The following is a 72,089-nucleotide window of genomic DNA, read 5'->3' as shown; positions in this document are numbered from 1 at the left end:
ATCGGGGTAAGTGATTTTAACTCAGATTTGGCTAGAATACATGAATCTATCACTGAATTCATCATTTAATTCGTGATTTGAGATGGAATTTGGGAAGAAAATTGTGAAACCTTACAAAAATGTAAAATGATGATTTGAAGGACCAAATGGTATCGGAATTGGATAATTTTGGTATAGTTAGACTCTTGAGGGTATGAGGAATGTAAATTTTACCCGATTCCGAGACATGGGCCCGGGGTTCGGGTTTTTCTAATTTCGAGATTTTTGATATTTTTCGAATGTTTTCACTTGAGCTTTGTTCCCTTAGCATATTGTGACGTATTCGTTCTGATTTTGGATAGATTCAACGCGCGTGGAGTCCAATTCGAGGGGCAAAGGCGTCGCGAGCTAGAGAATTAGCCAGTTCGAGGTGAGTAATGGTTGTAAATGATGTCCTGAGGGTTTGAAACCCCGGATTGCACATCGTAGTGCTACATTGAGGCAAGATACGCGCTGGATGATTTGCGTGGGGTCTTTCACTACTGGGGATTGTGACTTGGTCCATCCCGATTGATGATTTTACTGAATATTTGACTGAAATTCATTTGTTATCATCATGATTTGGGGTGATTGTCATATTTGGGCTTCGTGCCAACTATTTGAACCCTTCGGGGATTTTTATCACTATTTCCTAACTACTTGACTTATTATTTGAACTCAGTCCTGTTGATATCTATTGTTTTACAAACTCAGCCACTTTTACTCAGTTTTGAAACTAAAATGATATTTCTACATCATGTTTTGGGCTGAGGACTACTGTTTTACTAATGCCCAAGGGGCTTTGATGATTTCCGGACTGAGTGAGGCCGAGGGCCATAAGTGAGGATATGCTGAGTGATATGAGGCCGAGGGCCTGAGTTACTATTTATGCCACGCGGTGGCTTGAGTGATGTGAGGCCGAGTGATATGAGGCCGAGGGCCTGAGATACTTTATATGCCACGCGGTGGCTTGAGTGATGTGAGGATATGCTGAGTGATGATGCCACGAGGTGGCTTGATATAGCGCTTGGGCCGTAAGGGGCCCCTCCGGAGTCTGTACACCCATAGTGAGCGCGGGTACCCATTGTTCTGAGTGATTGATGCTATGCCCGAGGGGTTGATATGAGTGATTGTGAGGTATCCCGAGGGGTTGATACTATTCCGAGAGTGATCCCGAGGGGCTGATACTGTACTGAGAGTGAGCCCGAGGGGCTGACACTATGCTGAGCGATTGATACTGTGCCCGAGGGGCGGATTTCTACTTGTTATTTACCTGTTAAATTACCTGTTTTACTTGTTTTAAAAAGGAATATCATTTTATTCTTCACTGATTTACTGCTTTAAGTGATTTTACTACTTAATATGGAATTGCTTTGTGTCTTTACGTGTTTTCATACATTCAACCATTATTTATAATTGTTACTCACTGAGTTAGAGTACTCACATTACTCCCTGCACCATGTGTGCAGATTCAGGCATCGCAGAGTCCGCTCCTGAGTGCTGATTTCTCCCAGTCCAGGCAGTGATTTGGAGACTATGAGGTAGTTGTTGGCGTTCGCAGCCCCGTGCCTCCCTTATCCTAGCATTTCCATGTTTTTTTTCCTGAACTATTGTATCGGATTTTGTGTTCAGTAGACTTGTATCCGGACTTCTTAGTTGCTCATGACTTGTGACACCCCGGTTTGGGCTGTGTCGGGATGTTCCTGCTGTTGTTAACGTTAAAATTCCGCAATTTATGAGTATTATATTATATGTTATTACTGTTTATGATGATTAACTGTTTAAAAGAGGTGTTCCGTTTTGGTCTGGCTGGCCTTGTCTTCACGAGAGGCGCTATCACGACCGGGTTCGGGGATTGGGTCGTGACAAGTTGGTATCAGAGCCAGGTTACATAGGTCTCACGAGTCATGAGCAGGTTTAGTAGAGTATCGCGGATCGGTACGGAGACGTCTGTATTTATCCTCGAGAGGCTACAGAACCTTTAGGAAAAACTTCACATTCTTGGAATTCTTATCGTGCGTCCTTGATTCAACTTGGGAAGTAACTCTTTAAATTCCTTCCACGTGTTCGCATGCGCGCATGAGCGCTCAGTATCAGATGTGCCTTGTTAGCTTGTGATCCCCTGATCCAGGGGCGAGATGTGATCTCTATGAGTTGATGTTGGGCCAATCTGAAGGACTTGAGGCTGGATCTTTGCCTAGGGCTTGAGCACCGAGGTGCTGATTGTGGAGCAAGTGTTTTGAACTTGTATGTGCGGTACTGTCCCTATTAGTAGAAGCGATGGTTGACAACTATGTGATGAGTATGTTGGTACTGCGAGAGGTATCTATATGACTTGGAAGTGACGAGGAAGGTCTGATAGATGATAGATGAACTATTAAGTGTTTGATTTCCATTGTGGTTGGATGTGTAGCCCCGAGTTATGGGCGCGTGAAGAATCTTTTCATGTCTCCTAGTTGGAGTAAAGTAAATTTCATGTTGCGGTATAAGTTCAGACTCAGGAAAAATTAAGTGACTGTGTGATGAGTATGACGGTGGAAGGTATACAAAAATGTTATATTGAGGCAAAGCAGGCGGGTTGTCTCCTGCGGTGTTCTGAGATTGTGTGATCCTTATGCTGCCTGTTAGAAGATCTCACTCACAAGTGAAACATATTAGTTGAAATTTAAATTTGGGTCACTTGGTAGAGTGGGCTTAACTGTTACGAGAGTGAATGCGAGATTTGCATAGAGTTAAAGTACCCGATGGTCGGTATTTCAAGAGCTTATGAAGGACTGAGTCTAATCTCACTATGGTATTATGGAAGCAACAAAGTATACGCGTAATAAGTTATGGAGCATGTTTTGATCTATGGCTTTGAGCCCAGAGGGGGAGGTCGATCAGGGGGCGGTCAGGCCCATTTCTATGGACTCCCGGGAAGACCCGACGCTATTGCTTCGGATGCTATCATTAAAGGTATTGTTTCAGTCTGCCATAGAGATGCCTTTGTATTATTTGATCCCGGTTCCACCTTTTCTTATGTGTCATCATACTTTGCTCATTATTTGGGTACGCCCCGTGAGTTTCTTGCTTTACCTGTTCATGTATCTACCCTAGTGGGCGATACTGTTGTTATAGACCGTGTATACCGATCATGTGTCTCTATTGCTATTGAGAATGGTGGATTTTGATGTCATTTTGGGCATGGATTGGCTATCTCCATGTCGTGCTATTCTAGGCTGTCATACTAAGACAGTCGCTTTGGCTATGCCGGGTGTACCGCGGATTGAGTGGCGTGGTATGACTGATTATATCCCTATTAGAGTGATCTCTTTCTTGAAGGCCCAGCGTATGGTTGGGAAGGGTTGCCTTTCATATCTAGCATTTGTAAGGGATGTTGGAGCTGAGACTCCTAGTATCGATTCTGTCCCAGTTGTGAGGGATTTTCCCGATGTGTTTCCTGCAGACCTGTCGGGCATGCCATTGGATAGGGACATTGATTTTGGTATTGACCTGGTGCCGGGCACTCAGCCCATTCTATTCCGCCATATCGTATGGCACCAGCAGAGTTGAAAGAATTGAAAGAACAGCTTCAGGAACTCCGAGATAAGGGGTTCATTCGGCCTAGTATGTCCCCTTGGGGTGCACCGGTTTTATTTGTGAAGAAGAAAGATAGCACGATGAGAATGTGCATTGATTATAGGCAATAAAACAAAGTAACAATTAAGAACAAGTATCCTTTGCCTCGCATTGATGATTTATTTGATCAGCTTCAGGGAGCGAGGGTATTCTCTAAATTGATCTCCTTTCGGGTTATCACCAGTTGAAGATTAGAGATTCAGATATTCTTAAGACTGCTTTCAGGACCAGATATGGTCATTATGAATTTCTTGTTATGTCTTTCGGGCTAACCAATGCCCTAGCAACATTCATGCATTTGATGAACAACGTGTTCCGGCCTTATCTTGATTCGTTCGTTATAGTATTCATTGATGATATTCTGGTATACTCGCGTAGTCAGGAGGAGCACACGAAGAATTTGAGGGTTGTGTTGCAGAGATTGATGGAGGAGAAGCTTTATGCAAAATTCTCCAAATGTGGGTTTTGGCTCAATTTAGTGGCTTTCTTGGGGCACGTGGTGTCCAACGAGGGTATACAGGTTGATCCGAAGAAGATAGAGGCAGTTCAGAGTTGGCCTAGACCATCCTCAGCCACAGAGATTTGTAGCTTTCTTAGGTTGGCAGGCTATTATCACCGGTTTGTTCAGGGATTTTCATCCATTGCATCGCCCTTGACCAAGTTGACTCAAAAGGGTGCTCCATTTGTATGGTCGGACGAGTGTGAGGAGAGCTTTCAAAAGCTCAAGACAGTCTTGACCACAGCTCCAGTGTTGGTTTTGCCATCAGCTTCAGGTTCATATACTGTGTATTGTGATGCTTTGAGAGTTGGGATTGGTTATGTGTTGATGCAGGAGGATAGAGTTATTGCTTATGCTTCTCGTCAGTTGAAGCCCCATGAAAAGAACTACCTCGTTCATGATTTGGAGTTGGCTGCCATAGTTCATGCATTGAAGATTTGGAGGCATTTCTTGTATGGCGTATCTTGTAAGGTGTTCAATGATCATCGCAGTCTTTAGCATTTGTTCAAGCAAAAGGATCTTAATTTGAGGTAGCGGAGATGGTTGGAGTTGCTTAAGGATTATGATATCACTATTCTGTATCATCCGGGAATGGCCAATGTAGTGGCCGATGCTTTGAGCCGAAAGGCAGTGAGTATGGGGAGTTTGGCATATATTCCAGTTGGGGAGAGACCCCTTGTAGTTGATGTTCAGGCCTTGACCAATCGGTTTATGAGATTGGATATTTCGGAGCCCAGTCGGGTGTTGGCATGTGTGGTTTCTCGGTTTTCCTTATATGATCGTATTAGATAGCGCCAGTATGATGATCCGCATTTGCTTGTCCTTAAGGACAGAATCCAGCATGATGATGCCAGAGATGTGACCGTCGGTGATGATGGTGTGTTGAGGATGCAGGGCCGGATTTGTGTGCCCAATGTGGATGGGCTTAGAGAGTTGATTCTGGAAGAGGCCCATAACTCGCGGTATTCCATTCATTCGGGTGCCACGAAGATGTATCAGGATTTGAGGCAGCACTATTGGTGGAGAAGAATGAAGAAAGATATCGTGGGAGTTGTAGCTCGGTGTCTCAATTGTCAGCAGGTGAAATATGAGCATCAGAGACTGGTGGCTTGCTTCAGCAGATGGTTATTCCCGAGTGGACGTGGGAGAGGGTCACCATGGATTTTGTGAGTGGTCTTCCTCGGACTTTGAAGAAGTTCGATGCTATTTGGGTGATTGTGGATCGGTTGACCAAGTCTGCGCACTTCATCCCTGTGTGTACTACCTATTCTTCAGAGCGGTTGGCAGGGATTTATATCCGGGAGATTGTTCGGTTGCATGGTGTTCCGGTCTCCATCACCTCAGATAGAGGTACTCAATTTACTTCGCAGTTTTGGAGAGCCGTGCAGAGAGAGTTGGGTACTCAGGTAGAGTTGAGCACAACGTTTCATCCTCAGACGGACGGACAGTCCTAGCGTACTATTCAAATATTGGAGGACATGTTGCGTGCTTGTGTTATTGACTTTGGAGGTTCATGGGATAAGTTTCTACCACTTGCAGAGTTTGCTTACAACAACAGCTACCAGTCGAGTATTCAGATGGCTCCATATGAGGCTTTGTACGGGAGGCGGTGTAGATCTCCGATTGGTTGGTTCGAGCCCGGCGAGGCTAGACTATTGGGGACAGATTTGGTTCAGGATGCCTTAGAGAAGGTGAAGGTGATTTAGGAGAGGCTTCGTACAGCGCAGTCGCGTCAGAAGAGTTATGCAGACCGGAAGGTTCGAGATGTGTCCTACATGGTCGGTGAGAAGGTCTTGCTGAAGGTTTCGCCCATGAAGGGTGTTATGAGGTTTGGGAAGAAAGGCAAGTTGAGTCCTCGGTTCATTAGGCCTTTTGAGGTGCTTCGGAGGATTGGGGAGGTGGCTTATGAGCTTGCTTTGCCACCTAGCCTGTCGAGTGTGCATCCGGTATTTCATGTTTCTATGCTCTGGAAGTATATTTGGGATCCGTCTCATTTTTGGACTTTAGCACGGTTCAGTTGGATGATGATTTGACCTTTGATATGGCGCCAGTAGCTATTTTGGGTCGCTAGGTTCGGAAGTTGAGGTCAAAGGATATAACTTCAGTGAAAGTGCAGTGGAGAGGTCGGCCCGTGGAGGAGGCTACTTGGGAGACCGAGCGGGAGAAACGGAGCAGATATCCTCATTTGTTTGAGGCTTCAGGTATGTTTCTTGACTCGTTCGAGGACGGACGTTTGTTTAAGTTGGGGAGGATGTAACGACCCGGCCAGTCGTCTCATGAGTTACCGCTCCGTTTCCCCCATTTCAGCTTCTTTACGCTTCGTTATCTGTGTTTTATGTGATTGAGTTGATTAGTTCGAGTTCGGAGAGGATTTGGTAAGAAATGAGACACTTAGTCTCTTTTAAGAAGGCTTAAGTTGGAAAAGTCAATCGGGTGTTGACTTATGTGTTAGAAGGCTCGGAAGTGAGTTCCGATGGTTCGGTTAGCTTCGAGAGGTGATTTGTGCCTAGGAGTGCGATCGGAATGGGTTTTGGAGTTGTAGAAAAGATTTAGGCTTGAATTGGCGAAATTGATATTTCGGCAAATTCCGGTTGATATGCGAGATTTTGATATAGGGGTCGGAATAGAATTCCGAGAGTTGCAGTAGCTTCATTGTGTCATTTGGGATGTGTGTGCAAAATTTCAGGCCATTCGGACGAGATTTGATAGACCTTTTGATCGAAAGCATAATTTAAGAGTTCTTGGAGTTCTTAGGCTTGAATCCTATGTTAAATTGGTGATTTGATGTTGTTGTGAGCATTCCGAAGTTTTGAGCAAGTTTGAACGAAGTCATGGGATGTGTTGGTGCAATTGGTTTGAAGTTCTGGGAGTTCCGGGTAGGTTCCAGGATGTTTTAGTGCAAAAATCATAGTTGTAGCAGGTCTACAGGGGTTGCAGGCCCCGGAACTCACTCATGCGGTCCGCACAAAAATAAATGCGCCCGCGTTGAGTGCTGTGCGGACCGCACAAAAGTAGGCGCGGTTGCGGTCGTTTTGGTGCGGCCCGCGGTAGCAGAAACCTGAGGGGTACCTATAAATACGAGGTCTTGGGTTTTATTTAATATTTTAACCTAGAGAGCTCGGATTTTGGTGATTTTTCGAAGGTTTTAAAGAAATTCATCGGGGTAAGTGATTTTAACTTAGATTTGGATGGAATACATAAATCTATCACTGAATTCATCATTTAATTCGTGATTTGAGATGGAATTTGAGAAGAAAATTGTGAAACCTTTCAAAAATGTAAAATGATGATTTGAAGAACCAAATGATATCGGAATTGGATAATTTTGGTATGGTTAGACTCGTGAGGGTATGAGGATTCTGAAAATGTAAATTTTACCTGATTCCGAGACGTGGGCCCGGGGCTCGAGTTTTACTAATTTCGAGATTTTTGATACTTTTCGAATGTTCGCTTGGGCTTTGTTCCCTTAGCATATTGTGACGTATTCGTTCTGATTTTGGATAGATTCGACGTGCGTGGAGGCCAATTCGAGGGGCAAAGGCGTCACGAGCTAGAGAATTAGCCAGTTCGAGGTGAGTAATGGTTGTAAATGATGTCCTGAGGGTTTGAAACCCCGGATTACACATCGTAGTGCTACATTGAGGCAAGATACGCGCTGGATGATGAGCGTGGGGTCTTTCACTACTGGGGATTATGACTTGGTCCATCCCGATTGATGATTTTACCGAATATTTGACTGAAAATCATTTATTATCATCATGATTTGGCTGATTGTCATATTTGGGCTTCGTGCCAACTATTTGAACCCTTCGGGGATTTTTATCACTGTTTCCAAACTACTTGACTTATTATTTGAACTCAGTCCTGTTGATATCTACTGTTTTACAAACTCAGCCACTTTTACTCAGTTTTGAAACTAAAATGATATTTCTACATCATGTTTTGGGCTGAGGACTACTGTTTTACTAATGCCCAAGGGGATTATGATGTTTTCCGGACTGAGTGAGGCCGAGGGCCATAAGTGAGGATATGCTGAGTGATATGAGGCCGAGGGCCTAAGTTACTATTTATGCCACGCCGTGGCTTGATTGATGTGAGGCCGAGTGATACGAGGCCGAGGCCCTGAGATACTTTATATGCCACGCGGTAGCTTGAGTGATGTGAGGATATGTTGAGTGATGATGCCACGAGGTGGCTTGATATAGCGTTTGGGCCGTAAGGGGCCACTCCGGAGTCTGCACACCCATAGTGAGTGCGGGTACCCATTGTTCTGAGTGTTAATGCTATGCCCGAGGGGCTGATATGAGTGATTGTGAGGTAGCCTGAGGGGCTGATACTATTCCAAGAGTGAGCCCGAGGGGCTGATACTGTACTGAGAGTGAGCCCGAGGGGCTGACACTATGCTGAGCGATTGATACTGTGCCCAAGGGGCAGATTTCTACTTGTTATTTACCTGTTAAATTACCTGTTTTACTTGTTTTAAAAAGGAATATCATTTGATTCTTCACTGATTTACTGCTTTAAGTGATTTTACTACTTAATATGGAATTGCTTTGTGTCTTTACGTGTTTTCATACATTCAACCATTATTTATAATTGTTACTCACTGAGTCGGAGTACTCACATTACTCCCTACACCATGTGTGCAAATTCAGGCATCGCAGAGTCCGCTCCTAAGTGCTAATTTCTCCCAGTCCAGGCAGTGATTTGGAGACTACGAGGTAGCTGTTGGTGTTCGCAGCCCCGTGCCTCCCTTATCCTAGTATTTCCATGTTTTTTTTCTGAACTATTGTATCGGATTTTGTGTTGAGTAGACTTGTATCCGGACTTCTTAGTTGCTCATGACTTGTGACACCCCGGTTTGGGCTGTGTCGGGATGGTTCCTACTGTTGTTAACATTAAAATTCCGCAATTTATGAGTATTATATTATATGTTATTACTGTTTATGATGATTAACTGTTTAAAAGAGGTGTTCCGTTTTGGTCTGGCTAGCCTTGTCTTCACGAGAGGCGCCATCACGACCGGGTTCGGGGATTGGGTCGTGACAAGTTGGTATCAGAGCCAGGTTACATAGGTCTCACGAGTCATGAGCAGGTTTTGTAGAGTATCGCGGATCGGTACGGAGACGTCTGTATTTATCCTCGAGAGGTTACTGAACCTTTAGGAAAAACTTCACATTCTTGGAATTCTTATCGTGCGTCTTTGATTCAACTTGGGAAGTAACTCTTTAAATTCCTTCCACGTGTTCGCATGCGCGCATGAGCGCTCAGTATCAGATGTGCCCTGTTAGCTTGTGATCCCCTGATCTAGGGGCGAGATGTGATCTCTATGAGTTGATGTTGGGCCAGTCTAAAGGACTTGAGGCCGGATCTTTGCCTAGGGCTTGAGCACCGAGGTGCTGATTGTGTGAGCAAGTGTTTTGAACTTGTATGTGCGGTATTGTCCCTATTAGTAGAAGCGATGGCTCACAACTATGTGATGAGTATGTTGGTACTGCGAGTGTATCTATATGACTTGGAAGTGACGAGGAAGGTCTGATAGATGATAGATGAACTATTAAGTGTTCGATTTCCATTGTGGTTGGATGTGTAGCCCCAAGTTATGGGCGCGTGAAGAATCTTTTCATGTCTCCTAGTTGGAGTGAAGTAAATTTCATGTTGCGGTATGAGTTCAGACTCAGGAAAAATTAAGTGACTGTGTGATGAGTATGACGGTGGAAGGTATACAAAAATGTTATATTGAGGCAAAGCAGGCGGGTTGTCTCCTGCGGTGTTCTGAGATTGTGTGATCCTTATGCCGCCTGTTAGAAGATCTCATTCACAAGTGAAACATATGTTTTGAAATTTAAATTTGGGTCACTTGGTAGAGTGGGCTTAACTGTTACGAGAGTGAATGCAAGATTTGCATAGAGTTAAAGTACCCAATGGTCTGTGTTTCAAGAGCTTATGAAGGACTGAGTCTAATCTCACTATGGTATTATGGAAGCAATAAAGTATACGCGTTATAAGTTATGGAGCGTGTTTTGATCTATGGATTTGAGCCTAGAGGGGGAGGTCGATCAGGGGGCGGTCAGGCCCGTTTCTATGCACTCCCGGGCAGACCCAACGCCATTGCTTCGGATGCTGTCATTACAGGTATTGTTTAAGTCTACCACAGAGATGCCTTTGTATTATTTGATCCCGGTTCCACCTTTTCTTATGAGTCATCATACTTTACTCATTATTTGGGTACGCCCCGTGAGTTTCTTGTTTTACCTGTTCATGTATATACCCCAGTGGGCGATACTGTTGTTATAGACCGTGTATACCGGTCATGTGTGGTGACTATTGGGGGTATGGAGACCCGAGTGGATCTATTGCTATTGAGCATGGTGGATTTTGATGTCATTTTGGGCATGGATTGGCTATCTCCATGTCGTGCTATTCTAGACTGTCATGCTAAGACAGTCACTTTGGCTATGCCGGGTGTAACGCGGATCGAGTGGCGTGGTATGACTAATTATATCCCTAGTAGAGTGATCTCTTTCTTGAAAGTCTAGCGTATGGTTGGGAAGGGTTGCCTTTCATATCTAGCATTTGTAAGGGATGTTGGAGCTGAAACTCCTAGTATCGATTCTGTCCCAGTTGTGAGGGATTTTCCCGATGTGTTTCCTGCAGACCTGTCGGGCATGCCACCGGACAGGGACATTGATTTTGGTATTGACCTGGTGCTGGGCACTCAGCCCATTTCTATTCTGCCATATCGTATGGCACTAGCAGAGCTGAAAGAATTGAAAGAAAAGTTTCAGGAACTCCTAGATAAGGGGTTCATTCGGCCTAGTGTGTCCCCTTGGGGTGCACCGATTTTATTTGTGAAGAAGAAGGATGGCACGATGAGAATGTGCATTGATTATAGGCAATTAAACAAAGTAACAATTTAGAACAAGTATCATTTGCCTCGCATTGATGATTTATTTGATCAGCTTCAGGGAGCGAGGGAATTCTCCAAATTGATCTCCGTTCGGGTTATCACCAGTTGAAGATCAGGGATTCAGATATTCTTAAGACTGCTTTCAGGACCAGATATGGTCATTATGAGTTTCTTGTTATGTCTTTCAGGCTAACCAATGCCCCAGCAGCATTCATGCATTTGATGAACAGCGTGTTCCGGCCTTATCTTTATTCGTTCGTTATAGTATTCATTGATGATATTCTGGTATACTCGCGTAGTCAGGAGGAGCACGCGGAGCATTTCAGGGTTGTGTTGCAGAGATTGAGGGAGGAGAAGCTTTATGCAAAATTCTCCAAGTGTGGGTTTTGGCTTAGTTCAGTGGCTTTCTTGGGGCACGTGGTGTCCAGCGAGGGTATACAGGTTGATCCGAAGAAGATAGAAGCGGTTCAGAGTTGGCCCAGACCGTCCTCAGCCACAGAGATTCGTAGCTTTCTTGGGTTGGCAGGCTATTATCGCCTGTTTGTTCAAGAATTTTCATCCATTGCATCGCCCTTGACCAAGTTGACTCAGAAGGGTGCTCCATTTGTATGGTCGGACGAGTGCGAGGAGAGCTTTCAGAAGCTCAAGAAAGTCTTGACCACAACTCCAGTGTTGGTTTTGCCATCAGCTTCAGGTTCATATAGTGTGTATTGTGATGCTTCGAGAGTTGGGATTGGTTGTGTGTTGATGCAGGAGGGTAGAGTTATTGCTTATGCTTCTCGTCAGTTGAAGCCCCATGAGAAGAACTACCCCGTTCATGATTTGGAGTTGGCTGCCATAGTTCATGCATTGAAGATTTGGAGGCATTACTTGTATGGCGTATCTTGTGAGGTGTTCACTGATCATCGCAGTCTTCAGCATTTGTTCAAGCAAAAGGATCTTAATTTGAGGTAGCGGAGATGGTTGGAGTTGCTTAAGGATTATGATATCACTATTCTGTATCATCTGGGAAAGGCCAATGTTGTGGCCGATGCTTTGAGCTGAAAGGCAGTGAGTATGGGGAGTTTGGCATATATTCCAGTTGGGGAGAGACCCCTTGCAGTTAATGTTCAGGCCTTGGCCAATCAGTTCGTGAGATTGGATATTTCGGAGACCAGTCGGGTGTTGGCATGTGTTGTTTCTCGGTCTTCCTTATATGATCGTATCAGAGAGCGCCAGTATGATGATCCGCATTTGCTTGTCCTTAAGGACAGAGTCCAGCATGATGATGCCAGAGATGTGACCATCGGTGATGATGGTCTGTTTAGGATGCAGGGCCGGATTTGTGTGCCCAATGTGGATGGGTTTAGAGAGTTGATTCTGGAGGAGGCCCATAGCTCGCGGTATTCCATTCATCCGGGTGCCGCGAAGATGTATCAGGATTTGAGGCAGCACTATTGGTGGAGAAGAATTAAGAAAGATATCGTGGGAGTTGTAGCTCGGTGTCTCAATTGTCAGCAGGTGAAATATGAGCATCAGAGACCGGGTGGCTTGCTTCAGCAGAAGGTTATTCCCGAGTGGAAGTGGGAGAGGGTCACCGTGGATTTTGTGAGTGGTCTTCCTCGGACTTTGAAGAAGTTCGATACTATTTGAGTGATTATGGATCGGTTGACCAAGTCTGCGCACTTCATCCCTGTGTGTACTACCTATTCTTCAGAGCGGTTGACAGGGATTTATATCCGGGAGATTGTTCGGTTGCATGGTGTTCCGGTATCCATCATCTCAGATAGAGGTACTCAGTTTACTTCGCAGTTTTGGAGAGCCGTGCAGAGAGAGTTGGGTACTCAGGTAGAGTTGAGCACAGTGTTTCATCCTCATACGGACGGACAGTCCGAGCGTACTATTCAAATATTGGAGGACATGTTGCGTGCTTGTGTTATTGACTTTGGAGGTTCATGGGATAAGTTTCTACCACTTGCAGAGTTTGCTTACAACAACAGCTACCAGTCGAGTATTCAGATGGCTCCATATGAGGCTTTGTACGGGAGGCGGTGTAGATCTCCGGTTGGTTGGTTCGAGCCCGACGAGGCTAGACTATTGGGGACAGATTTGGTTCAGGATGCCTTAGAGAAGGTGATTCAGGAGAGGCTTCGTACAGCGCAGTCGCGTCAGAAGAGTTATGCAGACCGGAAGGTTCAAGATGTGTCCTACATGGTCGGTGAGAAGGTCTTGCTGAAGGTTTCGCCCATGAAGGGTGTTATGAGGTTTGGGAAGAAAGGCAAGTTGAGTCCTCGGTTCATTGGGCCTTTTGAGGTGCTTCGGAGGATTGGGGAGGTGGCTTATGAGCTTGCTTTGCCACCTAGCCTGTCGAGTGTGCATCCGGTATTTCATGTTTCTATGCTCTGGAAGTATATTTGGGATCCGTCTCATGTTTTGGACTTCAGCACGGTTCAGTTGGATGATGATTTGACCTTTGATGTGGAGCCAGTAGCTATTTTGGGTCGCCAGGTTCGGAAGTTGAGGTCAAAGGATATAACTTCAGTGAAAGTGCAGTGGAGAGGTCGGCCCGTGGAGGAGGCTACTTGGGAGACCGAGCGGGAGATACGGAGCAGATATCCTCATCTGTTTGAGGCTTCAGGTATGTTTCTTGACTCGTTCGAGGACGAACGTTTGTTTAAGTTGGGGAGGATGTGACGACCCGGCCAGTCGTCTCATGAGTTACTGCTCCGTTTCCCCCATTTCAGCTTCTTTACTCTTCGTTATCCGTGTTTTATGTGATCGAGTTGATTAGTTCGAGTTCGGAGAGGATTTGGTAAGAAATGAGACACTTAGTCTTTTTAAGAAGGCTTAAGTTGGAAAAGTCAACCGGGTGTTGACTTATGTGTTAGAAGGCTCGGAAGTGAGTTCCGATGGTTCGGTTAGCTTCGGGAGGTGATTTTTGACCTAGGAGCGCGATTGGAATGGGTTTTGGTGTTGTAGAAAAGATTTAGGCTTGAATTGGCGAATTTGATATTTCGGCAAATTCCGGTTGATAGGCGAGATTTTCATATAGGGGTCGGAATAGAATTCTGAGAGTTGCAGTAGCTTCATTGTGTCATTTGGGATGTGTGTGCAAAATTTCAGGCCATTCGGACGAGATTTGATAGACCTATTGATCGAAAGCATAATTTAAGAGTTCTTGGAGTTCTTAGGCTTGAATCCTATGTTAAATTGGTGATTTGATGTTGTTGTGAGCGTTCCGAAGTTTTGAGCAAGTTTGAACGATGTCATGGGATGTGTTGGTGCAATTGGTTTGAAGTTCTGGGAGTTCCGGGTAGGTTCCAGGATGTTTTAGTGCAAAAATCAAAGATGTAGCAGGTCTACAGGGGTTGAAGGCCCCAGAACTCACTCACGCGGTCCGCACAAAAATAAGTGCGCCCGCATTGAGTGCTGTGCGGACCGCACAAAAGCGGGCGCGGTGTCACGACCCAAACTGGAGGGCCATGACTAGCACCCGACCATACTTGCCGAGCACCAACGTACATTTTATCTAACCTTCTTTATTATCTTTTACGGCTGACGAGATCAATATAAATGGTAGACATGGATCATGGACAACCAACAATAAGAACTGATGGCATGAACATATATAATATGGGATGACCAGACAATCAAGAAACTATATATAAGGTATGAGCTACCACGCTACCATGAAAGACTATACAACAAAAACTAGCCGACAAGGCATACCAAACTATACATGAGTCGACACCTGTCTATGAGCCTTTAAAGGAACATAAGTGCTGCAACATAGCCGGAACAGGGCCTCGACATACCCATAATGTCTATAACAAAAATTCATACCAAGACCAAGGCAAGTCCGGAGAAAGGATCTCGCCAATCACCGCTGAACTGGATAGCCTACTGTGGTGGGGGAGCTGCACCTGCCTGTCCATCAGGACTTGCAGCACGACACGCAGCGTCCACAAATAAAATGACGTCAGTACGAATAAAGTACTGAGTATGTAAGGCAGGGAACCATAAATACGATCAGTAATGTAAGCAAGTATAGAGAATATACAACCTGTAACATCTTAGTACCTCTGAGGGCTACTGACATGAAATGCATGATACATATGTATAAATACATAAACCTTTAAAACAATCGCCTCTGTGGGCATCATCATCATCATATCGTACCCGGCCATAATAGGCTCGGTAAAAAACGTACCCGACCATCATAAGGCTCGGTAGAATCGTACCCGGCCACGTGGAGCTCGGTAAAACCCAACTGATCAGTGGTTGCACAATAGGTGCCGTACCCGGCCAATTATAGCGTGGCTCGGTAGAGTAAAATAGATACATATATATAATGCATGCTCGACTCATGGAATCACATTTTAAACCTTTCGGAGTGACATAAGGTCGGTATCCTCTGTACACGTTATTAGGACTAACTCTTCACTATGAACCTTATAAGAATCAGGAAGTACCAACAACGTTGATAACATAAGAATAAGAGAAGCAACATTAACATCAATCGTTCCATAAGAGGGAAAATAATGTAAGTACTGCTAGCTTCTAAGAGTAGAGTATCTTGGAAGCTCGTTCATTACATTATGTACAATCGGAGTCGTGCAAAAGAAGGAAAGGGATAGCCTCACATACCTTGTATATACTGCCCCAATCTCAAGCTATGCAATTGTCAAAACTCCTTAGTCTACAATAAGAGAAACAATACTATCGTTATCATTTAAGCGTCATAACTATTATGTATCGACCACAACCTATTTTACGATGAAACGGACAGCACCTCCCCTATATATATGACCTCACACCATTCAAAACAGTCACCAAACAGCCCAAACAACATCAATAATAAACATATTGAGCCTCCCAAAATAGTCCACACACAGCCTAATCACTCCATACATACGACGACCACCGTAGTCGTGTCAAACAACCTGGAAATGTTACGAATAACTATCAGCCCATAACCCTACATATATATGGTGTTTCTCCACACCCTTCCTCCTCCAAAACTCCACAAAACAGTAGTAAAATACGCAGCCCAACAGCAACGCAAAACAGTCCACAAAACAATAACATTACTACCAAGCCTTTCGATATATATTTCACAAGTTCTAGCTTCAATGGCTTAGCCGCAACTTGGATAATCTTAAATACATATAGAGTAAGAGGTTCCTTACCTTTATACAGAAAGAACAACTCCAATTTGACCTTAAATTTCCATGAAATATCCCTCCAATGCTGCCACAACAACAAAAAAGCGAAACTAGCGATCAATTAGTGTTTTTCGGCACTAGAATCACTTTAGAAGGCTTGAAATCACCTAGGATTGATATTAAGAACATGAGGGAGTATTTACAGAACATAAACCCTTTAAAACAACCTCCCACACGAGCTGGAACGACACAAAAATGAGCAACAACAAGAAGAACAAGAGACTTACTAGCGCCACGGAATTCCCGACACTTGATTTGTGTTGTTTGCCCTTTTTTGGGTCTTGAATCTTGAGAGAACCTTGAGAGGATGTTCCTAGGGTTCTAAGGTCTGAAAATAGTGAAAAGAAATGACTTAAAACGGGTTGGAGTCATCCTATATAGGTCCAAATATCTTAAACCGACTTAGTGGGCCCCATAGAGAGGTGCTTGGCGCAGTCTCGCGAAAACGCGAATATCTCTCTACTCCGAGATCGTATCGATGAACGGTTTAATGCGTTGGAAACTAGACTCATAGATCTTTAATTTGGTTGGTAGATAAACCCATAATTCCTTGTAAATTAGGAGAAAAGATTAGAAACATTCGACTTAATGTTTAAGTAAGATTATGAACCTAAGTTGCGACAACTTTTGTCGACTTTTGTTTCATAACTCGTTTGACTTCAAGACTTATGATACGGATATTATATGATTAAAATACCTTAATAAATGACCTCTTGAGTGTATTAAGCACCGCTAGATTACCTGAAAATACGAGTTACAACATCCTTGATTCGTTTAACTTCTAATACTGGTTAATCACCCTTATACACTCTTGTATCACTTAAGACCAATAGGATTGACTTCTTATCATCTCAAAGATAATTCCTTCTTGGATTTATGTTAACTAATATATGGCATGAACTAACACATGTGGATATGGGTTGTAACACCCTCCCCCCTTAGGAACATTCGTCCTCGTATGTAAGGGTTCATGGGGAGTTTAAATCATCGTGGATTCCAATGGAAATTTCCGATCAATTTTCCCCTATAAAATGGTCACTAGCAAAACTTGCAAGTAATTAAGCCCAACATATGGCTTCACAAGGCTACACAAAGCATTATGCGTATTTACATTATCTACATATCACCATTTTGTATTAAGGAGGAGTATTCTCAAATTATTGCTTACCTCATAGAGCCGTTTCACCTTCCAATGTATCCTGTCTTCCACCAGCATCCTTGTTATCTTCATTCTGGAATAAGTAAGGGTATTTAGACTTCATCTCCTCTTCTGCTTCCCATGTCATTTCTTCCATATTTTTGTTCCTCCACAATACTTTGACGGAAGCTACATCTTTTGTTCTCAGCTTGCGGACTTGCCGATCTAATATCGCCACTGGCACTTCTTCATATGATAGGTCCTCTGTAACTTGTACATCTTTGATAGGGACGACTCGAGAAGGGTCTCCAATACATTTTCTCAACATAGATACATGGAATACCGGGTGGACAAATTCCAATTCGGATGGCAATTCTAACTCATAAGCAACCTGTCCAATTCGTCGAAGAATTTTATACGGCCCGATATACCTTGGACTCAGCTTACCTTTCTTCCCAAAACGCATAATACCCTTCATTGGTGAGATCCTCAGGAAAACCCAATCACCAACCTCAAACTCTAGATCACGACGTCGGACATCAGAATAAGATTTTTGCCTGCTTTGTGCCGTCCTCAATCGCTCCTGTATCACTTTCACCTTCTCAATAGCTTGGTGAATCAAATCTGGCCCATATAATTCTGTTTCACCGACTTCGAACCATCCAACTGGTGATCTACATCTCCTCCCGTATAGTGCCTCGTATGGGGCCATTTTAATACTGGAATGGTAGCTATTGTTATAGGCGAATTCTATGAGTGGAAGATGATCATCCCAATTCCCCTTAAAATCTAGAACACATGCTCGTAGCATATCTTCCAGTGTCTGAATGGTACGTTCAGCCTGTCCGTCAGTCTGCGGATGAAATGCAGTGCTGAGATTTACTTGTGTGCCTAAACCCTTCTGGAAAGACCTCCAAAAGTTAGCCGTAAATTGAGCTCCTCGGTCTGATATAATAGATACGGGCACACCATGAAGCCTAACAATCTCCTTGATATACAACTTCGCATAATCTTCAGCCGTGTAAGTTGTCTTCACTGGCAGAAAATGGGCACATTTTGTAAGTCGATCAATTATCACCCAGATGGAGTCAAACTTATGATAAGAGCGAGGTAATCCAATAATGAAGTCCATATTAATCACCTCCCACTTCCAGGTCGGAATCTCTATATTTTGAAGCAATCCACCGGGTTTCTGATGTTCTATCTTTACTTGTTGACAATTGGGACACTGGGCTACAAATTCTACAATAGACTTCTTCATATTATCCCACCAATACTGCTCCTTGACATCATGATACATCTTTGTCGAGTCGGGATTGATGAATCTCATTCATAATCTTCTCTCGCAACCCTGCCACATTAGGCACACACAATCGGCTCTGGTATCTCAGTGCCCCGTCTTTTCCGATCCCAAAAGCCATACTTTTACACTGTTGAATGCTTTCTCTTAATCGTACTAAGATAGGATCTTCATATTGTCGTGCTTTTACCTCGGCTACCAAAGATGATTCTGATGTATTCTGTACAGTAACACCTCCGTCATCAGAGTCTAACAATCTGATTCTCATATTGGCTAGCTGATGAAGCTCTTTAATCAACCCCCATCTACCTGCCTCAATATGTACTAAGCTTCCCATTGATTTACGGCTGAGAGCGTCTGCCACAACATTGGCTTTACCGGGATGATACAATATCTCGACGTCGTAGTCTTTCAATAATTCAAGCCACCTACGCTGCCTCAAATTCAACTCTTTCTGCTTGAAGATGTATTGTAAACTCTTGTGATCTGTGTAGATGTCAACATGGACGCCGTATAAGTAGTGCCGCCATATCTTCAAAGCATATATTACTGCAGCCAATTCCAAATCATGGGTTGGATAATTCTTTTCATGCTTCTTCAATTGTCTTGATGCATAAGCAATCACATTCCCACGTTGCATCAATACGCACCCCAAACCTATACCTGAGGCATCACAATATACCACATAACCTTCTGTTCCTTCAGGAAGAGTGAGCACTGGTGCGGATGTCAATCGATTCTTCAGCTCCTGAAAACTACGTTCACAAGTGTCAGACCACTGGAATTTGGTAGCTTTTTGTGTTAACTTAGTCAATGGTGATGATATAGAGGAAAATCCTTCTACAAACCGCCTATAATATCCTGCTAGCCCTAGGAAGCTGCGGACTTCTGATGGTGTTGTAGGTCTCGGCCAATTCTTTACTGCATCGATCTTCTGAGTGTCGACACTAATACCCTCATCAGATATCACATGGCCAAGGAATGCTACTGAGTTCAGCCAGAATTCACATTTGGAGAGCTTAGCATATAACTTACAATCCTGAAGCGTCTGTAATACTATCCGCAAGTGGCCCGCATGTTCCGCCTCCGAACGAGAATACACTAGAATGTCATCAATGAATACAATCACGAACACATCAAGATAGGGCCTGAATATAGTATTCATGAGATCCATAAAAGCTGCTGGGGCATTTGTTAGCCCGAACGACATCACCAAGAACTCAAAGTGCCCATATCTTGTCCGGAAGGCCGTCTTTGGAATATCCTTCTCCCTAACCCTCACCTGATGATACCCTGAACGTAAATCAATCTTGGAGAAATACTTGGCACCCTGGAGTTGGTCAAACAGGTCATCAATTCTTGGAAGTGGATACTTGTTCTTTATAGTAGACTTATTCAACTGTCGATAGTCGATACACATCCGTAACGACCCGTCTTTCTTCCGCACGAATAGGACTGGTGCACCCCAAGGTGAAGTGCTAGGCCTAATAAAGCCCTTATCCAGCAAGTCCTTCAACTGCACCTTCAACTCTCGCAACTCTGCCGGGGCCATTCTGTATGGAGGAATAGAGATCGGTTGAGTGTCAGGCAACACATCAATGCTAAACTCAATCTCCCTTTCAGGAGGAAGGCCTGGGAGTTCATCTGGGAAAACATCTGGGAATTCGTTGACCACAGGGATTGATTGTAAAGTAGGCGGTTTCGCCTCCGCATCCCTAACGCGAACGAGATGATAAATGTAACCTTTTGAGATCATTTTCCTTGCCTTAAGATAGGAAATAAACCTACCTTTCGGTGTAGCAATGTTCCCTTTCCATTCAATGACGGGTTCACCCGGAAATTGGAACCTAACCATCTTCGTACGACAGTCAACATTTGCATAGCATGAGGCCAACCAGTCCATTCCCATTATCACATCAAAATCAACCATTTCTAACTCAAATAAATTTGCCGAGGTTTGACGACTACAAATCATCACAGTGCAACCTCTATATACCCTTCTAGCAATCACAGAATCTCCTATCGGAGTAGATACCGCAAGGGGTTTACTTATCAATTCAGGTTCAATGCCAAACTTATTAGCCACAAAGGGTGTAACATATGATAATGTAGATCCCGGATCAATCAGCGCATATACATCATAAGAAAACACAGATATAATACCTGTAACAACATCTGGAGACGACTCGAGATCCTGTCGACCTACTAGAGCATAGGTTCGATTTTGAGCACCACTCGAACTCGGCACTGCACCTCTACCCCTACCACGACCTGTCGACTGCTGAAAACCCCGTGCTGGAGGTCGAACTGATGAGGAAGAACCAGACACAGATCCAGTCGGCTGAGCCATACCATCACCTCCTCTATTAGGACAATCCCGCATCATATGGCCAGGCTGCCCGCACGAATAGCATGCATCAGAACCTCGACGACACAGTCCAAAGTGGGCCTTGCCGCACTGATCACAATGTGGTGTTGGGGGTCTCATCTGACTAGTATCCCTGTGATGTTGCGAGCCAGATGCCCGCGAACTCTGACCTGGACCAGAATAGGATCGATCATATCGAGGCCTCTGAAACTGTGGAGGAGCACTAGCTACAGGTGGCGCCGAACTCCTCGAAAACTGTGGCCTGATGCGGCCTCTGAAGTCATCAGAATACCCTGCAAATCTCGCCCTCTTATGCTGGCCCCTATCCTGCTCCCTAACTGCCCTCTGCTGGCGCTTACGATCCTCTAGGGTCTGGGCATAAGCTTGAATACGGGAAATATCCATGCCCTCCACCAAGGAGGCTGTCGTACACTCATTTATCAGATGTGGTCCCAACCCATTCACGAACATATGCACCCTATCACTCATCTCGGCCACCATATGGGGAGCATACCTTGCCAAAGAATCAAACTGCATACTGTACTCTCGCACACTCATATTACCTTGTCTAAGGTTCAAGAACTTATCAGCTCTAGCTCGTCGTATCTCAACTGGCAAGTAGTGACGAAGAAAGGCCTCAGAAAATTCCTTCCACACAGCTGGAGGAGGGTTCGGACCCCTGGATCTCTCCCAACTATCATACCAGAGAACCACTAAATCTCGTAGCCGATAAGAAGCCAACTCTACTGCCTCTGTATCACTAACTTGCATAACCCGAAGTGTACGATGAACCTGGTCAATAAAAGTCTGTGGGTCCTCCTTGGGGTCTGATCCGGTAAACACTGGAGGGTCTAAATTAATAAGATCACGAACTCTCGTACTAACTGGTTTATCAGCAGCACCTGTATTCTGCCTCTGAGCCTGAGCAGCTACCAAGCTAGTCAACAACTGCAAAGCACTCCGCATATCCAGGTCTGTAGTGCCAGACGGAGGAACTGGAGGTTCTGGGTGCCTCCTAATATCCTCTGGAGGAGACGGGGTAGATGAGGTATGAGACGGCATCTCACTCTGAGCCTCACTTTGGCATGCTCTGGCTTGGGGCACCTGACTGGTACCCTCTCCCGCAGCTGTATCAAGCCGTCTACTAATTGTTTGCTTCCTAGTCGAAGGCATCGCTGAAAGAAAATAAGGTGAATATTAGAGACGAACACTTACGACTCAACTCTACGCACGATCTAGATTCAGGAAGAAGGTAACAACCCTAGATGTCATGTAGCCTCCTGATTAAAAATGTGGCGCGCTACACATCCATAATCAAGACTCTACTAGACATGGCTCATAGACAATCTCTAGGAAAGACTTGCTCTGATACCAAGTTTGTCACGACCCAAACTGGAGGGCCATGACTAGCACCCGACCATACTTGCCGAGCACCAACGTACATTTTATCTAACCTTCTTTATTATCTTTTACGGCTGACGAGATCAATATAAATGGTAGACATGGATCATGGACAACCAACAATAAGAACTGATGGCATGAACATATATAATATGGGATGACCAGACAATCAAGAAACTATATATAAGGTATGAGCTATCACACTACCATGAAAGACTATACAACAAAAACTAGCCGACAAGGCATACCAAACTATACATAAGTCGACACCTGTCTATGAGCCTCTAAAGGAACATAAGTGCTGCAACATAGTCGGAACAGGGCCCCGACATACCCATAATGTCTATAACAAAAATTCATACCAAGGCACTACCGGAGAAAGGATCTCGCCAATCACCGCTGAACTGGACAGCCTACTGTGGTGGGGGAGCTGCACATGCCTGTCTATCAGGACTTGCAACACGACACGCAGCGTCCACAAATAAAATGACGTCAGTACGAATAAAGTACTGAGTATGTAAGGTAGGGAACCATAAATACGATCAGTAATGTAAGCAAGGATAGAGAATATACAACCTGTAACATCTTAGTACCTCTGAGGGCTACTGACATGAAATGCATGATACATATGTATAAATACATAAACCTTTAAAACATTCGCCTCTGTGGGCATCATCATCATCATATCGTACCCAGACATAATAGGCTCGGTAAAAACGTACCCGGCCATCATAAGGCTCGGTAGAATCGTACCCGGCCACGTGGAGCTCGGTAAAACCCAACTGATCAGTGGTTGCACAATAGGTGCCGTACCCGGCCAACTATAACGTGGCTCGGTAGAGTAAAATAGATACATATATATAATGCATGCTCGACTCATGGAATCACATTCTAAACCTTTCGGAGTGACGTAAGGTCGGTATCCTCTGTACACGTTATTAGGACTAACTCTTCACTATGAACCTTATAAGAATCAGGAAGTACCAACAACATTGATAACATAAGAATAAGAGAAGCAACATTAACATCAATCGTTCCATAAGAGGGAAAACAATGTAAGTACTGCTAGCTTCTAAGAGTAGAGTATCTTGGAAGCTCGTTCATTACATTATGTACAATCGGAGTCGTGCAAAAGAAGGAAAGGGATAGCCTCACATACCTTGTATATACTGCCCCAATCTCAAGCTATGCAATTGTCAAAACTCCTTAGTCTACAATAAGAGAAACGATACTATCGTTATCATTTAAGCGTCATAACTATTATGTATCGACCACAACCTATTTTACGATGAAACGGACAGCACCTCCCCTATATATATGACCTCACACCATTCAAAACAGTCACCAAACAGCCCAAACAACATCAATAATAAACATATTGAGCCTCCCAAAATAGTCCACACACAGCCTAATCACTCCATACATACGACGACCACCGTAGTCGTGTCAAACAACCTGGAAATGTTACGAATAACTATCAGCCCATAACCCTACATATATATGGTGTTTCTCCACACCCTTCCTCCTCCAAAACTCCACAAAACAGTAGTAAAATACGCAGCCCAACAGCAACGCAAAACAGTCCACAAAACAATAACATTACTACCAAGCCTTTCGATATATATTTCACAAGTTCTAGCTTCAATGGCTTAGCCGCAACTTGGATAATCTTAAATACATATAGAGTAAGAGGTTCCTTACCTTTATACAGAAAGAACAACTCCAATTTGACCTTAAATTTCCATGAAATATCCCTCCAATGCTGCCACAACAACAAAAAAGCGAAACTAGCGATCAATTAGTGTTTTTCGGCACTAGAATCACTTTAGAAGGCTTGAAATCACCTAGGATTGATATTAAGAACATGAGGGAGTATTTACAGAACATAAACCCTTTAAAACAACCTCCCACACGAGCTGGAACGACACAAAAATGAGCAACAACAAGAAGAACAAGAGACTTACTAGCGCCACGGAATTCCCGACACTTGATTTGTGTTGTTTGCCCTTTTTTGGGTCTTGAATCTTGAGAGAACCTTGAGAGGATGTTCCTAGGGTTCTAAGGTCTGAAAATAGTGAAAAGAAATGACTTAAAACGGGTTGGAGTCATCCTATATAGGTCCAAATATCTTAAACCGACTTAGTGGGCCCCATAGAGAGGTGCTTGGCGCAGTCTCGCGAAAACGCGAATATCTCTCTACTCCGAGATCGTATCGATGAACGGTTTAATGCGTTGGAAACTAGACTCATAGATCTTTAATTTGGTTGGTAGATAAACCCGTAATTCCTTGTAAATTAGGAGAAAAGATTAGAAAAATTCGACTTAATGTTTAAGTAAGATTATGAACCTAAGTTGCGACAACTTTTGTCGACTTTTGTTTCATAACTCGTTTGACTTCAAGACTTATGATACGGATATTATATGATTAAAATACCTTAATAAATGACCTCTTGAGTGTATTAAGCACCGCTAGATTACCTGAAAATACGAGTTACAACATCCTTGATTCGTTTAACTTCTAATACTGGTTAATCACCCTTATACACTCTTGTATCACTTAAGACCAATAGGATTGACTTCTTATCATCTCAAAGATAATTCCTTCTTGGATTTATGTTAACTAATATATGGCATGAACTAACACATGTGGATATGGGTTGTAACACCCTCCCCCCTTAGGAACATTCGTCCTCGTATGTAAGGGTTCATGGGGAGTTTAAATCATCGTGGATTCCAATGGAAATTTCCGATCAATTTTCCCCTATAAAATGGTCACTAGCAAAACTTGCAAGTAATTAAGCCCAACATATGGCTTCACAAGGCTACACAAAGCATTATGCGTATTTACATTATCTACATATCACCATTTTGTATTAAGGAGGAGTATTCTCAAATTATTGCTTACCTCATAGAGCCGTTTCACCTTCCAATGTATCCTGTCTTCCACCAGCATCCTTGTTATCTTCATTCTGGAATAAGTAAGGGTATTTAGACTTCATCTCCTCTTCTGCTTCCCATGTCATTTCTTCCATATTTTTGTTCCTCCACAATACTTTGACGGAAGCTACATCTTTTGTTCTCAGCTTGCGGACTTGCCGATCTAATATCGCCACTGGCACTTCTTCATATGATAGGTCCTCTGTAACTTGTACATCTTTGATAGGGACGACTCGAGAAGGGTCTCCAATACATTTTCTCAACATAGATACATGGAATACCGGGTGGACAAATTCCAATTCGGATGGCAATTCTAACTCATAAGCAACCTGTCCAATTCGTCGAAGAATTTTATACGGCCCGATATACCTTGGACTCAGCTTACCTTTCTTCCCAAAACGCATAATACCCTTCATTGGTGAGATCCTCAGGAAAACCCAATCACCAACCTCAAACTCTAGATCACGACGTCGGACATCAGAATAAGATTTTTGCCTGCTTTGTGCCGTCCTCAATCGCTCCTGTATCACTTTCACCTTCTCAATAGCTTGGTGAATCAAATCTGGCCCATATAATTCTGTTTCACCGACTTCGAACCATCCAACTGGTGATCTACATCTCCTCCCGTATAGTGCCTCGTATGGGGCCATTTTAATACTGGAATGGTAGCTATTGTTATAGGCGAATTCTATGAGTGGAAGATGATCATCCCAATTCCCCTTAAAATCTAGAACACATGCTCGTAGCATATCTTCCAGTGTCTGAATGGTACGTTCAGCCTGTCCGTCAGTCTGCGGATGAAATGCAGTGCTGAGATTTACTTGTGTGCCTAAACCCTTCTGGAAAGACCTCCAAAAGTTAGCCGTAAATTGAGCTCCTCGGTCTGATATAATAGATACGGGCACACCATGAAGCCTAACAATCTCCTTGATATACAACTTCGCATAATCTTCAGCCGTGTAAGTTGTCTTCACTGGCAGAAAATGGGCACATTTTGTAAGTCGATCAATTATCACCCAGATGGAGTCAAACTTATGATAAGAGCGAGGTAATCCAATAATGAAGTCCATATTAATCACCTCCCACTTCCAGGTCGGAATCTCTATATTTTGAAGCAATCCACCGGGTTTCTGATGTTCTATCTTTACTTGTTGACAATTGGGACACTGGGCTACAAATTCTACAATAGACTTCTTCATATTATCCCACCAATACTGCTCCTTGACATCATGATACATCTTTGTCGAGTCGGGATTGATGAATCTCATTCATAATCTTCTCTCGCAACCCTGCCACATTAGGCACACACAATCGGCTCTGGTATCTCAGTGCCCCGTCTTTTCCGATCCCAAAAGCCATACTTTTACACTGTTGAATGCTTTCTCTTAATCGTACTAAGATAGGATCTTCATATTGTCGTGCTTTTACCTCGGCTACCAAAGATGATTCTGATGTATTCTGTACAGTAACACCTCCGTCATCAGAGTCTAACAATCTGATTCTCATATTGGCTAGCTGATGAAGCTCTTTAATCAACCCCCATCTACCTGCCTCAATATGTACTAAGCTTCCCATTGATTTACGGCTGAGAGCGTCTGCCACAACATTGGCTTTACCGGGATGATACAATATCTCGACGTCGTAGTCTTTCAATAATTCAAGCCACCTACGCTGCCTCAAATTCAACTCTTTCTGCTTGAAGATGTATTGTAAACTCTTGTGATCTGTGTAGATGTCAACATGGACGCCGTATAAGTAGTGCCGCCATATCTTCAAAGCATATATTACTGCAGCCAATTCCAAATCATGGGTTGGATAATTCTTTTCATGCTTCTTCAATTGTCTTGATGCATAAGCAATCACATTCCCACGTTGCATCAATACGCACCCCAAACCTATACCTGAGGCATCACAATATACCACATAACCTTCTGTTCCTTCAGGAAGAGTGAGCACTGGTGCGGATGTCAATCGATTCTTCAGCTCCTGAAAACTACGTTCACAAGTGTCAGACCACTGGAATTTGGTAGCTTTTTGTGTTAACTTAGTCAATGGTGATGATATAGAGGAAAATCCTTCTACAAACCGCCTATAATATCCTGCTAGCCCTAGGAAGCTGCGGACTTCTGATGGTGTTGTAGGTCTCGGCCAATTCTTTACTGCATCGATCTTCTGAGTGTCGACACTAATACCCTCATCAGATATCACATGGCCAAGGAATGCTACTGAGTTCAGCCAGAATTCACATTTGGAGAGCTTAGCATATAACTTACAATCCTGAAGCGTCTGTAATACTATCCGCAAGTGGCCCGCATGTTCCGCCTCCGAACGAGAATACACTAGAATGTCATCAATGAATACAATCACGAACACATCAAGATAGGGCCTGAATATAGTATTCATGAGATCCATAAAAGCTGCTGGGGCATTTGTTAGCCCGAACGACATCACCAAGAACTCAAAGTGCCCATATCTTGTCCGGAAGGCCGTCTTTGGAATATCCTTCTCCCTAACCCTCACCTGATGATACCCTGAACGTAAATCAATCTTGGAGAAATACTTGGCACCCTGGAGTTGGTCAAACAGGTCATCAATTCTTGGAAGTGGATACTTGTTCTTTATAGTAGACTTATTCAACTGTCGATAGTCGATACACATCCGTAACGACCCGTCTTTCTTCCGCACGAATAGGACTGGTGCACCCCAAGGTGAAGTGCTAGGCCTAATAAAGCCCTTATCCAGCAAGTCCTTCAACTGCACCTTCAACTCTCGCAACTCTGCCGGGGCCATTCTGTATGGAGGAATAGAGATCGGTTGAGTGTCAGGCAACACATCAATGCTAAACTCAATCTCCCTTTCAGGAGGAAGGCCTGGGAGTTCATCTGGGAAAACATCTGGGAATTCGTTGACCACAGGGATTGATTGTAAAGTAGGCGGTTTCGCCTCCGCATCCCTAACGCGAACGAGATGATAAATGTAACCTTTTGAGATCATTTTCCTTGCCTTAAGATAGGAAATAAACCTACCTTTCGGTGTAGCAATGTTCCCTTTCCATTCAATGACGGGTTCACCCGGAAATTGGAACCTAACCATCTTCGTACGACAGTCAACATTTGCATAGCATGAGGCCAACCAGTCCATTCCCATTATCACATCAAAATCAACCATTTCTAACTCAAATAAATTTGCCGAGGTTTGACGACTACAAATCATCACAGTGCAACCTCTATATACCCTTCTAGCAATCAACAGAATCTCCTATCGGAGTAGATACCGCAAGGGGTTTACTTATCAATTCAGGTTCAATGCCAAACTTATTAGCCACAAAGGGTGTAACATATGATAATGTAGATCCCGGATCAATCAGCGCATATACATCATAAGAAAACACAGATATAATACCTGTAACAACATCTGGAGACGACTCGAGATCCTGTCGACCTACTAGAGCATAGGTTCGATTTTGAGCACCACTCGAACTCGGCACTGCACCTCTACCCCTACCACGACCTGTCGACTGCTGAAAACCCCGTGCTGGAGGTCGAACTGATGAGGAAGAACCAGACACAGATCCAGTCGGCTGAGCCATACCATCACCTCCTCTATTAGGACAATCCCGCATCATATGGCCAGGCTGCCCGCACGAATAGCATGCATCAGAACCTCGACGACACAGTCCAAAGTGGGCCTTGCCGCACTGATCACAATGTGGTGTTGGGGGTCTCATCTGACTAGTATCCCTGTGATGTTGCGAGCCAGATGCCCGCGAACTCTGACCTGGACCAGAATAGGATCGATCATATCGAGGCCTCTGAAACTGTGGAGGAGCACTAGCTACAGGTGGCGCCGAACTCCTCGAAAACTGTGGCCTGATGCGGCCTCTGAAGTCATCAGAATACCCTGCAAATCTCGCCCTCTTATGCTGGCCCCTATCCTGCTCCCTAACTGCCCTCTGCTGGCGCTTACGATCCTCTAGGGTCTGGGCATAAGCTTGAATACGGGAAATATCCATGCCCTCCACCAAGGAGGCTGTCGTACACTCATTTATCAGATGTGGTCCCAACCCATTCACGAACATATGCACCCTATCACTCATCTCGGCCACCATATGGGGAGCATACCTTGCCAAAGAATCAAACTGCATACTGTACTCTCGCACACTCATATTACCTTGTCTAAGGTTCAAGAACTTATCAGCTCTAGCTCGTCGTATCTCAACTGGCAAGTAGTGACGAAGAAAGGCCTCAGAAAATTCCTTCCACACAGCTGGAGGAGGGTTCGGACCCCTGGATCTCTCCCAACTATCATACCAGAGAACCGCTAAATCCCGTAGCCGATAAGAAGCCAACTCTACTGCCTCTGTATCACTAACATGCATAACCCGAAGTGTACGATGAACCTGGTCAATAAAAGTCTGTGGGTCCTCCTTGGGGTCTGATCCGGTAAACACTGGAGGGTCTAAATTAATAAAATCACGAACTCTTGTACTAACTGGTTTCTCAGCAGCACCTGTATTCTGCCTCTGAGCCTGAGCAGCTACCAAGCTAGTCAATAACTGCAAAGCACTCCGCATATCCTGGTCTGGAGTGCCAGACGGAGGAACTGGAGGCGCTGGGTGCCTTCTAATATCCTCTGGAGGAGATGGAGTAGATGAGGTATGAGAGGGCATCTCACTTTGAGCCTCACTTTGTCCTGCTCTGACTTGGGGCACCTGACTGGTACCCTCTCCCGCAGCTGTATCAAGCCGTCTACTAATTGTTTGCTTCCTAGTCGAAGGCATCGCTGAAAGAAAATAAGGTGAATATTAGAGACGAACACTTACGACTCAACTCTACGCACGATCTAGATTCAGGAAGAAGGTAACAACCCTAGATGTCATGTAGCCTCCTGATTAAAAATGTGGCGCGCTACACATCCATAATCAAGACTCTACTAGACATGGCTCATAGACAATCTCTAGGAAAGACTTGCTCTGATACCAAGTTTGTCACGACCCAAACTGGAGGGCCATGACTAGCACCCGACCATACTTGCCGAGCACCAACGTACATTTTATCTAACCTTCTTTATTATCTTTTACGGCTGACGAGATCAATATAAATGGTAGACATGGATCATGGACAACCAACAATAAGAACTGATGGCATGAACATATATAATATGGGATGACCAGACAATCAAGAAACTATATATAAGGTATGAGCTATCACACTACCATGAAAGACTATACAACAAAAACTAGCCGACAAGGCATACCAAACTATACATAAGTCGACACCTGTCTATGAGCCTCTAAAGGAACATAAGTGCTGCAACATAGTCGGAACAGGGCCCCGACATACCCATAATGTCTATAACAAAAATTCATACCAAGGCACTACCGGAGAAAGGATCTCGCCAATCACCGCTGAACTGGACAGCCTACTGTGGTGGGGGAGCTGCACATGCCTGTCTATCAGGACTTGCAACACGACACGCAGCGTCCACAAATAAAATGACGTCAGTACGAATAAAGTACTGAGTATGTAAGGTAGGGAACCATAAATACGATCAGTAATGTAAGCAAGGATAGAGAATATACAACCTGTAACATCTTAGTACCTCTGAGGGCTACTGACATGAAATGCATGATACATATGTATAAATACATAAACCTTTAAAACATTCGCCTCTGTGGGCATCATCATCATCATATCGTACCCGGCCATAATAGGCTCGGTAAAAAAACGTACCCGGCCATCATAAGGCTCGGTAGAATCGTACCCGGCCACGTGGAGCTCGGTAAAACCCAACTGATCAGTGGTTGCACAATAGGTGCCGTACCCGGCCAACTATAGCGTGGCTCGGTAGAGTAAAATAGATACATATATATAATGCATGCTCGACTCATGGAATCACATTCTAAACCTTTCGGAGTGACGTAAGGTCGGTATCCTCTGTACACGTTATTAGGACTAACTCTTCACTATGAACCTTATAAGAATCAGGAAGTACCAACAACATTGATAACATAAGAATAAGAGAAGCAACATTAACATCAATCGTTCCATAAGAGGGAAAACAATGTAAGTACTGCTAGCTTCTAAGAGTAGAGTATCTTGGAAGCTCGTTCATTACATTATGTACAATCGGAGTCGTGCAAAAGAAGGAAAGGGATAGCCTCACATACCTTGTATATACTGCCCCAATCTCAAGCTATGCAATTGTCAAAACTCCTTAGTCTACAATAAGAGAAACGATACTATCGTTATCATTTAAGCGTCATAACTATTATGTATCGACCACAACCTATTTTACGATGAAACGGACAGCACCTCCCCTATATATATGACCTCACACCATTCAAAACAGTCACCAAACAGCCCAAACAACATCAATAATAAACATATTGAGCCTCCCAAAATAGTCCACACACAGCCTAATCACTCCATACATACGACGACCACCGTAGTCGTGTCAAACAACCTGGAAATGTTACGAATAACTATCAGCCCATAACCCTACATATATATGGTGTTTCTCCACACCCTTCCTCCTCCAAAACTCCACAAAACAGTAGTAAAATACGCAGCCCAACAGCAACGCAAAACAGTCCACAAAACAATAACATTACTACCAAGCCTTTCGATATATATTTCACAAGTTCTAGCTTCAATGGCTTAGCCGCAACTTGGATAATCTTAAATACATATAGAGTAAGAGGTTCCTTACCTTTATACAGAAAGAACAACTCCAATTTGACCTTAAATTTCCATGAAATATCCCTCCAATGCTGCCACAACAACAAAAAAGCGAAACTAGCGATCAATTAGTGTTTTTCGGCACTAGAATCACTTTAGAAGGCTTGAAATCACCTAGGATTGATATTAAGAACATGAGGGAGTATTTACAGAACATAAACCCTTTAAAACAACCTCCCACACGAGCTGGAACGACACAAAAATGAGCAACAACAAGAAGAACAAGAGACTTACTAGCGCCACGGAATTCCCGACACTTGATTTGTGTTGTTTGCCCTTTTTTGGGTCTTGAATCTTGAGAGAACCTTGAGAGAATGTTACTAGGGTTCTAAGGTCTGAATATAGTGAGAATAAATGACTTAAAACGGGTTGGAGGCATCCTATATAGGTCCAAATATCTTAAACCGCCTTAGTGGGCCCCATAGAGAGGTGCTTGGCGCAGTCTCGCGAAAATGCGAATATCTCTCTACTCCGAGATCGTATCGATGAACGGTTTAATGTGTTCGAAACTAGACTCATAGATCTTTAATTTGGTTGGTAGATAACCCCGTAATTCCTTGTAAATTAGGAGAAAAGATTAGAAATATTCGACCTAATGTTTAAGTAAGATTATGAACCTAAGTTGCGACAACTTTTGTCGACTTTTGTTTCATAACTCGTTTGACTTCAAGACTTATGATACGGATATTATATGATTAAAATACCTTAATAAATGAACTCTTGAGTGTATTAAGCACCGCTAGATTACTTGAAAATACGAGTTACAACATCCTTGATTCATTTAACTTCTAATACTTGTTAATCACCCTTATACACTCTTGTATCACTTAAGACCAATAGGATTGACTTCTTATCATCTCAAAGATAATTCCTTCTTGGATTTATGTTAACTAATATATGGCATGAACTAACACATGTGGATATGGGTTGTAACACCCTCCCCCCTTAGGAACATTCGTCCTCGAATGTAAGGGTTTATGGGGAGTTTAAATCATCGTGGATTCCAATGGGCCCGCGGTAGCTAAAACCTAAGGGGTACCTATAAATACGAGGTCTTGGGTTTTATTTAATATTTTGACCTAGAGAGCTCGGATTTTGGCGATTTTTCGAAGGTTTTTCAAGAAATTCATCGGGGTAAGTGATTTTAACTCAGATTTGGCTAGAATACATGAATCTATCACTGAATTCATCATTTAATTCGTGATTTGAGATGGAATTTGGGAAGAAAATTGTGGAACCTTTCAAAAATGTAAAATGATGATTTGAAGGACCAAATGGTATCGGAATTGGATAATTTTGGTATGGTTAGACTCGTGAGGGTATGAGGATTCTAAAAATGTAAATTTTACCCGATTCCGAGACGTGGGCCCGGGGTTCGGGTTTTGCTAATTTCGAGATTTTTTATATTTTTCGAATGTTTTCGCTTGGGCTTTGTTCCCTTGGCATATTGTGACGTATTCGTTCTGATTTTGGATAGATTCGACGCGCGTGGAGGCCAATTCGACCCGTGGCCCGTGGTGGCCCGTAACCCACATAGGGCTGGGGTGGGGTGAATATTATAAGGCTCATCAAAATCGTGGGCTAGCCTAGCCCAGCTCGTCAATTGCTGAAGCCCATGTGGGCTAGCCCAGCCCCACCCATATTGACAGCTCTAGGCAGATATTTATTTGAAGGCATTTGTAAAGTTGTTTATGAGCCTATGCTGCTTTGAGATTTTCAAGCACAAATATATCTTTTGAGAAACTTCTTGTTCACTTGTTTTAATGGGATTTTGTAGTAGCACTTCCTTAATATGCTAGTATGAGCGTGTAAATGTCACGTAAATAGTTTTCTAACTATTGATGAACTTCATATGTGGTTGTTTATTTACATTTGTTTCATTTTATCATTTCAGACCATATATTATGATGTTCAAAATCTTCGCTCATAGCAAATTTCATTATGATCAAGAATTGGAGGATCTTTCTTATATCGCTTATTGTATATAGCTACTTGATAAATAATTTACTAGATGTTAAATGACACTAGTTATTAGATTCAAATAGGTTAGTATTTTTGTAATGCTGTTGACACTTCCAATTTATGGATTTGTAGTTCTGATTTGTGAATTAATTAAGTGCATTAAGATTTTTGAAGAGATTGCCATCAATAATTAAGTGGGAAAACTATTTCTTAATAGTTAGCGGCAACAAGAAAAATTGTTAAACGGTCATTGTTATAGCAATTATATGAAATATATGAATTATATGAACTTTTATCGACAGTAATAAAAGCTATTAAATCTCTCTCTCTATATATATATATTGAGGAAATAGTAGAGCTGATGTGTCACCTTTCAAAGATGAGGATTGGTATTTACTTTTTTCCTATTTTTTCTCATTTATGTTCTCTATTATGATAAAACAAAAAACTCAAAAGTCGAATCCTTTTATTTTACCTGGAAAAGTCGCATCCTTTACTTCTCTTATCTTTTTTCTTTTGTTTTTGTAACTGACATTGCTGGTAACGCCTTTGCTATTCAAGTCGATCTCTCATGCCTTTCCGGGCTTCGCCATTCTATATAGCGTTGCTTCAGTCTGTTCCTCAATTGTAAATAAATTACCACGAAGAAGAATTGATTCACATTTTTCATTCGTCCGAGATTTAAACCGCATATGGCGAATCATTTACCGCAGGATAATGCAGATGATTTGGTTATCAAATTTTAAAGGCTTATTGTGGTGATTTCAGATTGAGTACGTTGCTAAATCTCCAAATTCTAATAGAGTGTTTTCCAAAATTTGGTGCTTTTCTACTTCCTTTGCTTTATATGTTACCTTTGGCTATCTTTCTGTTTTTCACTTCTTATGTTTGTTCTGAGCTTCAACTTTCTATTTTGTCTTTGGCTCTTTGATAGAAATTAGTCAATGCATGTAAAAGTCAACAACTTATTTCAATTGGGTTCGAAAAGACGGTGTTGTGGAAGATTCAATCTTAATTTCTCTGTCTAATATTTGACAGGATATGCCCGGGTGAGTATTTAATTATAAAATATGGATGTCAATCATATCAATAGTTGATTAATTTCCTGTAATATGTTTTGAGTTTATTTTGGTAGTAGTAGGAACGATCTAGGACTAAGGAGGAGGAAATCAAGAAAATTGTTTAGTTTGATGCAGTAAATTGGTTCGACATTAGGTTATATTCTTTCTTTTTTTCCTTTTGTGCAATTCTTTTTTTTTTTTTTAATTTTAACTAGAATGTCGAGTTCATTTCTGTAGTTTGTATCTTTCTTAGGTGTGCTAAATCATTATTATGCATAGTCATTTGAGGTTTGCTTGGAACTGTGAATATGAAATTTGCACATGAGAAGTTTGATGGTGTAGGAGGATATAGTTTACAAAAAAAAATTGAAAATTGAAGAGATAAAAAGAGGATGATATTCAAAAAAGTTACAGAAGGCATGAGAAAGGCCTTCTCTTTGACATGCAAATAAGTTATGAGTTTTATATGGAAAAAAAGGTATCAGGGGCTCTTTACGTTGATCAGGCTTCAAATGTCAGATCTTTAATAAGCATAAATAGACATCTTGATCTTTCATACTTTAGATGCAGCATTTCAAAGACAAGATTATATTCGCTGTAGTATACGCATAAATAATCTTTTGCCCATGGAATTTATTAACGTTGGTGGGTCTAAATGCTATTCGTAATCATAATATTTGATGTTTCGCTTCTTGCTAAAATAATAACTTTTGCATTATTGCATCTAAGTTCTGGTTTTAACGTATTTTAAGTGTGCACTTTTTAGCAATGAGGAGTAGTACCTTTTAATAGATGAAGTAAGTTGCGAGCAGCTAGGAATGCAGGGATATGGATTGAACACCATATATCCAACTGGATGCATTAAGGATTCCATACTTCCAGAAAAGTTGGCTTCGGACCTGAAATACATATAGCCTTCAGTTTTCTTGAAGAAATAGGTTTCATTTGCTACGCTAGGAGCATTAATCTGTACCCTTTTCAACTGATCTGTACCTTGATGAGTACAATTTATAAATTGTGTTGCTTATTAGATGAATATTATGAGCTTGTATTTTATAGTTTTCAATAATAAGGTATAATAAGGTAAGCTGCATTACTTACTGTTGGATGCCACTGCTTCATTAGTTGGTAAGATTGCAACGCCTACTAGATTGCTTGCGTTTTCAGTGCTCTTGAAGTGGTATCATAGTTTGCTTTGTCATGTTGGGAGTGCATTTGCCAAATATTTTTCTCTGCTTCCTAAACTATTCGTTTCTGTTGGAGAAGAATCTAAAATGTCTTTGGAATATATGAGACAACATATATTTTTTGGGTATGAATGTAATGCATCTACATGCATTTTGTTTAAATGTTACTAGTATTTATTGAAAGAGCACCTATATATACTACTTGTATTCATGACGGTGATTCAGATAATCAGGACCATAAGAAAGGTGGAAAAAATACAATACAATAGAAAAGAACTAGAATATCAGAAGCGGAAGAGAAAGAACTAACGCACAGAAAGCAAAGAAGAATAAGAACAGGGTGAGGAGACAAGTTACTAAAACTACAGTTTATATACACCAAGATGTGAATAAGTAAATTTTCATCATTTTACTCATAGACCTTTGGCCAAAGAAAATGTCTGCATTTGTTCGAAGTCACCGCGAGTAAAGTGACGAACTCAAGAAAACAAATAACAAAATAAAAGCAACAACTACTGTTTAGCTACATTATTATTACTGATATAAGGCAACTTTAGGATAATTTGAGAATCTAAAATATTACAAAAGGCGTGGCTTGACTGCTTGAGTCACTCGACATTCAAAAAGAAGGAAAACATGAAAGTAAAAAGAATCAGGTCCAAGAAAAACAACTCTGTTACTCCTCGAATCTTTCTTAATTAGATAAAATTTTAGTAAGCTTCATTAGTAGTTATAATTAACTAAAAATAATATTGAAGTATAAGCTTTAACTTAATCACGGTTAAGAATTAACCCAAATGTATGTTATTCATAAGTTTTTTTTAAAAAAAATCCATTATAAGCATGTTAATTTATAAATTTAAATACTTACTTTTACGACCGCGCGAAGCGCAGACAAATTAACTAGTAAATGAATTAAGTTGAATTCAAGGATAACTTTAGTGGCCATTATATTTGTTGCGGAAAGGGGTTCTTTTTACCAGTTATTAAATTGACTTTTAGCAGCAATAATAAAAGCTGCAAAAGGTAGGGCCTAAGGAATTTTTAGTGAGTTTTAGTGTCCATTATAATTGCCAGTAATATTTGTTGCTAAAACTAAAGAACTTTTACCGGCCATAACAACTTCCTTTACCAGCATTCAGATAAATGGCCACTAAAGGCTTTGCCGACGCCGGCTACAACGACTAATAACTAATTGCCGGTAAATATTTTGGCAGCCATTTTTATTTCCGCTATAATACATTTTAATTGCCACTAAAAGCTTTTTTTGTTGTAGTGAGTGTCAGCCTATCTCCTCAGCAAACAATAGCCCTTACGAGCGCGGGGTATCTAACCTTGGCCTTGTGGCACTCACACAAGGGGAGGTCGGCTAGCTCTCCCTTTAATGTGATCACATTAGTGCATAAATAAATACCGGAACTGAATACAGCACTAAATGTAAATATCACCAACAAAGGCACATAAATACGCATAAACATGTAACTCTATCACATATAAAGTCGTAGTGAATAAGAATGACGCAAACTGAATACTGGATCACAAGGAGACATGGCTTAGATTTATCAAACACATGGAGCACGTGGGCTCTAATAAAATTCCCTACTAAGAGAATACGCCTTGACTCAACTCAAGACGACAAGCTTAACTTCCACTTCACACCTCTTTCAAGCAATCCCGGACCCCAATTTCACAATCTACATGATAAACCAGTTCAACTTACACAAATACATGCCTAAAGCTTGCAACTTTATTCCCATTAATTTAGGGACATTGGTCAAATCCTCTAATTTCTGTGTTTTTCCTCAATTACGTAGGAACAAAACTTATCCACTTCATTCTTTTACAATACAATGGGTACAATCCTCCTAAACAACATTATCAACAATACAGTATAATACCCAGTCAAAGGTTTCATCTTTTTAATAATTTAAATCTTCATTATCAATTTCTCCCTGTACTACTCAACCCTAACTCCTGTTTGCAATTACAATAACCCATCTAAATAATAGAGTAGACAATTAAATAAGAAAGAAGTGAAGAAAACCAGAAGGAAGAAGGAATTTTTTTTTACCGTGCGTTTGTCAGTGGAAAGAACACAAGTAACCAAAAGGAAAAACTTTGCTGCCTTTAAGCTTCGGCCAAACGAGAACTTTAAATCCCGTACCAATTCTTAATGTTTCATTCTAATGCCTTTTCTTTAAGATTCCAATCCATATATATCACGTGACCATACTTAGTCCACGTGACTATTCCAATTCTCTTTTTGTCAAATTTTTATTCTCTTATCTCTTTTTTTTTTTTTTTGGTCTTTATCAATTTATCATTTCACACCACTACCAATTTATAAAATATACACAGTAACATGTTTCAATTACTTTATTTAATTTTTTTTTTAATATTAGTCTTTGGGTACGCGCCTTGGCCATATATAGATACCATTTGCTATATTACGGATTATAGATACATTTTCTGTGGTTATAAGATATATTTGATGTATTTAAGCTATTGTATTCATGAAAACAATAGCAAAAATAGGCGTGAATCATGGAAGTCCAGCTAATCAGTTGTTGTATTCAAGTGTATTCGACTGTATTCATGGAGTGAAACATGGGATTACAGCTGGACAGATTATTGTATTCAACTGTATTCGACTGTATTCACGGCGTGAAATTGGGGATTACACTATTTTTAAAACGAAAATTGAATCAATTAACATAATAGACTTCTAATATAACTCAATAAACTCAATTATAACACACAAATTTTGTATTTTCAGTTATAAAAAAGATTCTCAACCGAAAAATATCCCAAAAACATAGCAATCTTCAGAGAAATTATATAATACATCTGAATACAAAAATTATATTAATTAAAAAATATATATGAATACATTCATGGCATATAGCGAGGCAGTGAATACAATGAAATACATAGAATACAGCAGAAAAATTGAAATACAATGAGAAAAAAATAGTGAATACAATGAAATACATGGAATACAACAAGATACATTGAATTACAATGGAAAAAAAAGACAACGAATACAATGAAATACATGAAAATACAGCGTGATACGTTGAAAAAACATTGAAATATATTAATAGAAAATCAAGTTGTTCAGCCCCAAAATCTGTCGTCTTTGTTCAAGAACAAACCCTAATTTCTAGCTACTCCTATTGCAGCAGATGCAACAATAACGTCAGAAGCAGCAACAACAACAGGAAGCCATGGCTCGTTTCCCTTCTAACATGGACCGGCGGGGTACTCCCTGACAAATTCTCCGACCAAATTTCTGATAAGGTGGGTCATTTATTTACGATCTCTTATCGCGTTGCTCTTCAAACATTCGACAGAAACAAAGTGAAAAAAGAGATGCTGGGAATTTCATATGGAGAGCTTTTTCTCTTGCTTGGCGCTACTGCTGCTCTTATTGGAGACGTAAGGATCTTCTGCAATTGTAGAGCTCTTTATGAAAAATTTGAGGTAAAAGTTGTATCAAAGTAGAGAGAGTAAGAAAATATTGTAACTGAATAGCGTATTTAGTGGCTTAGGTGTAGGAGTTAACCAAAATTAGATATTTTGTTATAAACATCAAAAGGTATCTATAGAATACACTTTTTTTAAATGGTATTTATTTAAAATAAATAATGTGTTAACCTTTGACATATGAGGTAAAAATTCCTTTAAAATATGACACAAATAATAAATATTTAATAATTTTGTGTTTACGTTATAAAACAAAAATTCATATTCCTAAAAATAATGAATGTTCATCTTATATAGCTAAGTCAATAAAAGAAGAAATTGCCTTATATATGTTCTCACTGATTAGTCGATGTATTCACAACCTAAATTTATTTTAGCTTTATAATTTCAGCACTTCAACATTGTAAGTTATCATGATTCCTAGGGTTGTTCACGATTTGACGAAAAACCGATTCAAACCGAAAATCAAACCAAACTGATTAAGTAAACCGATATTTGTTTTTGATTTGGATTGGTTATGGTTTTAAATTTTAAAAACCGATTTGATTTGGCTTTGGTTCTATTATAAAAAACCGAAAAATAAACCGAACCAAACCGATTAACTATATACAAAATTTGATAATTATTTATATACAATATAATATCTTTTTTCTAAATAATATTAAATATTTTATGCAATTTAATTGTTATTTTAAATTTTGATTTTTCCTACTTATATCTTAAAAGATTGCCTAAGCCCAGAACAAGAGGAATCGGTCAATTTTCTTTTCATTAAGAGACTTTAATTCTCTAACCCTCCGCACATACTTTTGCCTAACAAAAGAGTTAAAAAAAATCCTACCATAAGAGTAAAGAAAGCAAACTCAAATTGCAGGACTGCAGTGGCTAAAGCTTGAGAAAGCAAACTTTTAGTTTGTTTTTTTGTTCATTCTTTTCATCTAAAGAGGTAAATAAACTTTCAGTTCCGGAAGAAATATCTAAAAAGCATAAATTTAGTAAATTATTTTCAGATTATTGTATAGTGTTGTTTCACTATTATCGACTTATTATTAGCTTACTAAAAATCGAAAACCGTACCAAACCAAACCAAACCAATAACAACCAAATCGATGGTTTGTATTTAATTTAGTTTGGTTTTGGTTTTAAAATTTTAAAAATCAATTAAATTGGTTTGGTTTGGTTTTGATTTTAATAAAAAACTGATCAAACCGAACCGTGAACACCCCTAATGATTCCTTTTCAGTTTCAACGAGAACATATAACTCTTGAAGATTTAAGAGTTTTACTTAAACTTTTTATTAAAAAGCTTTTCTCCAGCTCATTCTAGAAAACACAAACAAAATCATCCAACAAAGAAAAGGCAACCTAAGTCTAAATCTCATCGAATTTTAGTATCTTTTATGTTGGCTTAGTTCTATCGTTAATCGAATTTTAAATTCTTTAAAGTATAGATCGCATTGATAAATTCTAACCAATTCATTCGTGGAACTTGTTAGTATAATTCTCCTCAACTTAAGAGTACAACTTACCAAAACTAAAGGAATATCAAAGTAAGAAAATTTATATCGAATCTTAAAGTCCTAAACTTAGTTCTACCAAAAATAAATTATTAATTATAATTGTAATGTACATTGACATAATTAACTATAATAAAAGGTAAATAGAATATAAAAAAGTATAATTTACCTACTTATTATGCTTTGCTCTAAAAGATCCAAAACGAAAATAATAAATGAAAAGTAAAGAAAAAACCTTCAATTTAATTATATGGCCGGCAACAATCTTCCCAAAAAATCATCAAAGGTATTTTTTGTTTGAACTTTAGATGATTACGTTCTGTTGGAATAGTAGCACATCTAATAGTAATTTTAACTTGTAATAGACAACTTAATTCCTATAAGTTTTAGGAAAGGGCATAATCAATTTGCTAAGTTTACATATTGTATAGGTCTTTTTGTCCAATAATTTTATTTATTAAATTAAATAAAAGAGGCAGAAGAATGAATAAGTTTCATAATGTTACTTGTAAATAAAAGAGTTCTTCTATTGTAATAAATAACTATGGCACACAAGGAAACGAAGAACTACCGAAAAAATATAACTCACAAGTAATTCATCTAACACTTGCAAAAGAATTGTCAAAATATTTAATATCTTCATGGTTTCAATTGCTTCGTTCAAAACCAAAAAAACAGACTGGACAAATTTGTGAAGAAAGCATACAATACGAACCATATTTGTGGAGAAAGCAGACAACTGCTTCCTTCAGCTATCGATTTTTTTTGCTATTTTATATTTAAAATCTTTCCTTATTTTTAAATTCAAATCTTCTCAGAATCTTTCTTTATGTATTTAATTAACTAATTATGTGTTGTAGTCCTTCTATTCTAAAATTCTTACGCGTATTTTTTGGGTTTTCATATCGTTTCAATATTGAGTTGAATTGATTTGGAATTCCTAAATATTAGGGAGATACGTATAAAATAATTCTAACAATTAGGAAAATAATACAAATGACTATTTTGTCTACTGTAAAACTCATTTTTAAAGGGTAAAAAAGGCGAACGATATTTCGTTAAGGGCCTCCGTACTTTTAATATAGTATAGATTAATATAACATATAACCCGCTTCTAATCACCATGTGCTATAGGCAATATCTTCAACCACTTTATCTAGACCGCATAGGTTCTTATACCCGTCGAGCATCTTATTCATGTCATTAATATGGTCATTATCAACATTTAAAGCCTAAAAATGTATGGGGTTTTACAGGATCGGATGCCTGCAGGATATGTATTAATAGTGTAAGCAAAGTGTAGAAGAAAAGCTTATTTCAGTACTTAAAGATTTTGGAGATGTGGAGTTGATTGTAACAGCTATCTCAAACCTCTTTGTTTGCACTATGGTGTACCTTCTTGGTACTTTCTTCAATAAATTAATCGACCTTATTTTTGAAAAAGAAAAAAGATGACTGAGGTAGTGTCATGAAATTGAAACAAAAGATGTACATACCATTATCCTTAAATGGTATTGTGTGGTTCATTTTTTGGAAGGTTCATAACTTACCATAGGCAAAATAGTTTTGAAAGTAATTAGCTGAAACTGTTGCTTCGCTATTAATGTTTATTGTTATAGGCAATGTTTAAATGTCTGAGACTCTGAACAACAAAAGCAAGCCTTCACAACTATAAATCAACTGTAAACACCACCCAAATATTCACTTCCTTCACATTTACTTGTTCATAATGAACTTTGTAGAGGAATTGAAAAACAAATGAAAAAGAGAGAATTGCTTTTAAAAAAATAGAGCTTATAAAGAAAAAAATTGTGGTTATATATATTAGAAGAAAAAATGATATTAAAAAATGATATTCTTTAAAAATGACTAAGTTAATTAATATGACTCCAAAAATTACAAGCTAAATCTGCCAATGAAAACAAATAACTTCTTAGTACATGACACGTAGTTGGTGGAGATTGCTGACAAAAAATGTAATTTTAAAATAACAATAAGAAAACACGTAGTGTGTGTGTGCCGCAAAATGGACCACACAGGTCATCACCAAATGGAACTTGAGAAAGCCATAAATAAAAAGCTGGCCTGCGAATTGAAGGATGCCAAGAAAAACCAACACAAGTCATTTTCATTCCTCTACAATTATATTGATTTGAGTACAGAATTATCTCTTTCCCTTGTCACATGGAAGAGGAAGTGCTCAACATAAACTAGTATATTTTAGTTAGGGGTGTAAATGAGCTGTGTTGGTTCGATTTTTATCAAAATTTGACTACTATATTTATTTGGGTTGGTTTTATTGGTTTTTTGAATTTTTTCTATATAAATATTATTTTAATCTTATTTTGTTAGAGTTAAGGATAAATTATGAAAAGTAAATATATTTAAAAAAATTGACAAACATATGGTCTATTAAAATATTCTTATGGGAGGATTTATAGAAATACATAATAGGAGTAGTTATTTTCTTAGTCTAATAATAATTTTTCTTTAATGTACGCTTCAAGCTTAACCGAATTTTAGTAATTAAATATAAAAATCAATATGATAACTAAATAATGATATGTTCTACTTAATTTTAAAAATTATTGGTAAAATATCATTTTAAAATTTTAAAAAAAATTTATAAGTGTTTAATAAATCTTGAATATAGAAGAACAAAGAGATTGATACTTTTCAATAACACTTGATAAGAAAGTAATGATACAAGTTAGAATCAACCATTATTTAAAGTAAATCAAATATTTGTACTTTATAATTCTATTAAATCTTACATCCCACGAGAGGATTATAAATATTTTTGGATATTTGTTTGAAAAAAAAATATATATAATTTTAAAAATATATATAAAAATTATATAATATGTCGGCTTGGTTCAAGTTTTTTTTACTTAAAACCAGACCTGATCGAGCTTTTTAATAGGTTCGGTTTAACTTTTCAATTTAGTGCGATTTTCCGGGTCGATTTGAACAACCATAATTTCAATTTATGACCACTTACGGAAGGTTTATCCTAAAGCCTTGCATTTTTTTTCAAGCCTTTCATCTTCGTGGAAAGGATAAGGATATGTGTCATAAATATGTCACGCATATGTCGACACCTAGGGGTGTTGATGGTTCGGTTTGGATCGGTTTTTTCTTAAAAAGAAATCAAACCAAGTAAATTCATTTTTTAAATATTAGAACCATACCAATTAAGTCGGTTCTTTCTCGATTCGGTTTATGTCGGTTTTTCGATTTTTTCGGTTATTTGTTGGTTTTTTTAAAAAATATAAGACATACAGTACCAAATACATATTTTGGCAACCATATTTTCATAACACTATCAAATCAAGATATACTGATGATAATTGAATCAAATAGTGATGAATAACTTAAGGACTCAATTAAAAATATATTATTTTTAACATGAAATAAATTCTTACACTTAACAAAAGAAAACTACCAATCAAACTAGAATGTAAAAGTAAAGAACTATACTAAAAGCGCAAACGATTAACATTTACTATAAAGTTGGCGAAATGGCTTCCTGACCACTTAAACTTGTGGGGCTTTTGAAAGCCGATATACAAACTTTAGTCTTTCCCATTTAAACACTCAAACTCGTAAAACCTATAACTAATAAACACCTTTGACCATTGACTACGCTTATGTGGTGGTAGTTTATCTTACGTGGACATAGTGCGTACAAGTCACATTCAAATGGCGCGTGTATATGTACTATTCATTTAAAAGATTGTAAAATCAAAAAAAATAAAACAGAAACTATAAGGAAAACCAAAAAAGAAAAAGAAATCCCATCCGCCGATTTCCATAATATAAACACCCACCCCTCCCCTCCCCCCCTCCCCCGGATCTCGTCTTCTACAAACCACCCCTGTATCTTCGCACCATCCCCAACGACCAGAAACAAGGCTTCACCTATAACCCACAGCAACGACCAAACGAACCCAACCAGTCCCTCCTCCCCATCTACGCCTAACAGCGCCTTCCCCCATCCCTTCGAATTTTGAACTTTTCTTGTTGTCAATCTAAAAGTTAGTCGCCTACCACCAGAAACGGCTGCAAGATAAACACACATACATGCAAGGGACAGAGAAACAGATCTGGGGGGGGGTGAAAATGAGAGAAAAGGAGATGGGGAAGTGAGCGAAAAAACAAAGGGACAAAGATATTTTTGTGGTTGTTCGGTTTGAGTGTTGAGGACGTTCGAGATCACCGACGAGTTATTTTTTTCCGGTTTGTGGTACAATTTCCAGATTTCTGTTGATCATATATTATCCATGTTTTTACTCGTTTTCTCTAATTCACTTGAACAGTTCTAAGTATCCATTGTTGTTCCTTTATGTTCGATTTTTTCTGCCGTAGTATTGTGTAAATTATTTGTGGCCCTCTTCGTAGTTAATTTGGTTTGCTGGGTCATTTTGGTACCTTGAGTTAGATAAAAGTTGCACAGCTATGGTGAAGAAGAAAATAAGGGAAATAGAAGAAAAATTAGAAATTAATAAATTTATTTTAGCACAGCTATGGGGTTTGTTTTGGCGCCCTTGATGTGTAACAATCCCATTAGTCATTTGCTAACTGGATGGACACGTATGTGAATGTATAATATACGCGCGTAAGGTCAAGGATCAAATGTGTTTATTAGTTAAGGGTTTCACGAGTTTGAGTGTTCAAATGGGAAAGTCCAAAGTTTGTGTATCGGCTTTCAAAAGCCTTACAAGTTTAAGTGGCCAGGAAGCCATTACGCTCTATAAATTTTTTGAAACTTTGTATAAAAGTATACATATATATATGTGTAAAAATAAATTTAAAATAGTTACTCTTATATTCGGTTTGGTTCAGTTTTTTCTATTAAAACCAAAACCAAATCAAATTTGATCGGTTTTTAAATTTCAAAACCAAAACCAAACCAAACCAAAAAATATCAATTTTTTTGATCGGTTTGATTTGGTTTTCGGTTTGGTTCAATTTTTTGGATTTTTATGAACACCCCTATCGACGCCATAAATTGTTTAGGAATGGTTGATACTCAAATTGTTAATTAAGAAAAGACAACCTTCTATTATGCCTTTATAGTAAAAGTGAAAGCACAAATATCTTATGTGTAGAACAAAGTAATCTAAATGAGGGGGTTAAGGGCTAGCTTATTTGGTGAACTCCTTTTTACATGGGAGGTTCAAACTTACTTTTTTCTTCCCCTCCTTAATGTAATAAAGTTTTTTTTTTCTTTTAAATAATAATCTAGCACAACTTTGTATCAAGATTTTAATATAGTTGAATAATTAGTAGTAGTGATCACGCACTAAAGTTCTTATGATTTGAGCGAATCATGTTGACCTTTGTTTCGGATTAAATCACTTGATTGTCAATTTTAATAGCAAAATATACAAATTTAAAGGATTTCTTTTGATGATTAAAATGGTAAACAATTTGCACGCAAATTTTAAGGATTTCTAAGCATGCGTGGGTTCAAACTTTCAACTTTTGTCATTCTTTTTCAAATCGTGCATCTATTAGTTATTCAAAATAAACCGATTTTTATAGCTTGGCCAAACAAGTTCTAAACATACTTTAAATTTAATCTATAAAAAACTAAATTTTTTTGAAATTATTATGAAATGAAAGTAATATAACAAGAACTATGTAATTTATTATAACTTAACATAAGAAGGGAATGATAATATTAGAAGAGAAAATTTCTTCTTTTTTCAAGTGTGTCCAATAGGTTCATCAATGAACCAATTTATAGAAATATTTCATTGTTGCAAAACCAATTCAAAACTTGTTATGAATACAAAACTAATTCAAAATCTGTTATGAAGATAAAATCAATTCAAAATTTGTTAAGAAAACAAAACCAATTCAAGACCTTTATGAATACATCCATCGTCATGTAATTTGTGTAACAGAAAAGTTTCTAGTTTGTATAAATTTCATTATTATCTGTGTTAAACCAATAATGCATGGTAAAAAAACTCAAGGGAGAAATTTAAGTAGCAAGATCATCCAAATTCCAAAAACAGTAAAATTATGGGATCTATAAAACAAGCCAGCCCATAAATTATTTTCAAGCAAAAGATAAAATATCAAATTACCCACCAAAAATAAAAGAGAAAAAATTAAGAAAAAAATATACACTAATTAATTCACATTTTTTGTCAACAATGGAGCACCCCAAGATTTCTCTCTTTTCAATTTGGCCCCATGATCAAATCATTCGGATGACGTCATTTGCCGACGAGAATCATCTAATCCAACGGCTGTGATTAAATCTTCTCCAATTTCTGAGCTTTAATCAAAGGATTCGCCTTAGCAATCGCTTCTCTTCCCATAGACTTGAAATCAAACGTGCAGCCATGGATCTCGGGATATCGATGGGTGCCACAAAAAGTGGTCCCACACCTACACTTGAACCCGGTCAACCCCACTTTCTTCCTACAAACCGAACACCGGTTTGGCTGCACCACCGGTTCGACAACAGCAGCCGGTTTTTTCTCTACTTTTAACAGTTCCGGCAATACCACCACCGATGAGCTGGCTGCGGGAACCGGCGGCTGCAGAGGAAAGAGAGAATCAATGGGCTTTTGTTGGGATTGTTGAGCTAACTAAATTTCATGGTAGCATTTTGAGCAGAAATTTTGGGTTGTTGAGCTGCCGAAGAATCCACAGTTGTTTGCGCATAATATGTGCCCTTCTTGTGCCTCAAATCCATGTTCTTCCGCCATAATTGTATCAGTTTTTCTTCAAATTAAAGGCTCAACACAACAAGATTTTCGAGCAGATGAAAAAAGGCTATTAATGAAACTCTGGGAAGGAATGAAGAAGCAATTGGGGTAAAATGGGATGAAAGAATAAATAAAGAGAGAAGAGGAAGGATCAGAGAAAGGAGACAAAAATTAAAGGGAATTTTAATAATGAGAATTGTGAGCAAATCATTAGAGAAGATAATACTAAAGAAATATCAATAGGACAGGCTGGAAGAGGCAAAAAAAGAGGATGAAGGGAAACCAAGAATTTTAGTCATGGGGGTAATTGGGTGGTGGGGAGGACACGTGGCTGGAGGATTGTGGTTTGAGATGAGAGGTAATTTAAGGCGAAATAACTCGCACTAAATATTTGCATCAAATTATAAAGGGAATTTTATGGCTCGTCATAAATTTTCATTAACCCAATCTGTCTATTTTTATTTGTTCAATCTACTAAAATATATTTTTATTTTTACTTATCCATTATAACAAATTAAAAAAGAATAAATTTTCTTTCTTCCGATTTTACCATTATCATTAACTACTCATTTTTTAAATTATTGCTCAAGACTTTTTGAAATGCTATCTTATTATGAATAAAATTGTAAAATACATACTTTATTTATTTTTTCTTAAAGGGGTGCAAATTAAAAATGAACAACTAAAAATGAGTGGAGGGAGTATATGATTATTTTTATGGAAGATCGGTAAAATATGGGTAAATTTATTAGTTTGTAGATTCATTTTTTTCTATTTAGTTTGTAATTGAACTAATCCCTAGTATATAAATTTACCATAATTAGTGATAATATAGAGGTAAAACACGTATTAGTGTACTATAATTAGCTGGTATTATTTGATTATGATTAGCTGGTAACAATCTATAAAAAAAATATTTCTTGAATGGTATAAATATTGAATGTGAGTGAATTTATTGAGTTTTTGGCCAATATTGTCCTTTATCTTTGAGGGTAGGTCTATTTTGGTCCCTCAAATATAACCTGAGCATATTTAGTTTCTTAACTATGCTAAAGCATAATGTGTTCAAAAAATAACATCACTACCTCGTGTTACTCATGTGACACTGTAAGAAGAAGATCAACAGTAAAAGAAAAAAACCATTTCCATTTCGGGGTTGGTTTCAGCACTCACCATTTTTTTAATTTACATATCGAAAATATTTTATAAACCAACACCCACTAATAGTACAGAGCTGATAAATTTAAGATTTTAACGTTGAAACTTTTACTTTTAAAAATTTCGATTGATTTTTCCAAAAAGAAAAGTTAAAATTTGAAAAAAATAAAGCTGCCAGGATCACTTCTAGGCATCTCAGTGAGAGTAAAGGTGCTACACTCTAGCATACTTAAAGGACTAAATATGCTTAGGATTATATTTGAGGGACCAAAATAGACCTACCCTCAAAGATAAGGGACAATATTGGTCAAAAACTCTAAATTTACTTGTGAGACAAAAGTTAGAATATGGGGATGAGGGTAGTGGGTTAGGTGGTAGGTTAAGCTGAATGGGTTGAGTTATGGGGAAGAATGTGATTAGTGTCTTCTTGTGCATTCTCCAATTATTAATTTTTTGTTTTGGGTGTGGCTTTCTCCAATTACGTGTGTGCTTAGCTGCATTCATAGTTTTGAGTCAATTTTGAAACACTCTAAGATAGTAATTTGTATTTTGAACACCTAAAGAAAAAGAACAAGGCGTATCCTTAGGCCTTTGACTCTTTTTTTTGATGATCGACTAGTTAACTCTTGCTTAATAGTAGTATATATTAGTCCATCCTTTTTCTTCTTTTCAAAAGGCTGCCACTTGCCATTTACTATTTCTACAAATAGAAGGTGGAAAATGTCAATAATAATAATAATAATAATAATAATAATAATAATAATAATTATTATTATTATTATTATAATGGTCGACTCCTTTGAAGGAAAAACTAGAATAGGAATCTAGTGTAAAACATGACAAAGCGGAGGAATAAGAGTTCAAACTCTGTATTATACGCCAACTTTTTTATTATATGATATTTTTCTTAATGACATAGGGAGCATGTACCTATAATAAGGTCAAGTATTGTACTACCTATTATAATATATAAATATTTCCTTTCGACAAAACAAAAGTATTCAAACCCAATGCTTGTGTGAAAAAACAAAATACAGTACTTACCTTTACTCTTCTAAGAAAAAATCGAGAGTCGCTATCCGTGCCGGTCCATTTATACATTTTCTTCATTTGTTGTTCATTTTTTTTTTGGATTTAGGTGTAAACTTGACTTTTTAGGTGCAGGGTTAATTTCTTCTTCAAGATTGTAATGCCTTGTGAAGTAAAAACTTCCATTTATCGTAATATTTTGTTGATCTAACGCGATAAAAATGTGAAAAATTGAAGATAAAAGTTGAAAAAAGCGTGTAAATAGTTGAAAATTAATGAATACTTAGCTAAGAAAGCAACACCAAATTGTAACGACCCAACCGGCCGTTTTTGAGCATTTGCATTTCGTTCAGCTGTTTGAAGTCTTGAGTAGCTTCATAGGATGTATTATGATTTGTGCGAATCGTCGGTTTTGGTTTTCAGGTGATTCAAGATTGATTGGAAGAATGAATCTCATGTTAGAAGTTTTAAGTTGGAAGAGTTGACCAAATTTGACTTTTGTGTATTTGACCCTGGATCAGAGGTTTGATGGTTCTGTTAGGTTCGGATGGTGATTTTGGACTTGAGCGTATGCCCAGATTTGCATTTGAGTGATTCTAGAAGGTTTCAGTACTATTTGGTGAAGGTTGGAAATTTAGAGTTTTGGAATGTTCAATATTTATGAGCAGAAGTCGACTTTGATGATATCGGTTCGGATTTTGGTTCCGAGAATTGGAATAGCTTCGTTATGTCATAAAAAAAAAAAGAAAAAAAAGTGCAACATATCAAAGAGCGATGACACAAATTATCAGTGACCTCCTACATAACATATGTGAGCCTTACGTGGACAATTTGGTAGTCTTTTCAAAAGAAAGAACCGACCACATCGAAAATTTACGCAAGGTCTTCGAAAGGTTAAGAAAATATCAATTGAAGATGAACCCAAAAAATGTGCATTCGGGATCGGGCAGAGGCGACTCCCGCTAGATAGCCGCCTCTCTCTTTTTATAGCCTCGTGGACGGACTGAGACTTGTGTGAAAATTTTGAGGTCATTCCGGATAGATTTGATATGGTTTGGCACAAGTTATAGAAGTTGAAAGTTCATTAAGTTCGATTTAAGGTGCGATTTGTGGTTTTGATGTTATTATGTGTGATTTGAGGCCTCGAGTAGGTCCGTATTATGTTTCGGGACTTGTTGGTATGTTTGGACGGGGTCCTAGTGGCCTCGAGTAAGTTTCAGATTGATTTCAGACCTTTTTCCTTATGTTTGGCATAACTGATTCTCTGCTGGTTCTGGTGTTTCAGGCCTTCTTCGAAATCACGAAGGAGAAGACGTGATCGCATAGAGTCGCATTCGCCAGAGGTGAAGCACGTTCGTGAAAGGTTGAAGGGTTGGTACATCGCGCTCGCAGGTGAAGGTTCACGATCGTGGAGCAACTTGGAGCTAAGGACTTCCTTCTTCGCATTCGCATAGTTGTGGATGCATTCGTGTAGTGTTGGTGCTTGGGTTCATAGCGTTCACGAGGGTAGTGTTGCAAACGCGAAGAGTATTTTTTGGTTGAGTTCATTTCTGTCCATCGCGGTCGCATGGGTGCAACCGCGATCACATAGTATTAGTTTGAGTGCCCGTATGGATTACAAAGAACTTGGTTCTTTACCGTTTTCCTTAAGCATAAAATAAATAAGCAATAAAATGAACACATCAGTTTTTACGTGGAAAATCACCCGGCTCAAAAGATGCAAAAACCACGACCTACCATATAGGATTTTCAACTTCGCAATGAGCCAAAATGTATAAATTATAAGACTGTAATTCAATACTCTCATTACTCCTACTGCTCATATTTGATTCACAAGTTACTCTATGATCCAATAGCCTTGATCTCCTCATACCTACACTGCTTGAGGGTAACAACATCCAAAACTTTGTTGTGGTTTCCTAACATAATCTCAGGTAAGGTAATGTTGAGCTTGTCAAACAACCTAGTCAATGTGAAATCATAAGGCATATCATTCTTAGGTTTGGAGGTGTCTATAGCCCTTGCCATATGCTGAATCATCAGGCTAGGAAGATTGATAGGTCTACCAGTGTCAAGCAGTTCCATCACAGGCATGTCCAGCAGAGTAGCTTCATGCCTTCTCTCAGACTTCTGAAGAATGCAGGAGTTTACAAAATGAAACAACAACTTGTGGAAGGGAGTCATATCAGTCTTGTACACCTTCTGGGGAGCATCCAGTTCAAACTTTTGAGAAAACTTCCTTGTGACCACAATGCCAGTGTCAATATCATTTTCTATGGCTGGTCACTTTTTCTTCAAATAATTGTCAAATCCCAAGGAAGAGATATTCAGGAGCATCCCTAGCTCCTCAGCATCAAACTCCATTTCAAATCCCCATACCTTACTCTTGACTACCTTACCATCATAGTTGAAATTTCATAGAACTCCACCACATCAGGAACACATACTGGGGGGAAGGATTTGATAAACATGTGCTTCCACCCCTGTAGCTCAAGTTTTTCAACCAGTTGAGCCATCCCCTTCTCATCAATATTCGCAAGACTTTTCCCATTTAGCACTTTTCTGTTCCTGAACTCAGTGAGTCATCAACTACAGTTGGCACATTTTTTCTTGTTTTACCGCTACTGGCCCTTGCAGAAGGAGTAGCACTTTTTGCAACTTTGGCAACCTTTCTCTTTGGTGTAGAGGACTTCGCTGTCAAGGCATAATCAGATTCATCTTCTCTATGTAGCTCAATAATAGGTTCCACAATTGAAATCTTCTTCCTTGACTTCTTTGCACTTCTAGACTCCTTAGTGACTTGTGCATCAACAACCTTTCTTTTACTCCTTGTAAGAGGAGTCCTGGTAGGAGGAGACACTCCTTTCCTTGTTGGGACTACTTCACAGGAGTCTTGCTGGGTTTCTTCCCTACCTCAGATAGTGGCACATCATCTTCATCACTGCTAACTTCTTTATCTCCAGTAAAAGGAGTTAACAGAGACCCAGGTTTTTGAGCCCTTGTCGCTTTACCAGTTTCTTCTGAAGGGGCTATGATAGTGTTGCCAATGGTCATGAAACCTTCAGATTCCTCACTCACATTCTCATCTTCTTCCTCACTCTCTTCATAACCTCCTTCACTCTCACTTACCTTTTCTTGATTCTCACCCTCACTTTCAAAGTCGTCCTCTTCTTCATTATGATTTTCTTCTTCTGCAAAATCATTAACCTGCTCACCTGTCTTATCATCTATATCACTCTCCTTATTTCCATACACTCCCTCATTCTCACTCTTTTCTTCTTTATTGGCTATATTTTGAGTACCATGATCCTCATGACTGTTCACAACTTCCTCTTTTTCTCACTCCCATCATCATCCTCATCCCCAATCCAACTAAAAGAAAGGCCATCAGAAGCCTCCTTTGGCACATGTTCTTTACTTCCTTCCCCTCAACCACAGGCTCCACATCAGTAGTATCTACCTCCTTCCCCAGATCACCTACACCCTTTTCTGCAGTGAATTTTTTCACTTATGGCTTCTCAACCGTGGGTGGGAGAGTATCTAAGGGTGAAACATCTATAGCAGACACTAAAACATCTAATTTAGAAGAAGAATATTGTACCTGATCAGTAATAAATGGCACTGATTCCCCCTGAACCACAGATTCTTTGGCTATTGTGTCTACCTGTGTAGCAGCATCAAGCACTTTCTTGACAGATTTTCTTAGAGTGGCCTTGACCTTTGTGGACTTAGAGGTATTATTCGCAGTAAGCTCAGGTTCATGGGTGGTTGGTTTTGGAGAAGAGGTTATAGTGGAGGTGGGGATGGTAGGAACCGTAGGAAAATATGAGGATGATGTAGGTATATTGGAGGATATCGAATAAGAAGGAGCAGATGTGGGTGTGTGTTCCCTTGATGGCTTGGTACATTTCTTCGATTTTGGGTTTTGCTTCAGCCTTGGGTGATGATTTGGCTTTATAGGGGATTTGACTGACTTTAGGCATGGTGATCAAATGAGAGACTAGAAGAAGAGAAAGGGAGAATTAGTTCTTGATAATTGCTCTTAATTCTTGCTTAGGATTTGAGAGAAACAATGAGGTCTGAGAGGATGATCATAAGAGCCTTTTAAACATGTTACTCCTGATTTGACTGGAAGAGAGAAGGTGAGCGAATTTGAGTTCTAAAGGGACTCTTATAATGGTTACTTTGACTGTTAGTATTTCTGCAGTAATTGAACTCTAATTGCTCTAGGATTCCCCCTTACTCTTTGACTAGAAGACGAATGGAAGTGATGCCAACAGAATTAGAAGTCAGAGTATAGCAATAATTCTAGGATATTAAGTCCTAGTAACTCAAGATAGTATGGCATGTACCTGAGTCAAAGAACCAACTCCTTAGTTGTTTCTGCAATAAGGCTTCAACACTTTATATTAGTATCATACAACACAGTTATCAGCCAAATTTTCCAAGCAAGTGTATGAGCTTAATACAAGCACGAAGATAAATCAAACATATTGTACTTAATTATCTACATCTAATTATGACTTTTTTAGCCAATCACTGGGTTTCAACTTAGTGGGAGGAGTTGATTAGACCTAGTTCTATTCTATTTCTTTCAAAGTGATCCTTACTCAAGCTTTAGTAAAAATATCAGCAATTTGATCTTCAGTTTTACAAAGTTAATTGAGATATTTCCTTTTTCAATATTGTCTCGGAGAAAGTGATGTCTAATGTCAATGTTCTTGGTTCCTTTGTGTTGACATGGCTTTTTAGCAATGTTTATCGCACTGGTATTATTACAGAAATGGGAACACAATCAACAAATATACCATAGTCCCTTAGCTGTTGTCTTATCCATAGCAGTTGAGTACAACAGAATGCTGATGCCACATATTTAGCCTCAGAGGTAGATAAGGCCACTGAGTTTTGCTTCTTGGTTCCCCAAGACACCAGACAAGAACCTAGAAAATGAGTTGTTCCTGAAGTGCTTTTCCTGTCAACATGAAAACCTGCATAATCAGCATCAACATAATCAAAGCTATACCATCTCGGATACCATATACAGAGATCAAGGGTCCCTTTGAGATATATTAGTATCCTTTTGACAGCCTTTGGGTGAGATATTTTGGGATTTGCCTGAAATCTTGCACGTAACCCCACACTGAATACTATATCATGCCTGCTTGCTATGAGGTACAATAGTGACCCAACCATTCCTCTATATAGTTTGTGTTCCACGCTTTTCCCTTCTTTATCAAGGTCCAGCTTTCTTACAGTTGCAATGAGAGTGTCAATGGACTTAGAGGAGTCCATGTTGAACTTCTTCAATAATTCTTTGATATATTTCTGCTATGTATCATGGTTCCAGTAGGTGTTTGCTTGATTTGCAATCCCATAAAGAAGTTCAATTCACTCAGCATGCTCATTTCAAACTCATTTCCCATTATCTCAGAAAATTCCTTGCACATTGTTTCATTGGTAGCCCCAAAGACAATTTCATCTACATACACTTGCACAATCAGAATAGTCTTCCCTATACTCCTTAGAAATAGAGTGTTGTTCGCCTTTCCTCTTACAAAGTTGTTGGCTAAGAGGAACTTTGAGAGTTTTTCTTACCAAGTTCTTGGAGCCTGTTTTAGTCCAAAAAGAGCTTTATCCAGTTTGAACACACAGTCAGGAAATTCTTCACTTTAAAATCTAGGAGGTTGTTTGAAAAACACTTCCTCCTTCAGATAACCACTCAAAAAGTCACTCTTTACATCCATCTGATATAAGGTGAACTCCATGTGGACAACAAAGGCTATCATCATTCTTATAGCCTCCATTCTAGCTGCATATGCAAACGTTTTATCAGAGTCAATGCCCTCCTCTTGATTGTATCCCTGAATCACTAGTCTGGCCTTATTCCTTGTGATATTTCCTTCTTCATCCAGCTTGTTTCTGAACACCCATCTGGTACCTATTATAGTTCTATTCTTGGGTTTCTGTATCATGTGCTAGACCTTGCTTATTTCAAACTGATTTAGCTCCTCTTGCATGGCTATGATCCAGTCTGGATCCTTTAGAGCTTCTTTGATGGTCTTAGGACCTGTGAGAGAAATGTTATGAGTGCACGTAGACTCTTAGAGAAGACCTGGTCTGCACCCCTGCATTTGGATCAGAGATGATATTCTCAAGAGGATGTGAATTTTGATACTTCCATGGTCTGATCTATGTACCCAGAGAAAATTCACCCAAGGAGTGACCCAAAGGAACATGTTCAGTGGGTGTGGCTTCATTAGTCTGGTAACAGTTAGAGTAGTTCTTTCTTCTTCTTGTTCCTCATGATCACTGTTAATTTCCTTATGGTCTTTGGATCCATCTTCATACTGAGGTTCAGATTCCTTTATAACTCCATCACTAGTAAATCCTATGTCTTAATCTTTATCCTGTAGACCTTTCCCAACCATATTGTTAGATTCATTCTACACACATAGTTCCTTTATTAAAAACTTTATACGCCTTACTATGAGGAGAGTAACCCAAGAAAATTCCCTCATCATTTTTGTCATCAAACTTACCTAGAGCTTCTTTTCCATTATTATGCACAAAATATTTGCACCCAAAGGCTCTCAGGTAAGTGATGTTGGGTTTTCTTCCTCGAAGTAACTCATAGGGAGTTTTCTCAAGAATGAGTCAGACCATGCATCTATTTAGCAGGTAGCAAGCAGTATTGATTACCTCAGCCCAGAAACTCTTAGGCAATCCACTAGCAATCAACATGATCCTCCCCATGTCTTCTAAGGATCTATTCTTTATTTCTACAATCCCATTTTATTTTGGAGTTCTAGGTGCAGAGAAATTATGGTCAATACCGTGTGAGCCACAGAACGCAAGGAATTTTGAATTTTCAAATTCAGTTCAATTGTTAGTTCTTATACTTAATACATTGCACCCTAGATTTTATTGAATCATTCTAAAAAATACACATAAAACATAAAAGGTTTCATCTTTGGATCCCCAAAATAAAGTCCAGGTATACCTGAAAAAGTCATCAACAATCACAAACACATACCTCTTACCTCCTTCGCTCCTTATTCTTATTGGTCCACATAGGTCTATGTGAAGGAGTTCTAGAGGTTTAAAAGTACTTACAAACTTTTTAGATTTAAAGGATGACTTTACATGTTTCCCTCTAACACATGCATCACACACCTTGTCAGAAGTGAACTCAACTTTAGGTAGCCCAAGGACCAAGTCCTTTGCTGCCAACTTGTTGAGTTGAGAGAGACTGGCATGTCCCAATCTTCTATGCCATAATAGTGGATCGTCTTCCACTACACTCAAGTATGTGTTTTCACTCTGGGGAAGTGACATAATCGATATCTTGTAGGCATTGTTATGCCTCTTACCTTTTAACACAATTTCATCAGTATCAAGCTTAGTGACAGTGCAAACTTTGGAATTAAATTTTACTTCATTTCCTTTGTCGCACATTTGGGAAATGCTAAGAAGATTGTGTTTAACACCTACCACATAATACACATCTTCTATAGCATGAGAGAGTGACTTACCAACCTTGCCAATACTTGTTATCTGGCCCTTTTTCCCATTTTCAAATGACACACTTCCTCCTTGGAAGGCTGTCAGTGAGAGGAAGTTTTTCTTTTCTCCAATCATATATCTTGAGCATCCACTGTCTAGATACTAGTCCTGATTGTTTCCTTTCACCTTAGCCTGCACCAAAATTCATAAGTTAGTTTTTGGAATCCAGACAAGCTTGGGTCCTTTTTTGTTGAAAAAAGGATGAGTCATATCCCTTCTTACCCAGAAGGAGAGAGGATTAGAAGCTATTTTCTCGTTAACCTTAATCCACTTAGTATGGATAGCAGAATTAATCTTTGTCTTCTCTTCCCTCTTCACATTTTTAGCAATACCAAAGGTGCTTCTATGTAGAGCATGAACTAAGGCAGGACAAGTGTCTCTAAAGTATCCTACTTTTGCGCAATGAATGCACATGTTATTATCAGAAATTCCTTGCACATGTTATTATCAGAATTCCCTACATATTTTGGGTCAAATTTAGGGACAGGTTTTCTATAGCCAATTCCGGATTTGTTAGAACTACGGTTTTAATTCAGCCAATTCAAGGCATCAGAAGATCTATGCCATTTGCTTAGTCTAGAGAGTTCATAATTATCTTTTTCTAGGTTTCCTGTAGGACTTTATTTCTATATTTAGCATCACAAAGATTATATTTAGGAATTTTTAATTTATTTTCAAGCTTATCCTGCAGATCACTCATTTTTCCTTTGCCACGTATATTAGGAGACTTCTCATTCTTAGATGTACGCTCAAGAACCTGGTTCTTAAGGTCCTTGACCTGTTTCTCTAAATTAGCTTTGTCAGATTCAAGCTCTTTGATATCAAGTTTGACATATGAAAGGTTGCTTATTAGGTGATCATTTTCAGTACTCATTTTATCCATTTCATTCATTAAGGTCAAAATTATGGCTGTCACGACCCAAAACTAAACCCGATCATGATGGCTCCTATCATGGAACTAGGCAAGCTGACACACTTCCAGAACAATCTCATACTTCATTAAAAGATAAAACAAAGCCTTTTCCATACTGAAATTTCATAAGAGAGTTTAACTTGAAAACAAATGCAGAAAACAAATAGCCCGACATCGGGGTATCACTAAGTCATGAGCAACTACTACAACTGTTCTGATAATACAAGACCAACATAGTCTGGGAAAAATCCAAAATACAATTACGAGGAAGATAGAGAAGAAGAAAGCAGGACTACGGTCGCTAGGCAGCTACCATGCTAACTCCAATGATCAGCAACAGAAATATCAACAGCCGCTACCGTGACCAGAGATACCTGAATCTGCACACAAGGTGCAGGGAGTAACGTGAGTACACTAACTCAGTAAGTAACAAGTCCAAACTGTGGGATGAAAGGTAGTGACAAACTCAACCTCATCAGAGATAACAGAAATATCGTTCAGAAACGTAGGCATGCTTTCAAACAAATAGACAGCTCAAAACAGTAAAACAGAGCAGGTATGAACATGGTAAAGAAATATAACTCTGCTACATCTACATGCCAATGCACATGCTGTATGTAATGCACCATGCTGAGTGACTCATGTGCCCACAATCTCATATGCTCGTCCACTCAGTACTATATATGGCCCATACAACCCAGGGAAGATCCATCTCGGAATATATACATCTTTGACAGTAGTCACTCAGTATTGAGGAAGGGCAATCCATCCCGGAATATATATACATCACTGACTACCAGTCTCCAGTACCAAGGAAAAATAGGCCAATCCAGTCTCATGGAGAAGATCCATCTCCATACCAAGGGAAGATCCATCCCTGAATATAATCAACCACGCCCACTATGGGTGTGCAGACTCCGGAGGGGCTCCTACGTCCCAAACGCTATAACAAGCCAATAAAGGCATAATCAATAATCTGTTACGGCATGCAGCCCGACCCATAACTGTCACTCATAATCAGGCTCTTGGCCTCTCTCAGTCATCACTCTCCAATCTCACCCACGGGCTCACAATGCCATGAAAACTAGCCCGGAACAGTGATATGATGTGCAAATAAATAACCACTGAGACTGAGATGTGATATTAAATGCATGAACATGACTGAGTACAGAATATCAAGGAAATCAGTGAGATGACAGCAAGAAACGACAACTAGGGGTCTTAACAGTATCAGCGCAAAGCCCTAACAAGATAACTAGCATGATTTACAGCCCATTTACTTCATCACAGGAAGAAAATGCAGATATCAACAAGATAGAATCACTAATCAGTGCCATAAGATGAACCATGTCACCATTCTCACGGTGCACGCCCATCACTTGGCATGTGCGTCACCTCAATACTAATCACATAACATGTAGTTCGAGGTTACGAACCCTCAGAACCAAGTTTGAAAGCGTTACTTACCTCAACCAAGCCAAAATCCTACTCCGCGATGCCTCTACCCCTCAAATCGACCTCTTGATGCTCTGAATATAGCCATAAACAATTCTATACTATCAACACGAGCTAAAGGAATCAATCCCATAAGAAAATGCTAAGCTTTAGGTCAAAAGTCAAAAAGTCAACTCAAAAGTTGGGATCCGGGCCCACATCTTGAAATCCGACCAAAGTCAAAAATCCAACAACCCATTCGATTATGAGGCTAACCATATTAGTTTCACTCAATTCCGACTTCGAATCAGCTTTCAAATCCCAAAAGTTCATTTTATGAAACACCACAAATTTTCCCCAAATTCGATCCCAAATTACTAACGAAAAGATGAAATTAATGATATATTCATGATTATTAGTCAAAACCAAGTTAGAATTACTTACCCCAATGATGTCCTTGAAAAACTCCCGAAAATTCGCCTCAAACCGAGCTCCCAAAGTCCAAGATGTGAAATGGAACCGTAAACCTCGCTTATATAGTGCTCTCTGAACCCCCAGTCCATGGTCCGCATATTTCTCACCACGGCAGCACAATCACTACCACGGTCCGCGTAATTGCATCGCAACCGTGAGTCCTAAGCCAACCTCTACCGCGGTCCGCGAGATTCTCACCGCGACCGCGAATGCTGAATCAAGTCCTTCTGTGATCTGCGAAGTTCCCATCGCGGCCGCGTTCTCTTACCGCAGTCCGTGTAATCCATACCACGGCCGCACTTCCAATCATCCAAGACCTGCAACTTTCCAACACCAGATATCAGGTATTTTTCCAACTCCCAAGGCCAAATAGTGATCCGATAATCACCCAGAACTCACCCGAGAGCCTTGGGACCCCAATCAAACATACCAACACATCCCATAACATCATACGAATTAAGTCAAACCTTCGAATCACTCAAAACAACATTGAAACACCAAATCGCCCTCTGACTCAAGCCTAAGAACTCCTAAAGTTCCAAATTCCACAAATGACGCCAAAACCTACCAAATCCCGTCCGAATGACCCTAAATTTTGCATACACCTCAAACATAACACTACAAACCTACTCCAACTTTCAGATTTCTATTCCGACCCCGATATCAAAATATTTTTTCACTGGCGACCAAAATTACCAAATTTCTAATTTTTTTGCCAATTCATGCCTAATTCTATCACAGACCTCCAAATCATATTCCAGACGTTCTCCTAAGTTCAAAACCACCTAACGGAGCTAACAAAACCATCAAAATTCAAATCCGAGGTCATTTACTCATAAGTCAATATCCGGTTGACTTTTCCAACTTAAGCCTTCTCAAAAGAGACTAAGTGTTTCGATTCTCTCCAAAACCACTCCAAACTTGAACCAACTAACGCGATACGATCAAATACAACTGAAGAACACAAAATGAAGCAAAAAATGGGGAAACGAGGCTATAACTCTCGAAATGACCGGTCGAGTCGTTACAATGACCATCAATTATTTTTTGGACATATCATGAATGTTCTCTTTCAAGTCAAATATACTTACCTGGTTTGCTTCATCTTCAGTTTTTGAATCACTCATGGCCATCTTTCCGATCACTTCTTCCTCTATTTTAGATTCTTCAATCGCCATCAGGGCCACTTCGATGTTTTCATTTTCAAAGTCAGTTTCCAAGGTCCTCCATATATCATGAGCAGAGATGCAAGAGGACACTCTGAGGAGAGTGTTACTAGATAAGCTTTTGTAGAGCAGGTACTTTGCTTTAGCATTTTTCTGAACTAGCTGGCGCTCTTCCTCATCGTATTCCTCTTCTCTTTTGTTGCACTTGTTACCTTCACTATCCATTTTGGTTGGGAGAATTGGTCCATGACTGACAATTACCCATAGGTCAAAGTCAGTAGCCTAAAGAAATGTTTCCATACACAGCTTCCATTCATCATAGTGGTGTCCATCAAATAGAGGAGGTCTTCTAATGTGTATTCCAAGTTGTACTAGGGGTTCAACTTGGTGTCCATCAATCACAACATAGAGACTTATAGCCTCATCCTCCTTTTCTTCCTCTTGATCACTTCCACTGTCCTCATATGCTACCAAGAAGGCATGCTTCATTGCTTCAGTAAATCTTTTGCCTAGGATTTTTCCTTTTTTGGAACCCTTTTCTCTCATCTTCTCCCATTTCTCTTTTTTCAGATCGTTCTTTTCTCCGCTCAATTTCCTACTTTGGGCAGTCCTTGACCATGTGATCTAGCTTACCGCACTTGTAGCACCCATCAGCTTTGTCGATCTGCTTGGGCTTACTACTGGTCTCTCTCTTGGATGCACTTTTGGAATTCTTCATGAACCTTTTAAACTTGGTAAATATTGCTAGATTAGAATCATCATAGTCAGATTCATCATCCTCAGACGCTTTAAGAACCAAGGCCTTATCCTTCTTTGATTCTTTCTTGCGCAGTTCTATCTTTCTCATTTCATGAGTTTTTAAGTTTCCAACGAACTCATCAAGTGAGATTTTGTCCAATTTCTTGGCTTCCTGTATTGCAGTGACTTTTGATTCCCATAAAGCTGGAAGGATTCTTAGAACTTTACTAACCAACTCTTTTGAGGTAAATACCTTTTCAAGTGATTTCAGATCATTGGTTATTATAGTGAACCTAGTCATCATATCCTGGATGGGCTCAGACTCCTTCATGGAGAAGAGCTCATAGTTTCTCATGAGTAGCTCTATCTTTGATCTCTTTACTTGGTTTATTTCTTCATGTGTAGTTTGGGGTGCATCCAATATCTGCTTCGCATTAGAGCACACAGAAATTCTATTGTACTCATCAGGACCAAGTCCACAGATAAGAATTTTCTTAGCCTTTGCATTCTTCTCAATCATTTTGAAATCCGCTGCCACAAATTCGTAGGGGATCCTTAGGAACTGTTTCATTTTGTGCATTTTTTTAGTTGGAATGAAAGGAACTTGGTTCACTATGGTCCATAGTTCATAGTCTTAAGATATCAGGAAGTCTTCCATTTTGACTTCCCACCAATTATAATATTTTTTATTGAACATGGGTGGCTTGGTAGTTGATTGTCCTTCATTAATTCCGGGTGGAACACTCATCTTGTTTCCAAGATCTCCTAGGTGTTAGCCGTGTAAATGCGAGAACCCCCTCTGATACCAATTGTTAGTTTGAGTGCCCATATAGATTACTAAAGAACTTGGTTCTTTACCATGTTTCTTAAGCATAAAGTAAATAAGCAATAAAATGAATACATCGAATTTTATGTGAAAAATCACCCGGCTCAAAAGGTGCAAAAATTACGACCTACTACGTAGGATTTTCAACTCCAACTCCACTAGAACAATGAGCCAAAATGTACAAATTACAAGACTGTAATTCAATACTCTAGTACTTTTCTACTCCTATTTGATTCACAAGTTACTCTAACTTGTAAAGCAAACACTCACTCCAACTCAATAATTGTAAGTGACACTTCATTACAACTCAATTTCCTAAAACACATTCACTATACTGACTCAAGAAGAATACAATATAAGTGTAAGCAATTAAAATTTTATTGAATTTAAATCCATAAGAAATTTAGATTTAATCTCAATTATGTATATCATGGTCCCAATCAGACCCCTGAGCTAATATAATTGGATTAATTTTTCAAATCCAATAAATATGGATTTAATAAATAGGTCCAAATGCGCTAAGCTAACCCATTTTTATTAGGCTACAAGTGATGAGCCCACTTTATTAAGCCCAAAATAATACATTCCGAGAGGCCCAGTTGGGTGTCATGTATCAAATGACGTGGTACACCAAGTCAAACGAAAGAGCTAATAGGATCATGCCACGTGTCAAAATGATCTAATTAGGTTGCAAGTATTCAAGCATTCAAGCACTTCAATACAAATTTCAAGATCAAGAATGAAGTCAAATCAAATACAAGGCGTTCAAGATCAAGGCTACTTGTTCGCGATAAAATTCGTGGCAACAATCAAAGCATTCGCAATGAATAAATTAAGCTCAAAGGCCCTTGAATTTATTTACTATTGAAAAGAAGAATCAGAGGATCCATAGAGATTATACACTCATATTATTTGAAATGAAATAATACGATTGTTGCCATATTTTCGGTCTTGATTTTATTTTCTCGACACAAATTTATTATTTACAGTAAGTACTCGACTCAAGTAAATGACTTATGACTATTTTAGTTGATGTGTAAAAGTATATTTCAGAAGTCCAAAGTAGATCATATTTAAACGCGTCAACTTGAGATCTTCTAGGAGTCCTGTTCATAGTTATTTCCTCTTTGATAAGACTGCTACTGGTCCAAGGATTCCACAAGCTTTGGGGCTTTTGTTTATGACTGAACTATCTGTATGTTCTTGAACAACGATACTTATCACATATAGCAGCCTTCTTCCACCAAACTGGGGCCTGAATAACTTTATGATAAAGTTACTATCTTATACAGACGTACAAGTATCAACATGAGGAACTGGTCCTTTATCCTGAGCAGCTGATTTTTCAGATCAATTAAGCAGCTATGTTGAGGGCCTGGTTCTTTGAACATTTAGTCATACTTTGTTAATTATCAAAACTTCAATACTCAACACGTAGAGTACCACTAGACAGTGCACATAAGTACTCTAATTCGGACCTCTGAGTTATTTTATCACATTTTGAGTTGGGGAGCTCGGTTTGGGCGATTTTGGAGGCGATTTTCACCACAAGGATTGGGGTAAATTGTCTCTACCTGGTTTTGATTATATTTCATGAATCTATCTGCGATTTTGGCATTTGAATTATGATTTATAAAGAGAAATTGAGAGTTTTTGTCTAAACTTTCCTAAAGTAATTTTTGAGATCTGAACATCGATGCGGAGTCAGAATTGAGTAAAATTAGTATAGTTGGATTCGTAACTGAATGGGTTGTCGGATCTTGTGATTTTTATCGGGTTCCGAGATGTGGGCCCCGGTTTGACATTTTGGTTGACTTTGAGTAAATGTGTAAAGATTCTATCTTTATCGTTTGAGTTTGCTTCCTATGGCATTATTTGATGATTTTGAACTGCTTTTGACTAGTTTTGAGCCGTTCGGCGGCTGATTTGAGTAGGATGGCACTTTTAGTGTATCGATTTGACGTATTTGAGGTAAGTGTCTTGCCTAACTTTGTTGGATGAATTTTTCTACTAATTTATATTGTTTGCTACATGCGGATGCATATATGAGGTGACTAGCGTATATGCATGTGCCAGGGTTAATCATGTTTGAGGGTAGATTATACGATTATTTGTGTCTTGTAGGATTATGTGACCTTCTTGCTTCGCATTTTACTTGACTTCTAGATTAATATGAACATGAAGTTAAATGCTAGAAATCCTGATTTAGCTTATTAACTTGATTAAAAATTGACGGACTTTTGTGAAATTATTGATGTGCTAAATTTGATCGTCATTATATTTAATCACAAATACAATGCTACGATCATTATTCTTGAGATATTAGATTCTATGCTTGAATTGAATATCATTATTTTGAGATTTGTTGAGATACTTGAACAATAAGGTTCTTGAGGTTTGTTGAATTGTTATTGGCTTGAAAGCTGAGATTTATGTTCATTTGGAATATTCGCTTAATCACTCTCCTCGATGTTATTCATGCTTCCTACCTTGATTGTTATTGATATACATGTATTTGGTGAACAAGATGTAAAGCACGAAGGGTGATGTCGTACCATTGCATATATATTATCATGTGAGGAAAAGAGTAAAAGCACGAATATATTTATATATTTTCATCCGTGCCGGTCCATTTATATATTTTCATCTTGTTTTTGTTCATTTTTTCCACTTTAGGTGTAAATTTAACTTTTTAGGTGCAGGGATGTTAATTTCTTCTTCAAGATTGTAATGCCTTGTGAAGTAAAAACTTCCATTTATCGCAATATATTGATGATCTAACGCGATAAACAGAGAGGTGATACAAATTGAAGATATAAGTTGAAAGAAAGCGTGTAAAGTAATTGAAAATTGATAAAAACTCAGCTAATTATAAGAAAGCAACACCAAATGAAGCAACGTATTCGTATAGATGATACTAGGCTACTAGTTGACTACATAGCCGAATTCAAGCTGTTTGAAGATTATGAGTTTGAGTTTCGAATTTTACCGCATTCGATTTGATTTACTAGGTTTGAAATATAGTATTTATATTTTTTTGGTGAATTTTTAATAAATATACATGATTTGAGACAAAATTACTTAGATCGACACGTAACTTATGCTCTACATCTACTTTTGACTAACTATATGATTAAACTAGTTAGTGGTGTAGATGTACACGTGTGATTTAGAAATGCTCAATATCTTTATAGACAAATTATTTAGTAATATACCGGAATAAAATAAACATGAACAAATTGAATCAATTCGTCAAGTAAACCTGCGCCCAAAGTGCTTACGTAGCCGGTCACCGTTTGGCTAAGATCCTTGATGACTGATTCATAAACCACTAACGCTTTCAGTCTTGTGTTGTGTTATGGCGAACTGGGAATGCCTTCCAAGTTTCCCCAAGAGACTTTATTTTCTTTTTTGAATTTCCTCAGTTCGGATTCTTGTTTGCGGTGGGAGATGCATTCCGGTGCGATGTCTCCGGTTTAGACACCGGGCGCCAACCTTCCATTATATAGATCATTGATCATACAACCAACTCTATATTGATTTACTGCTAGAGGCTTAATTGATTGATTGACTCTGTATATGCATTTGAAAACTGTAAGAGATATAAATTGATTTAAAGTTGTTTAAATTGCTTGAAGTGTTGAAATTTCAAGGAAAATGGTTGGGAAATTAAACGAAGATAATGTAAATGAAAGTGCTGAAAATCAAAACTTAAACTAAAATTAAAAGGGTAATTACGTGTCACGACCTTGAATTCCCACTATCGGGACCGTAATAGCGCCTAACATTTCACTGACTAGGCAAGCCGACGTTAGAGAATCATTAGCCAATTATTAAACCTTTCAGTGGTTAACAACAATTAAACCATAACAAGTTAAAAAGAGTGCGTAAATCCATAACAACTTCAATATATAATAGTACTCAGAATCTGGAGTCACAATTCACAAACTTCTAAGATTTAACTACAAGTAATTTCTCTGAAGGAAATACAACTGTTTCGATACAAATGAAACAGTAAAGAGAATTTATAGAAGGAGACGCCAGGTCCTGCGGACGCCAACATGACTACCTTGGATCTCCGATCAGATGAAGCCAACAGCTAAACTCAGGATCAATTCGGTCCAGTACCAAAATCTGCACATAAAGTGCAGAGTGCAGTATCAGTACAACCGACCCCATGTACTGGTAAGTGTCGAGCCTAACCTCGGCAAAGTAGTGACGAGGCTAAGACAAGACACCCACAAATACCCTGCACAATATAACAATATATATTCCAATAACAACAATAAAAGAAACAAGATAAGTAATATTGGGAAGGGGACATGCTGAGGGGATCACAAGATAAAGGATCACAACAGAATTAAGAACTTTGATCAACCGATATAATTAGAACAAATAAGGACAAGTAACCACAGCAAAAGAAAGTACACGACATCACCCTTCATGCTTTTACTCTCAACCTCACCATATGAATCAAATAGGAACGGCACGGCATTACCCTTCGTGCATTAACTCTCTCTAACATGGCACGGCATCACCCTTCGTGCATTAACTCTCTCATAACATGGCACGACATCACCCTTCGTGCATTAACACTCACAATATGGCACGACATCACCCTTCATACATTAACACTCACAAAATATGTAACGGCATCACCCTTCGTTCATTAACACTCTCCCTCACCAAAACAAGGAACAATAACATCAGGGAGATAGAAATATCAAGAACAAGTCTTACTTCAACATTTGGTTTCACAATACCAACCTCAACTTTGAATCAATACTCAATCAATACAAAAATTCATAAATATGATAAGAACTATTAACCAAACAATAAACTAGTCTAAGCATGAGTAATATGATCACGGAAAGCTATAATTTCATGAATAAGACTCACTCGCATGCTATGACTCGACAACAATGCATAGGTACTCGTCAACTCACCTATACATTGTATTCAACATTCAAACACGTAGCAAATAAGCATATAATACCTAATCCCTCAAGCCAAGGTTAACCATGACACTTACCTCACTCCAACGGCCAAACTCAAAGCTCAACCACAACTTTTCCCTTCAAACAAGCCTCTGGACCAATAAAATCTTGCAAATTACCAACCAAACGTTTCAATTTAAGCCTTAGGAACTGCCCACAATTGCAAATGATTCAATTTAGGCCATTTTTGAAAAAGTCAACACCCGGGCCCACTTGGTCCAAACCCGAAATTCAGACCAAAACTTGATTATCCATTCACCCCGAGCTCGAATATATAATTGGTTTTGGAATTCGACCTCAATTTAAGGTCTAAATCCCCAATTTCGAAATTCCTAGTTTCTACCCAAAAAATCCCAATTCCACCATAAAAACCTTAGATTCTAGATTGAAAGCTTGTATAATGTAATGAAAGATTGAAAGAAACTAGTTTAGAATCACTTACCTATGATCTGGGGAAGAAACATTCTTTGGAAAATCGCCTATTGTGTTTTAGGATATGAAAAGTTGAAGAATGGGAAAAAAATCCTATCTAAGTCACTTTTACCTAGATGCAGATGTCGCAAATATGACCTGGGCTTTGCAAATGCGAAGCCTGCAAATGCGAGAAAGGTATCGCAAATGCGAACCTGTCGCATTTCTGCTGCCTTCGCAAATGTGAACACTTTGTTCGCAAATGCGATGCCGTAGGATCGCAAATGCGACCTCCTTATTTGTAAATGCAAAGATCCCTTCCCCCAGACCATCTTCGCAAATGCGAGGCTCGCATTTGCGAGCCAGATCTCGCAATTGCAAGACCTGCAGGTCTGATGCACACCAGCTATGATTTCTAAGTTCATTTCACTTTGTAGCCTATCCGAAACTCACCCGAGCTCTCGGAGCTCAAAACCAAACATGCACACAAGTCTTAAAACATCATACGAACTTACTCGTGCGATCAAATCACCAAAATAATACCTAGAATTACGAATTTAGCACCAAATCGAATGAAATTTTCAAAAAACCTTTGAAACTTCTAATTCCTCAACCGGACGCTCGAATCACGCCAAACCAATTTCATTTCTCACCAAATTTAACAGACAATTCATAAATATCATATTGGGCCTATACCGGGCACCGAAACCAAAATACGGACCCGGTATAAACAAGGTCAAACATCAATCAATTTTAAAAACCCTTAGTTTTTTAGACTTTTAATTTTCGCTAAAAATTCATATCTCAAGCTAGGGACCTCCAACTTCGATTCCGGGCATATGGCCAGGTCCCATATTTTTAATACGGACCCACCGGGGCCGTCAAAATACAGGTCCGAGTCCGTTTACTTAAAATGTTGACCGAAGTCAACCAAAATTAACTTTTAAGGAAAACTTTCTTGTTTTTATTATTTTTTTACATATAAGCCTGCCTGGTCAATACTCGAACTGCGCACGCAAATCGAGAAAGGCTTGAATGAGGTTCTAAAGGCTTCAAAACATAGAGTTTGGTTTTAAATCATAAGATGACCTATCGGGTCATCATATTCTCCACCTCTAAAATAACCATTCGTCCTCGAACGGACATAGAAAAGTACCTGAGCTGGTGAAAAGGCGGGGTTATCTACTCCGCATATCAGACTCGGACTCCCAGGTAGCTGCCTCAATAGGCTGATCTCTCCACCGCACTCGAACTAAAAGATAACTCTTCGATCTCAACTGACGAACCTGCTAGTTTAGAATAGCTACCAGCTTCTCCTCGTAGGTCAAATCCTTATCCAGCTGGACAGTACTGAAGTCTAACACGTGGGATAAATCGCCGTGATACTTCCAAAGCATGGATACATGAAACACTGGATGGACTGTTGATAAACCAGGTGGCAACGCAAGTCAGTAGGCCACCTACCCTACTCGCTCAAGGATCTCAAAAGGCCCGATATATCTAGGGCTCAACTTGTCCTTCTTTCCAAACCTCATTACACCCTTCACGGGTGATACCAGAGCAATACTCTCTCTCCGACCATGAATGCCACATTACGAATTCTATGGCTGACATAACTCTTCTGCCTGGACTAGGCTGTATGAAGTCGATTATGAATAATCTTGACCTTATCCAAGGCATCATGTACTAACTAAGTACCCAACAATCGAGCCTCCCCCGGCTCAAGCCATCCGACTGGTGAGCGGTACCACCTACCATATAATGCCTCATATAGAGCCATCTGAATGCTCGACTAATAATTGTTGTTGTAGGAAAACTCCATTAGCTGCAAGAACTGATCCCACGAACCTATGAAATCTATAACACAAGCGCGGAGCATATCCTTTAATATCTGAATAGTGCGCTCGGATTGCCCATCCGTCTGAGGATGAAATGCTTTGCTCAGCTAAACCCGCGTACCCAACTCACGATGCACTGCCCTCCAGAAATGCGAGGTGAACTGTGTGCTTCGATCATAAATGATAGACATAGGCACACCGTGAAGACGAACGATCTCACGGATATAAATCTTTGCCAACCGCTCTGAAGAGTAAGTAACTGCCACATGAATGAAATGCGCTGACTTGGTCAGCCTATCCATAATGACCCAAACTGTATCGAACTTCTTCTGAGTCCGTGGGAGTCTAAGAAAAAAATTCATAGTGATCCGCTCCCACTTCCACTCAGGAATCTCTAACTTCTAAAGCAAACCACCAGGCCTCTGATGCTCACACTTTACCTGCTGACAATTTAGACACTGAGACACATATGTAACTATATCTTTCTTCATTCTCCTCCACCAATAATGTTGTTGCAATTCCTGGTACATCTTAGCGGTGCCCGGATGAATAGAATAACAGGAACTGTGGGTCTCCTCAAGAATCAACTCACAAAGTCCATCTACATTAGGCACACAAACACGACCATGCATCCTCATAACTCCATCATCTCCAACAGTAACCTGCTTGGAACCACCGTACTGCACTGTGCCCCTAAGGACAAGCAAATGAGGGTCGTCATACTGTCGATCTCTGATACACTCAAACAAGGAAGAACGAGCGACTGTACAAGCTAGAACACGGCTGGGTTCAAAAACATCCAACCTTACGAACTGATTGGCCAAGGCTTGAGCATCTAATGCAACCGGTCTCTCACCGACTGGAATGTACGCAAGGGTGCCCATACTAGCTGACTTCCTACTCAAAGCATCGACTACCACATTAGCCTTCCCGGGATGATACAAGATGGTGATATCATAGTCTTTCAATAGTTCCAACCACCTTCTCTGCCTCAAGTTGAGCTTCTTCTGCTTGAACGAATACTGCAAGCTCCGATGATCAGTGAATACCTCACATGGCATGACATAAAGATAGTGCCTCCAAATCTTCAGCGAGTGAACAATGTCTGCCATCTCTAGATCATGAACGGGGTAATTCTTCTTGTGAACCTTCAGCTGCCGTGAATTTCCACCCTGCATTAATACCGCACCCGGACCAATACAGGATGCATCATAATATACCGTATAAGATACTGAATCTGTGGGCAACACCAACACCGACACCGTCTTAAGCTTCTGAAAGCTCGCCTCACACTTGGTCAACGGGGCTGCTATAGATGAAAACCCCTCCACAAACCGACGGTAATAACCCACCAATCCCAAGAAACTACGGATCTCTGTGGCTGAAGCTGGTCTAGGCCAATTCTGAACTGCCTCAATCTTCTTAGGACCCACCTGAATACCCTCTGCTAATACAACGTGCCCCGAGA

At 39.4% G+C, this 72,089-nt stretch overlaps 2 protein-coding genes and 2 long non-coding RNA genes across 6 annotated transcripts; 1 reads left to right on the top strand and 3 right to left on the bottom strand.

Moving 5' to 3' along the window:
• Positions 1-32,102: 32,102 nt before the first annotated feature.
• LOC104247654 (uncharacterized) lies at positions 32,103-38,505 on the bottom strand. Of its 2 annotated transcripts, none has more exons than XR_011404347.1 (4): positions 38,415-38,505; positions 36,258-36,410; positions 35,939-36,055; positions 32,103-32,165 (listed from the first exon to the last, which is right to left on the bottom strand). It is a non-coding gene; the product is annotated as an uncharacterized lncRNA (long non-coding RNA). The 2 variants fall into 2 exon arrangements; XR_011404348.1 differs by having other exon boundaries at positions 36,258-36,425; positions 38,415-38,499.
• Positions 34,538-36,256, top strand: LOC104247652 (uncharacterized). Of its 2 annotated transcripts, none has more exons than XR_011404349.1 (2): positions 34,538-35,144; positions 35,923-36,256. It is a non-coding gene; the product is annotated as an uncharacterized lncRNA (long non-coding RNA). The 2 variants fall into 2 exon arrangements; XR_011404350.1 differs by having other exon boundaries at positions 35,909-36,256.
• An 8,832-nt stretch (positions 38,506-47,337) lies between the features above and the next one.
• On the bottom strand, positions 47,338-48,297 carry LOC104247651 (zinc finger A20 and AN1 domain-containing stress-associated protein 4). Its single transcript, XM_009803715.2, is given in 1 exon segment — positions 47,338-48,297. A coding segment is annotated over 1 exon segment (459 nt). The 5' UTR covers positions 48,075-48,297; the 3' UTR covers positions 47,338-47,615.
• A 14,109-nt stretch (positions 48,298-62,406) lies between these two features.
• LOC138883655 (uncharacterized) lies at positions 62,407-63,129 on the bottom strand. Its single transcript, XM_070164352.1, has one exon. It carries the CDS (start codon positions 63,127-63,129, stop codon positions 62,407-62,409), a length of 723 nt encoding a protein of 240 aa, XP_070020453.1.
• Between the last annotated feature and the right edge of the window lie 8,960 nt (positions 63,130-72,089).

The sequence above is a fragment of the Nicotiana sylvestris genome, chromosome 12 (assembly GCF_000393655.2).
Source record: "Nicotiana sylvestris chromosome 12, ASM39365v2, whole genome shotgun sequence".
Taxonomy (NCBI): domain Eukaryota; kingdom Viridiplantae; phylum Streptophyta; class Magnoliopsida; order Solanales; family Solanaceae; genus Nicotiana; species Nicotiana sylvestris.
Note: the sequence above shows the minus strand (reverse complement) of the source record. Positions and strands in the feature narration are given on the sequence as shown.

What these genes read in the sequence shown, in the direction of transcription:
- LOC138883655 (XM_070164352.1), bottom strand. Translation starts at nt 63,129, where the DNA reads ATGCACAAAATGAAACAGTTCCTAAGGATCCCCTACGAATTTGTGGCA.